Below are 72,089 nucleotides of genomic sequence, written 5' to 3'. Positions count from 1 at the left end.
AACCTCTGTTATGAGAGGCAATTCAGTATCACAATGGACATGGAGGTCAGAGCACATACAGTGATCTGACAATAACCCAAAATAATAGAACGAGCTCTGAGACGTGGGAACTCTGCAGACCGCAATCCCTGATCCTCTCCAAACACAACTAGAGGCAGCCGTGGATTGCGCCTAACGCTACCTATGCAACTCGGCACAGCCTGAGAAACTAACTAGCCTGAAGATAGAAAAAATAAGCCTACCTTGCCTCAGAGAAATACCCCAAAGGAAAAGGCAGCCCCCCACATATAATGACTGTGAGTAAGATGAAAAGACAAACGTAGGGATGAAATAGATTCAGCAAAGTGAGGCCCGATATTCTAGACAGAACGAGGATAGGAAAGATAACTTTGCGGTCTACACAAAACCCTAAAGAAAACCACGCAAAGGGGCAAAAAGACCCTCCGTACCGAACTAACGGCACGGAGGTACACCCTTTGCGTCCCAGAGCTTCCAGCAAAACAAATAGACAAGCTGGACAGAAAAAATAGCAACAAATAGCAAAGAAGCACTTAGCTATGCAGAGCAGCAGGCCACAGGAATGATCCAGAGAAACACAAGTCCAACACTGGAACATTGACAGGAAGCATGAATCAAAGCATTAGGTGGGGTTAAGTAGAGAAGCACCTAACGACCTCACCAGATCACCTGAGGGAGGAAACTCAGAAGCAGCAGTACCAGTTTCCTCCACAAACGGAAGCTCCCAGAGAGAATCAGCCGAAGTACCACTTGTGACCACAGGAGGGAGCTCTGCCACAGAATTCACAACAGTACCCCCCCTTGAGGAGGGGTCACCAAACCCTCACCAGAGCCCCCAGGCCGACCAGGATGAGCCACATGAAAGGCACGAACAAGATCGGGAGCATGGACATCAGAGGCAAAAACCCAGGAATTATCCTCCTGAGCATAACCCTTCCATTTAACCAGATACTGGAGTTTCCGTCTTGAAACACGAGAATCCAAAATCTTCTCCACAACATACTCCAATTCCCCCTCCACCAAAACCGGGGCAGGAGGGTCAACAGATGGAACCATAGGTGTCACGTATCTCCGCAACAATGACCTATGGAAGACGTTATGTATGAAAAAAGAATCTGGGAGGGTCAGACGAAAAGACACAGGATTAATAACCTCAGAAATCCTATAAGGACCAATGAAACGAGGCTTAAACTTCGGAGAGGAAACCTTCATAGGAATATGACGAGAAGATAACCAAACCAGATCCCCAACACGAAGTCGGGGACCCACACGGCGTCTGCGATTAGCGAAACGTTGAGCCTTCTCCTGGGACAAGGTCAAATTGTCCACTACATGAGTCCAAATCTGCTGCAACCTGTCCACCACAGTATCCACACCAGGACAGTCCGAAGACTCAACCTGTCCTGAAGAGAAACGAGGATGGAACTCAGAATTGCAGAAAAATGGCGAAACCAAGGTAGCCGAGCTGGCCCGATTATTAAGGGCGAACTCAGCCAAAGGCAAAAAGGACACCCAGTCATCCTGATCGGCAGAAACAAAGCATCTCACATAGGTTTCCAAGGTCTGATTGGTTCGTTCGGTCTGGCCATTAGTCTGAGGATGAAAAGCCGAGGAAAAAGACAAGTCAATGCCCATCCTACCACAAAAGGCTCGCCAAAACCTCGAAACAAACTGGGAACCTCTGTCAGAAACGATATTCTCTGGAATGCCATGCAAACGAACCACATGCTGGAAGAACAATGGCACCAAATCAGAGGAGGAAGGCAACTTGGACAAGGGTACCAGATGGACCATCTTAGAAAAGCGATCACAGACCACCCAAATGACTGACATCTTTTGAGAGACGGGAAGATCTGAAATAAAATCCATAGAGATATGTGTCCAAGGTCTCTTCGGGACCGGCAAGGGCAAAAGCAACCCACTGGCACGAGAACAGCAGGGCTTAGCCCGAGCACAAATCCCACAGGACTGCACAAAAGAACGCACATCCCGCGACAGAGACGGCCACCAAAAGGATCTAGCCACTAACTCTCTGGTACCAAAGATTCCAGGATGACCAGCCAACACCGAACAATGAACCTCAGAGATCACTTTATTTGTCCACCTATCCGGGACAAACAGTTTCTCCGCTGGACAACGATCAGGTTTATTAGCCTGAAATTTTTGCAGCACCCACCGCAAATCAGGGGAGATGGCAGACACAATTACTCCTTCCTTGAGGATACCCGCCGGCTCAGATAAACCCGGAGAGTCGGGCACAAAACTCCTAGACAGAGCATCCGCCTTCACATTTTTAGAGCCCGGAAGGTACGAAATCACAAAGTCAAAACGGGCGAAAAACAGCGACCAACGAGCCTGTCTAGGATTCAAACGCTTAGCAGACTCGAGATAAGTCAGGTTCTTATGATCAGTCAATACCACCACGCGATGCTTAGCTCCTTCAAGCCAATGACGCCACTCCTCGAATGCCCACTTCATGGCCAGCAACTCTCGGTTGCCCACATCATAATTCCGCTCAGCAGGCGAAAACTTCCTGGAAAAAAAAGCGCATGGTTTCATCACTGAACAATCAGAACCTCTCTGCGACAAAACAGCCCCTGCTCCAATCTCAGAAGCATCAACCTCGACCTGGAACGGAAGAGAAACATCAGGTTGACACAACACAGGGGCAGAAGAAAAACGACGCTTCAACTCTTGAAAAGCTTCCACAGCAGCAGAAGACCAATTGACCAAATCAGCACCCTTCTTGGTCAAATCGGTCAATGGTTTGGCAATACTAGATAAATTGCAGATGAAGCGACGATAAAAATTAGCAAAGCCCAGGAACTTTTGCAGACTTTTCAGAGATGTCGGCTGAGTCCAATCATGGATGGCTTGGACCTTAACAGGATCCATCTCGATAGTAGAAGGGGAAAAGATGAACCCCAAAAATGAAACCTTCTGCACACCAAAGAGACACTTTGATCCCTTCACAAACAAAGAGTTAGCACGCAGGACCTGAAAAACCGTTCTGACCTGTTTCACATGAGACTCCCAATCATCCGAGAAGATCAAAATGTCATCCAAGTACACAATCAGGAATTTATCCAGGTACTCTCGGAAGATGTCATGCATAGAGGACTGAAACACTGATGGAGCATTGGCAAGTCCGAATGGCATCACTAGATACTCAAAATGACCCTCGGGCGTATTAAATGCAGTTTTCCATTCATCGCCTCGCCTGATTCGCACCAGATTATACGCACCACGAAGATCAATCTTGGTGAACCAACTAGCCCCCTTAATCCGAGCAAACAAATCAGATAACAAAGGCAAGGGGTACTGAAATTTAAGAGTGATCTTATTAAGAAGGCGATAATCTATACAAGGTCTCAGCGAACCATCCTTTTTGGCTACAAAAAAGAACCCTGCTCCTAATGGCGACGATGACGGGCGAATATGCCCCTTCTCCAGGGATTCCTTCACATAACTGCGCATAGCGGTGTGCTCAGGCACGGATAAATTAAACAGTCGACCTTTTGGGAATTTACCACCAGGAATCAAATTGATAGCACAATCACAATCCCTATGCGGAGGTAGGGCATCGGACTTGGGCTCATCAAATACATCCCGGTAATCAGACAAGAACTCTGGAACCTCAGAAGGGGTGGATGACGAAATTGACAAAAATGGAACATCACCATGTACCCCCTGACAACCCCAGCTGGACACCGACATGGATTTCCAATCCAATACTGGATTATGGGCTTGTAGCCATGGCAACCCCAACACGACCACATCATGCAGATTATGCAACACCAGAAAGCGAATATCCTCCTGATGTGCAGGAGCCATGCACATGGTCAGCTGGGTCCAGTATTGAGGCTTATTCTTGGCCAAAGGCGTAGCATCAATACCTCTCAATGGAATAGGACACTGCAAGGGCTCCAAGAAAAACCCACAACGCTTAGCATATTCCAAGTCCATCAAATTCAGAGCAGCGCCTGAATCCACAAACGCCATGACAGAATATGATGACAAAGAGCAGATCAAGGTAACGGACAGAAGAAATTTTGACTGTACCGTACCAATGGTGGCAGACCTAGCGAACCGCTTAGTGCGCTTAGGACAATCAGAGATGGCATGAGTGGAATCACCACAGTAGAAACACAGCCCATTCAGACGTCTGTGTGCCTGCCGTTCAACTCTGGTCAAAGTCCTATCGCACTGCATAGGCTCAGGTTTAAGCTCAGGTAATACCGCCAAATGGTGCACAGATTTACGCTCACGCAAGCGTCGACCGATCTGAATAGCCAAAGACATAGACTCACTCAAACCAGCAGGCATAGGAAATCCCACCATGACATCCTTAAGGGCTTCAGAGAGACCCTTTCTGAACATAGCTGCCAGCGCAGATTCATTCCATTGAGTGAGCACTGACCATTTTCTAAATTTCTGGCAATATACCTCTATCTCATCCTGACCCTGACAAAGAGCCAGCAAATTCTTTTCTGCCTGATCCACTGAATTAGGCTCATCGTACAGCAATCCGAGCGCCAGGAAAAACGCATTGATATTACTCAATGCAGGATCTCCTGGCGCAAGAGAAAATGCCCAGTCCTGAGGGTCGCTGCGCAAAAAAGAAATAATAATCAAAACCTGTTGAACTGGATCACCAGAGGAACGAGGTTTCAAGGCCAGAAATAACTTACAATTATTTTTGAAACTCAGAAACTTAGTTCTATCTCCAAAAAACAAATCAGGAATAGGAATTCTTGGTTCTAACATAGATTTCTGATCAATAGTGTCTTGAATCTTTTGTACTCTTGCCGAGAGCTGATCCACAAATGAAGACAGACTTCTAATGTCCATCGCTACACCTGTGTACTGAACCACCCAAATGTCTAGGGGAAAAAAAAGACAAAACACAAAGCCAAGAAAAAAAAATGGTCTCAGAACTTCTTTTTTCCCTCTATTGAGAATCATTAGTACTTTTGGCTTCCTGTACTGTTATGAGAGGCAATTCAGTATCACAATGGACATGGAGGTCAGAGCACATACAGTGATCTGACAATAACCCAAAATAATAGAACGAGCTCTGAGACGTGGGAACTCTGCAGACCGCAATCCCTGATCCTCTCCAAACACAACTAGAGGCAGCCGTGGATTGCGCCTAACGCTACCTATGCAACTCGGCACAGCCTGAGAAACTAACTAGCCTGAAGATAGAAAAAATAAGCCTACCTTGCCTCAGAGAAATACCCCAAAGGAAAAGGCAGCCCCCCACATATAATGACTGTGAGTAAGATGAAAAGACAAACGTAGGGATGAAATAGATTCAGCAAAGTGAGGCCCGATATTCTAGACAGAACGAGGATAGGAAAGATAACTTTGCGGTCTACACAAAACCCTAAAGAAAACCACGCAAAGGGGCAAAAAGACCCTCCGTACCGAACTAACGGCACGGAGGTACACCCTTTGCGTCCCAGAGCTTCCAGCAAAACAAATAGACAAGCTGGACAGAAAAAATAGCAACAAATAGCAAAGAAGCACTTAGCTATGCAGAGCAGCAGGCCACAGGAATGATCCAGAGAAACACAAGTCCAACACTGGAACATTGACAGGAAGCATGAATCAAAGCATTAGGTGGGGTTAAGTAGAGAAGCACCTAACGACCTCACCAGATCACCTGAGGGAGGAAACTCAGAAGCAGCAGTACCAGTTTCCTCCACAAACGGAAGCTCCCAGAGAGAATCAGCCGAAGTACCACTTGTGACCACAGGAGGGAGCTCTGCCACAGAATTCACAACAAACCTCCTGATGTGCAGGAGCCATGCACATGGTCAGCAGGGTCCAGTACTGAGGCTTATTCTTGGCCAAAAGCGTAGCATCAATTCCTCTCAATGGAATAGGACACTGCAAGGGCTCCAAGAAAAACCCACAATGCTTAGCATACTCCAAGTCCATCAAATTCAGGGCAGCGCCTGAATCCACAAATGCCATGACAGAATACGATGACAAAGAGCAGATCAAGGTAACGGACAGAAGAAATTTTGACTGTACTGTACCAATGGTGGCAAACCTAGCGAACCGCTTAGTGCGCTTAGGACAATCAGAGATAGCATGAGTGGAATCACCACAGTAGAAACACAGCCCATTCAGACGTCTGTGTTCTTGCCGTTCAACTCTGGTCAAAGTCCTATCGCACTGCATAGGCTCAGGTTTAAGCTCAGGTAATACCGCCAAATGGTGCACAGATTTACGCTCATGCAAGCGTCGACCAATCTGAATGGCCAAAGACATAGACTCATTCAAACCAGCAGGCATAGGAAATCCCACCATGACATCCTTAAGGGCTTCAGAGAGACCCTTTCTGAACATAGCTGCCAGCGCAGATTCATTCCATTGAGTGAGCACGGACCACTTTCTAAATTTCTGACAATATAACTCTATCTCATCCTGACCCTGACAAAGAGCCAGCAAATTTTTTTCTGCCTGATCCACAGAATTAGGCTCATCGTACAGCAATCCGAGCGCCAGGAAAAACGCATCGATATTACTTAATGCAGGATCTCCTGGCGCAAGAGAAAATGCCCAGTCCTGAGGGTCGCCACGCAAAAAAGAAATAATGATCAAAACCTGTTGAACTGGATCACCAGAGGAGCGAGGTTTCAAGGCCAGAAATAGTTTACAATTATTTTTGAAACTCAGAAACTTAGTTCTATCACCAAAAAACAAATCAGGAATAGGAATTCTTGGTTCTAACATAGATTTCTGATCAATAGTGTCTTGAATCTTTTGTACTCTTGCCGAGAGCTGATCCACACATGAAGACAGACTTCTAATGTCCATTGCTACACCTGTGTCCTGAACCACCCAAATGTCTAGGGGGAAAAAAAGGCAAAACACAGTGCAGAGAAAAAAAAATGGTCTCAGAACTTCTTTTTTCCCTCTATTGAGAATCATTAGTACTTAGGCTTCCTGTACTGTTATGATTAGGCAATTCAGTACCACAGTGAACATAGAGGTCAGAGCACATACAGTGATCTGACAATAATCCAAAAACATAGAACAAGCTCTGAGACGTGGGAACTCTGTTGACCGCAATCCCTAATCCTATCCAACAACACTAGAGGCAGCCGTGGATTGCGCCTAACGCTACCTATGCAACTCGGCACAGCCTGAGAAACTAGCTAGCCTAAAGATAGAAAATAAGCCTACCTTGCCTCAGAGAAATACCCCAAAGGAAAAGGCAGCCCCCCACATATAATGACTGTAAGATGAAAAGACAAAACGTAGAGATGAAATAGATTTAGCAAAGTGAGGCCCGACTTTCTGAACAGAGCGAGGATAGGAAAGGTAACTTTGCGGTCAACACAAAACCCTAAAAACCACGCAAAGGGGCAAAAAGACCCTCCGTACCGAACTAACGGCACGGAGGTACACCCTCTGCGTCCCAGAGCTTCCAGCAAAAAAAATAGATAAGCTGGACAGAAGAAAAGCAAACAAAATAGCAAAGGAAAACTTAGCTATGCAGAGCAGCAGGCCACAGGAACGATCCAGGAGGAAAACAAGTCCAATACTGGAACATTGACAGGAAGCCAGGATCAAAGCACTAGGTGGAGTTAAGTAGAGCAGCACCTAACGACCTCACCAGATCACCTGAGGGAGGAAACTCAGAAGCCGCAGTACCACTTCCCTCCACCAACGGAAGCTTACAGAGAGAATCAGCCGAAGTACCACTTGTGACCACAGGAGGGAGCTCTGCCACAGAATTCACAACACCCAGATCCAAGATGGCCGCGGCATCCGGGTCCTGCAGGGAGGTGGCTTCACTGCGCCTGCTCAGAGCAGGCGCCGGGAAGCAAGGAAAAGTGCACGTCAGATCGCTGATCTGACACAGTGCACAGCAAAGTGTCAGATCAGCGATCTTACACTATAACATGATGCCCCCCCTGGGGCAATGTTATAGTGTAAAAAAAAAATATTTCAATGTGTAAAAAAATTTGAAAAAATTCCCCCCCCCCAAAAAAAAATATTGTTCCTATAAATACATTTCTTTATCTAAATAAAAAAAACAATAAAAGTACACATATTTATTATCCGCGCGTCCGTAACGACCCCACCTATAAAACTACATCACTAGTTAACCCCTTCAGTAGTTAACCCCGTAAAAAAAAAAAACGAGGCAAAAAACAACGCTTTATTCTCATACCGCCAAACAAAAAGTGGAATAATACGTGATCAAAAAGACGGATATAAATAACCATGGTACCGCTGAAAACATCATCTTGTCCCGCAAAAAACGAGCTGCCTTACAGCATCATCAGCGAAAAAATAAAAAAGTTATAGTCCTCAGAATAAAGCGATGCAAAAATAATTATTTTTTCTATAAAATAGTTTTTGTCGTATACAAGCGCCAAAACATAAAAAAATGATATAAATGAGGTATCGCTGTAATCGTACTGACCCGAAGAATAAAACTGCTTTATCAATTTTACCAAACGCAGATCGGTATAAACGCCTCCCCCAAAAGAAATTCATGAATAGCTGGTTTTTGGTCGTTCTGCCCCACAAAAATCGGAATAAAAAGCGATCAAAAAATGTAACGTGCCCGAAAATGTTACCAATAAAAACGTCAACTCGTCCCGCAAAAAACAAGACCTCACATGACTCTGTGGACTCAAATATGGAAAAATTATAGCTCTCAAAACGTGGTAACGCAAAAAATATTTTTTGCAATAAAAAGCGTCTTTCAGTGTGTGACGGCTAATCATAAAAATCCGCTAAATAACCCGCTATAAAAATAAATCATCACCCCCTTAGTTAGGGAAAAATTAAAAAAATGTATTTATTTCCATTTTCCCATTAGGGTTAGGGCTAGGGTTAGGGCTAGGCTTAGTGCTAGGGTTAGGGCTAGGGTTAGGGCTAGGGTTAGGATTGGGGCTAGGGTTAAGGCTACAGCTAGGGTTGGGGCTAAAGTTAGGGTTAGGTTTGGGGCTAAAGTTAGGGTGTGTTTGGATTAGGGTTTCAGTTATAATTGGGGGGTTTCCACTGTTTAGGCACATCAGGGGCTCTCCAAACGTGACATGGTGTCCGATCTCAATTCCAGCCAATTCTGCGTTGAAAAAGTAAAACAGTGCTCCTTCCCTTCCGAGCTCTCCCGTGTGCCCAAACAGGGGTTTACCCCAACATATGGGGTATCAGCGTACTTAGGACAAACTGGACAACAACTTTTGGGGCCCAATTTCTCCTGGTACCCTTGGGAAAATACAAAACTGGGGGCTAAAAATAATTTTTGTGGGAAAAAAAGGATTTTTTATTTTCACGGTTCTGCGTTATAAACTGTAGTGAAACACTTGGGGGTTCAAAGTTCTCACAACACATCTAGATAAGTTCCTTGGGGGGTCTAGTTTCCAATATGGGGTCACTTGTGGGGGTTTCTACTGTTTAGGTACATTAGGGGCTCTGCAAACGCAATGTGACGCCTGCAGACCATTCCATCTAAGTCTGCATTCCAAATGGCGCTCCTTCCCTTTCGAGCCCTCCCATGCGCCCAAACGGTGGTTCCTCCCCCCCCACATATGGAGTATCAGCGTACTCAGGACAAATTGTACAACAACTTTTGGGGTCCAATTTCTCCTGTTACCCTTGAAAAAATACAAAACTGGGGGCAAAAAAATAATTTTTGTGGAAAAAAATTGTTTTTTATTTGCACGGCTCTGCGTTATAAACTGTAGTGAAACACTTGGGGGATCAAAGCTCTCACAACACATTTAGATGAGTTCCTTAGGGGGTCTACTTTCCAAAATGGTGTCACTTATGGGGGGTTTCTACTGTTTAGGTACATTAGGGGCTCTGCAAACCCAATGTGACGCCTGCAGACCATTCCATCTAAGTCTGCATTCCAAATGGCGCTCCTTCCCTTCCGAGCCCTCCCATGCGCCCAAACGGTGGTTCCCCCCCACATATGGGGTATCAGCGTACTCAGGACAAATTGGACAACTTTTGGGGTCCAATATCTCCTGTTGCCCTCGGGAAAATACAAAACTGGGGGCTAAAAAATAATTTTTGTGGGAAAAAAGTTTTGTTTTATTTTTACGGCTCTGCATTATAAACTTCTGTGAAGCCCTTGGTGGGTCAAAGTGCTCACCACACATCTAGATAAGTTCCTTAGGGGGTCTACTTTCCAAAATGGTGTCACTTGTGGGGGGTTTCAATGTTTAGGCACATCAGTGGCTCTCCAAATGCAACATGGCATCCCATCTCAATTCCTGTCAATTTTGCATTGAAAAGTCAAATGGAGCATACTGAGGACTAAGAACACAGCTGTGTTCAAATCGCGTTCAGTGCAGTGAGAGCTGCTGTGTGATTCCTTTGTTATACCACTTGTCATTGGAGTCCACATTTTAAATGTTTTCATGACAATAAAGCTATTTTGGATTTTATCAGAGACTATTTCTCTTTCCTGTAGCTGGATCTCCCTCGTTTCTTTTGTATCCATGACGTTGTTGGCTGCACACTTGATCCTTGCTCGGATTTCTTCTTGGAATTTGGACTCCATTTGGGTGAGCTGTGTTGTGAATTCTTTTATCGAACTAAAAAAAAAAAAAAAAAAAAAAGTAAAGCTGCACAGCCGCTTATACTACCAGTTGCAGTAACCTCGTGGTGGTATAATGGAAAAAACCTGATCCTCCCAACAGCGGTGCTCGCATGAAGATAAATGATAAGTCCAGGACAAATAGAAGAAAAAATGCGGCAGCACTCACCGAAGGTTGCGTGGTCCGAATCCTTTATTGCAGACACTTACAGTGCAAGTAGCATGCTGACGGCACGGGGGAGCAGGAAAGATGAGGAGGTGAGCAGGGAAAGACAACGGCCGTTTCGCGCCGACGGTAGCGCTTCAACGGGTCTCATGTGTCAGGAAATGACGTGGGCAAGATAAAGGTGAGTAAACACACCCTCACCTCACGCCTCCAATCCCCGACACCTGACAAAATACAATAGCTTCAATGGTGACTAGTGCAACACATAAACAGACAAAATACACAAGGCTGGAAGCCAAATGTCTGTGAATTAAAACAAGATTTTTGCTGATGAATCAATACAAATATAACAATGGAGATGTAAATATCATTATTTAAATAAAGAACGGAGATAATCCATGGAATAAAAATAGTAATACTCCTGCGACAATAATTACTAGCGATGTATCACATACTAACCATAGCGCGATTTTTAACACTATTTTGTATATATATGCGATTTTTTTATAGAAAAAAACACACAATTTTTTCCTCAAAAAGCGGCTTGAAATTTAGTCACACCATACGGGGAACAACAGGAAACAGAAAAATACTAGCCGGCAGATGACAGTAAATTTCTGCGGGGATCACAGAAACACGGCCATATCAACTCTATCGTTTAACCCCGCAGATCCTGTGGCCTGAGTGCGTATAATCCACCTAGCTTCCTGTCTGAGCAGTAGCTTATGTAGATCTCCCCCTCTGGCGGGTAAAGTAACCCTTTCTAAGCCGGCAAAAGAAAGGACTGATGGATTCCCCGCATGTGCCTCCCTAACATGGGTGATGAGTCTAGGCACCCCTTTGCCTGTCCGAACTGACCTGACATGTTCCCTAAAGCGTATAAATAACTGGCGAATGGTCTTTCCCACGTAAAAACGTTTACAGGGGCAGAAAACTACGTAGACCACGTACTCAGTTTTACAAGTAATAAAATGCTGGACAGTGTGTTTAATGGGACCCACTTGTATACTCCGCCCTGTAACATGGTGTGCACAAAAATTACATTGGCCACAACGAAAATTTCCTCTCGGGGCAGAATGTTCCAACCATCTGATTTGAGGACTTGGCATATAATTTCGCACCAAAACATCTCTAATGCGTGTACTACGCCTATTGGAAATTAGGGGCCCTTCAGCTGCCTTCCCTGCCAAGTCCCTATCTCGTTCAAGGATATGCCAGTGCCTCCTAATTGCAGCCCTTATCTCTTGGTCCATTGGACTGTAACGAAAACAAAAGGTGAACCGCGGTGTCGTTGATACGACCCTGGGACTGTCCCGTTCACCAGAATAACCCCTGACCCGATCCATTGCTGTCTGTAGAAGAGCACTGGGATATCCTCTATCCTGAAGCCTGCCACACAACTCGCTGGACTGACGTTCAAAACCATCTTGAGTACTATTCACTCTTTTTGTCCGCAAAAGCTGGCTATATGGAAGGGAACGTCTGATATGGGCTGGATGAAAGCTATTGTAATGTAGGACAGAGTTTGACGCGGTAGGCTTGCGATGAATAGTAGTGCAAATATTATCATCCTGGATAGTCACCAACACATCCAAAAATTCTAATCTGTGACCTCCAAAGATGGAAGTAAAGGACATACCATATTGTTAGACCTATTTAAATAATCCACAAACGAACCAAACTCTTCCTCCGTTCCGTCCCACACCAGAAACACATCATCAACATATCTCAAAAAAAGCTTTATATGCTGAAGAAAACGATTTTTCGTAGAATAAACAAAATCCTCCTCTAGTACTGCCAAAAATAAATTGGAAAAAGTACATGCAACCGGGGTTCCTGGTGTTCCCCGTATGGTGTGACTAAATTTCAAGCCGCTTTTTGAGGAAAAAATTGTGTTTTTTCTATAAAAAAATCGCATATATATACAAAATAGTGTTAAAAATCGCGCTATGGTTAGTATGTGATACATCGCTAGTAATTATTGTCGCAGGAGTATTACTATTTTTATTCCATGGATTATCTCCGTTCTTTATTTAAATAATGATATTTACATCTCCATTGTTATATTTGTATTGATTCATCAGCAAAAATCTTGTTTTAATTCACAGACATTTGGCTTCCAGCCTTGTGTATTTTGTCTGTTTATGTGTTGCACTAGTCACCATTGAAGCTATTGTATTTTGTCAGGTGTCGGGGATTGGAGGCGTGAGGTGAGGGTGTGTTTACTCACCTTTATCTTGCCCACGTCATTTCCTGACACCTGAGACCCGTTGAAGCGCTACCGTCGGCGCGAAACCGCCGTTGTCTTTCCCTGCTCACCTCCTCATCTTTCCTGCTCCCCCGTGCCGTCAGTATGCTACTTGCACTGTAAGTGTCTGCAATAAAGGATTCGGACCACGCAACCTTCGGTGAGTGCTGCCGCATTTTTTCTTCTATTTGTCCTCTTTTATCAAACTCCCTCCTGTGGTCATGAATGGTACTTCGGCGAGTTCTGTCCATGGACTCCCTCTGGTGGCTGTGAGTGGAGCTGCTGGTTCTGAGGTTTCTTCCACAGGTGACCTAGTTTATTCTTTGGCTGGCTGCTCTATTTAACTCCACTCAGATCGTTACTCCAGGCCAGCTGTCAATGTTCTAGTACTGGTTCAGTTCGCTCTTGGATCTTTCTGGTGACCAGTCTACTCCAGCAGAAGCTAAGTCCCTGCTAGTTTATTTGTTGTTCATTGTTTTCTTGTCCAGCTTGCTATCATGATTTTGCCTTGCTAGCTGGATGCTTTGGGATTCAGAGTGGCACCTCCGCACCGTGAGTTGGTGCGGGGGTCTTTTTGCACACTCTGCGTGGTCTTTTTGTATTTTTTTGTGCTGACCGCAAAGATACCTTTTCTATCCTCAGTCTGTTTAGTAAGTCTGGCCTCCCTTTGCTGAAACTTGTTTCATTCCTGTGTTTGTGACTTTCATCTTAACTCACAGTCAATATTTGTGGGGAGCTGCCTTTTCCTTTGGGGAATTTCTCTGAGGCAAGGTAGGCTTTATTTCCTTTCTCTAGGGGTAGTTAGCTCTTAGGCTGTGAAGAGGCGTCTAGGCAGAGTTAGGTACGCTCCACGGCTATTTCTAGTGTGTGTGATAGGATTAGGGGTTGCGGTCAGCAGAGCTCCCACTTCCCAGAGCTTGTCCTGTGTTAGTTTAACCATCAGGTCATTCCGTGTGCTCCTAACCACCAGGTCCATAACAGTACAGCTGGCCCTCAGCCCTCAATAGAGGGATAAGAGAAGTTCTGAGACCATTTTTTTTTCTCTGCAGTGTGTTTTGTCTTTCTTTTCCCCTTAACCTCTGGGTGGTTCAGGACACAGGTGTAGATATGGACCTTTAAGGTCTGTCCTCTTCTGTGGATCATCTCACTGCAAGGGTACAAAGCATTCAAGATTTTGTAGTTCAGAATCCGATGTTAGAGCCTAGAATTCCAATTCCTGATTTGTTTTCTGGGGATAGATCTAAGTTCCTGAATTTCAAAAATAATTGTAAACTGTTTCTTGCTTTGAAACCTCGCTCCTCTGGTGACCCTGTTCGGCAAGTAAAAATCATTATTTCTTTGTTGCGTGGCGACCCTCAAGACTGGGCATTTTCCCTTGCGCCAGGAGATCCGGCATTGCGTGATGTTGATGCGTTTTTTCTGGTGCTTGGATTGCTTTATGATGAACCTAATTCAGTGGATCAGGCAGAGAAAATCTTGCTGGCTTTGTGTCAGGGTCAGGATGAAGCTGAGGTATATTGTCAGAAGTTTAGAAAGTGGTCTGTGCTTACTCAGTGGAATGAGTGTGCCCTGGCGGCAATTTTCAGAAAGGGTCTTACTGAAGCCCTTAAGGATGTTATGGTGGGATTTCCCACGCCTGCTGGTCTGAATGAGTCTATGTCCTTGGCCATTCAGATCGATCGGCAATTGCCTGAGCGCAAAGCTGTGCACCATTTGGCGGTATTCTCTGAGCAGAGGCCTGAGCCTATGCAATGTGATAGGACTTTGACCAGAGCTAAACGGCAAGAACACAGACGTCAGAATGGGCTGTGTTTTTACTGTGGTGACTCCACTCATGCTATCTCCGATTGTCCTAAGCGCACTAAGCGGTTCGCTAGGTCTGCCACCATTGGTACGGTACAGTCTAAATTTCTTTTGTCCGTTACTCTGATTTGCTCTTTGTCGTCTTATTCTGTTATGGCATTTGTGGATTCAGGCGCTGCCCTGAATTTGATGGACTTAGAGTTTGCCAGGCGCTGTGGTTTTTTCTTGGAACCCTTGCAGTATCCTATTCCATTGAGAGGAATTGATGCTACGCCTTTGGCCAAGAATAAGCCTCAGTACTGCACTCAATTAACCATGTGCATGGCTCCTGCACATCAGGAGGATATTCGCTTTTTGGTGTTGCATAATCTGCATGATGTGGTCGTTTTGGGGTTGTCTTGGCTACAGGTCCATAATCCAGTGTTGGATTGGAAATCAATGTCTGTGTCCAGCTGGGGTTGTCAAGGGGTACATGGTGATGTTCCATTGCTGTCAATTTTGTCTTCCACTCCTTCTGAAGTCCCTGAGTTTTTGTCGGATTACCGGGATGTATTTGATGAGCCCAAATCCAGTGCCCTACCTCCTCATAGGGATTGCGATTGTGCTATTAATTTGATTCCTGGTAGTAAGTTTCCTAAGGGCCGACTGTTCAATTTATCTGTGCCAGAACACGCCGCTATGCGGAGTTATATAAAGGAGTCCTTGGAGAAAGGGCATATTCGCCCGTCGTCATCGCCGTTGGGAGCAGGCTTCTTTTTTGTGGCCAAGAAGGATGGTTCTTTGAGACCGTGTATTGATTACCGCCTTCTTAATAAGATCACGGTCAAATTTCAGTACCCTTTGCCGCTACTGTCTGATTTGTTTGCTCGGATTAAGGGGGCTAGTTGGTTCACCAAGATAGATCTTCGAGGGGCGTATAATCTTGTGCGTATTAAACAGGGCGATGAATGGAAAACAGCATTTAATACGCCCGAGGGCCATTTTGAGTACCTGGTGATGCCATTCGGGCTTTCTAATGCTCCATCTGTGTTTCAGTCCTTTATGCATGACATCTTCCGAAAGTACCTGGATAGATTCATGATTGTATATTTGGATGATATTTTGGTCTTTTCGGATGATTGGGAGTCTCATGTGAGGCAGGTCAGAATGGTGTTCCAGGTCCTTCGTACGAATTCCTTGTTTGTGAAGGGGTCTAAATGTCTCTTCGGAGTTCAGAAGGTTTCATTTTTGGGTTTCATTTTTTCCCCTTCTACTATCGAGATGGACCCTGTTAAAGTTCAGGCCATTTATGATTGGACTCAGCCTACATCTGTGAAGAGCCTGCAGAAGTTCCTGGGCTTTGCTAATTTTTACCGTCGCTTCATCGCTAATTTTTCTAGTGTTGTTAAACCGTTGACTGATTTGACCAAGAAAGGTGCTGATGTGGTCAATTGGTCCTCTGCGGCCGTTGAGGCTTTTCAGGAGTTGTAGCATCATTTTTCTTCTGCCCATGTGTTGTGCCAGCCAGATGTTTCGCTCCCGTTTCAGGTCGAGGTTGATGCTTCTGAGATTGGAGCAGGGGCTGTTTTATCTCAAAGAAGTTCTGATGGCTCGGTGATGAAACCATGTGCTTTCTTTTCTAGAAAGTTCTCGCCTGCTGAGCGCAATTATGATGTTGGCAATCGAGAGTTGTTGGCTATGAAGTGGGCATTCGAGGAGTGGCGACATTGGCTTGAAGGAGCCAAGCATCGCGTGGTGGTCTTGACGGATCACAAGAATTTGACTTATCTCGAGTCTGCCAATCGGTTGAATCCTAGACAGGCTCGATGGTCGCTGTTTTTCTCCCGTTTCGATTTTGTGGTTTCATACCTTCCGGGCTCTAAGAATGTGAAGGCTGATGCCCTTTCAAGGAGTTTTGTGCCTGACTCTCCGGGTGTTCCTGAGCCAGCTGGTATTCTCAAAGAGGGGGTAATTTTGTCTGCCATCTCCCCTGATTTGCGGCGGGTGCTGCAGAAATTTCAGGCTGATAGACCTGACCGTTGTCCAGCGGAGAAACTGTTTGTCCCTGATAGATGGACTAGTAGAGTTATCTCTGAGGTTCATTGTTCAGTGTTAGCTGGTCATCCTGGAATCTTTGGTACCAGAGATTTGGTGGCTAGATCCTTTTGGTGGCCTTCCTTGTCACGGGATGTGCGTTCTTTTGTGCAGTCCTGTGGGACTTGTGCTCGGGCTAATCCCTGCTGTTCTCGTGCCAGTGGGTTGCTTTTGCCCTTGCCGGTCCCGAAGAGGCCTTGGATGCATATTTCCATGGATTTTATTTCAGATCTCCCTGTCTCTCAAAGGATGTCGGTCATCTGGGTGGTTTGTGATCGCTTCTCTAAGATGGTTCATTTGGTACCCTTGTCTAAATTGCCTTCCTCCTCTGATTTGGTGCCATTATTTTTCCAGCATGTGGTTCGTTTGCATGGCATTCCGGAGAACATCGTCTCGGACATAGGTTCCCAGTTTGTTTAGAGGTTTTGGCGGTCCTTTTGTGCTAAGATGGGCATTGATTTGTCTTTTTCTTCGGCTTTCCATCCTCAGACAAATGGCCAAACCGAACGAACCAATCAGACTTTGGAAACATATCTGAGATGCTTTGTTTCTGCTGATCAGGATGATTGGGTGTCCTTCTTGCCTTTGGCTGAGTTCGCCCTTAATAATCGGGCCAGCTCGGCTACTTTGGTTTCGCCTTTTTTCTGTAATTCTGGTTTCCATCCTCGTTTTTCTTCAGGGCAGGTTGAGCCTTCGGACTGTCCTGGTGTGGATTCTGTGGTGGACAGATTGCAGCAAATTTGGACTCACGTAGTGGCAATTTGACATTGTCCCAGGAGAAGGCTCAACGTTTTGCTAACCGCCGTCGCTGTGTTGGTCCCCGACTTCGTGTTGGGGATTTGGTTTGGTTGTCGTCTCGTTATGTTCCTATGAAGGTTTCCTCTCCTAAGTTTAAGCCTCGTTTCATTGGTCCTTATAAGATTTCTGAAGTTCTCAATCCTGTGTCATTTCGTTTGGCCCTTCCAGCTTCTTTTGCCATCCATAATGTGTTCCATAGGTCGTTATTGCGGAGATACGTGGCGCCTATGGTTCCCTCCGTTGACCCTCCTGCCCCGGTGTTGGTCGAGGGGGAGTTGGAGTATGTGGTGGAGAAGATTTTGGATTCTCGTATTTCGAGACGGAAACTCCAGTACCTGGTCAAGTGGAAGGGTTATGGTCAGGAAGATAATTCCTGGGTTGTTGCCTCTGATGTTCATGCTGCCGATCTGGTTCTTGCCTTTCATTTGGCTCGTCCTGATCGGCCTGGGGGCTCTGGTGAGGGTTCGGTGACCCCTCCTCAAGGGGGGGGGGGGGTACTGTTGTGAATTCTGTTATCGAACTCCCTCCTGTGGTCATGAATGGTACTTCGGCGAGTTCTGTCCATGGACTCCCTCTGGTGGCTGTGAGTGGAGCTGCTGGTTCTGAGGTTCCTTCCACAGGTGACCTAGTTTATTCTTTGGCTGGCTGCTCTATTTAACTCCACTCAGATCGTTACTCCAGGCCAGCTGTCAATGTTCTAGTACTGGTTCAGTTCGCTCTTGGATCTTTCTGGTGACCTGCTAGTTTATTTGTTGTTCATTGTTTTCTTGTCCAGCTTGCTATCATGATTTTGCCTTGCTAGCTGGAAGCTTTGGGATGCAGAGTGGCACCTCCGCACCGTGAGTCGGTGCGGGGGTCTTTTTGCACACTCTGCGTGGTCTTTTTGTAGTTTTTTGTGCTGACCGCAAAGATACCTTTTCTATCCTCAGTCTGTTTAGTAAGTCTGGCCTCCCTTTGCTGAAACTTGTTTCATTCCTGTGTTTGTGACTTTCATCTTAACTCACAGTCAATATTTGTGGGGGGCTGCCTTTTCCTTTGGGGAATTTCTCTGAGGCAAGGTAGGCTTTATTTCCTTTCTCTAGGGGTAGTTAGCTCTTAGGCTGTGAAGAGGCGTCTACGCTCCACAGCTATTTCTAGTGTGTGTGATAGGATTAGGGGTTGCAGTCAGCAGAGCTCCCACTTCCCAGAGCTTGTCCTGTGTTAGTTTAACCATCAGGTCATTCCGTGTGCTCCTAACCACCAGGTCCATAACAGAGCTGAAGATTTTTTCCCTTTTTTACATATTCTGATGTAAAGTAGACATGTGGGAAATGTTACTTATTAAGTATTTTTTGTGACATATCTCTGTGATTTAATTGCATAAAAATTCAAAGTTAGAAAATTGCGAAATTTTCTAAATTTTCGCCAAATTTCCGTTTTTTTCACAAATAAACGCAGGTAATATCAAAGAAATGTTACCACTATCATGAAGTACAATATGTCACGAGAAAACATTGTCAGAATCACTGGGATCCGTTGAAGCGTTCTAGAGTTATAATCTCATAAAGGGACAGTGGTCAGAATTGTAAAAATTGGCCCGGTCATTAACGTGCAAACCACCCTTGGGGGTAAAGGGGTTAATATATATATATATGTGTCTCACTGACCTATATATATATATATATATATATATATATATATATATATATATATATATATATATACCCCTATACTATGTGTAGACATTTATTTTAGCTATTCTATTCTAACCTGTCAGTGTGATTTTACTGTACACCGCACTGAATTGCCGGCTTTTCTATAGAACACCGCTGCGTATTTCTCGCAAGTCACACTGCTGGTCCGTGTGTAATCCGTATTTTTATCGCCTCCATAGACTTTCATTGGCGATTGTTTTGCGCAATACGGTGACAAACGCAGCATGCTGCGATTTTCTACGGCCGTAGAAAGCCGTATAATACTGATCAGTAAAATACGGCAGATAGGAGCTGGGGCATAGAGAATCATTGTACCGTGTGCAAACCATATTTTCTGCACCTCTCATACATCCGTAAAACTTGCTAGTTAGTGACGGAGCCCAATTTTTTAAATCTGACCAGTGTCACTTTATGTGGTAATTTATGTGATAATTCTTCAACAAATCCCAGTGATTTTGAGACTGTTTTTTTGTGACACATTATACTTTATGACAATGATAAATTTAGGTTGATATGTTTTGTGTTTATTTATAAAATAAATATCAGAAATTTGAGAAAAATATAAAATAATTGCAATTTTCAAACTTTGAATAATTATCCCTTTAATCCAGATAGTCATGAAGTGACCGAGGGCAAGGTCGCCCAAGTATATCTATGATCTGGCCCAGCAAAACTTCCACACTCAGATTCCATTTTAACAATCGTATCTTTACTGTTATACATTTTTCCTTAACACGGCGGAACACAATAATAGACAATACAAAATATGCCTATTCACAGAGATAACGTGTAATAACAAACTGTCCCTCACTTTCCCTATCCACACGTTACCAGTTCCTTTGCTCCAAGAGGCTATCTTCCCACGTCACAGGCCTGTCTGTCACTGCAGGGGGAAGCTCCGGCCGAAGAGAAAACAACAAGGATTAAACAAAACGCCGTCTCTCAGGTCCAGACTGTAGTCCTTGGGGTTTAACAGGTAAGGGTGGAAGGTTCGGCCTCTCAACAGAGGACCCGCTTACAGTTCATGGGCTCCAGGATCTGTGAGGATGTCACCGTTGAGTGCTCCGCAGTGTGGGAGCTCGGAACAATCTGGATGTCAGCTTTCAAGAGAGAGAGGTCATCCAGGCAATCTTCTATATCGCCTCTACAGGAGGACGCCAGCACACACCGACCTCTCTCTGCACACACCAGTTTCCCGGGCTTCCTCTTTCCCTCCCCTTCCTGTTCACATGACACCCCAGGGGAAAGTTTTGCCAATACAGTTTGTCCCTCTGTAATCACATTTGGCATAGGTATAACTTCTGGCCACACGGGGGCAGTGTCTGTCACAGATTCTATGTCAATGATAACAGAACAGTCACAGCCGGCCAGCTCACTACAGTCATACCACAGCAAAACATTAGTAAATAACATTTTCCACATGTCAGCTTTACATCAGCACCATTTGTAAAATGTTATTTTATTTTGTTAGCATTTTAGGAGGTTTGAAAATGTAGCAGTAATTTTTCATTTTTTAAAGGAAATTTACAAATTTTTTTTTTAGAGGCCTATTCAGGTTTGAAGTGACTTTGGGGGTCCTGTATATTGGGAAACCCCCCAAAGTGATACAATTTTAAAAACAACACCCCCTGACATATTGAAAACTGCAGTCAGGTAGTTTATTAACCCTTCAGGTGATTTTCAGGAATTAATAGAAAGTGTAATGACAGAAATGAAAATGTGCATTTTTACCACCTAAATGCCGCTAACTTCTGAACAGGTTACAACAGCCGGCAGACTCTAAGGCCGGCGTCACACTGGTTCTTTAAACGGCCGAGTGCAATGCAATAAAAAAATCGCATTGCACTCGGACCAATGATAAGTTATGGGGCAGCTCCCAGCAGCCGACTTTTTGACGGCCGTTTTCCTCGGTCCGAGACAATCGCAGCATGCTGCGATTGTCTCGGACCGAGGAAAACTCTCGGCTCACTCGCACCCATATAAGCCTATGGGTGCGAGTGAGACAGCGCACACCACTCGGATATCATCCGAGTGATGTGCGCTATAAGCGGACCCCGTCAATGGAGGAGATGGAGAAATTCATTTCTCCGCCTCTTCTGCAGCTGTGCTCCGATCCTCCCTGTGCGAGAGAACCGGAGCACAGACGCATGACACTCGGCTCCTGCCCTGCTGCGAGCAGGAGCTGAGTGTCATTAGCATATCGCATCCGATATTCTCGCATCGGATGCAATATGCCAGTGTGACGCTGGCCTAAGGCCGCTAATTGGTCATGAATTGCCATGGCAAACATCAGGACTACACAATCATGATCTGAGGGCACAATTGGGATAAAGAGGAAGCCCCCACACTCTGTTAACCATTTATATGATGTAGTCACTATTGACAGCAGCATCTAAGGGGTTAAACAGATATGGACGGTGACAACACTGATCGTGGCTGATGCAGCAAGTTGTCAGCTATAGTGTACAGCTGACAGCTACTGGATTGTCACCTGTATGGGGATTCTAGTCTCATATATCTCAGGTCAGTTAAAAGACGTATTGGCAGTCATTAAAGGGAACCTGTCACCCCGAAAATCGAGGGTGAGGTAAGCCCACCGGCATCAGGGGCTTATCTGCAGCATTCTGTAATGCTGTAGATAATCCCCCGATGTTACCTGAAAGAGGAGAAAAAGACGTTATATTAGACTCACCCAGGGGCGGTCCTGCTGCTGGTCCGGTCAAACGGGCGTCTCTGGTCCGCTACGGCGCCTCCCATCTTCATTACAGGACGTCCTCTTCTGATCTTCAGCCACGGCTCCGGCGCAGGCGTACTTTGCTCTGCCCTGTTGAGGGCAGAGTAAAGTACTGTAGTGCGCAGGCGCCGGGCCTCTCTGACCTTTCGGGCACCTGCGCACTGCAGTACTATCCTCTGCCCTCAACAGGGCAGACAAAGTACGCCTGCGCCGGAGCCGTGGCTGAAGATCAGAAGAGGACGTCTTGTAATGAAGATGGGAGGCGCCGGAGCGGACCAGAGACACCCGTTTGACCGGACCAGCAGCGGGACCACCCCTGGGTGAGTATAATCTAAAGTCTTTTTCTCCTCTTTCAGGTAACATCGGGGGCTTATCTACAGCATTACAGAATGCATTACAGAATGCTGTAGATAAGCCCCTGATGCCGGTGGGCTTACCTCACCATCGATTTTCGGGGTGACAGGTTCCCTTTAAGGGGTTAATGGTAAGGAAGCACCGACCACCTCTCCACTGAAAATGGCGGCTGTCAGGACTCTGTTCTCAAGATAGATGCAGGTCATATCTACTACATGTGAGAATACTCATTTCACAATAACTTTGGACCAAAATTGCACCAAGGCAACTTTTATTACAGTTCCCAATGTTCCAGGTGAACAAGAGACCAATGTTTCAAATATCACAACATTTTGCCCAAATTACTGCTTCTTAAGCTCGTTAATTGCTGCGCATCCCACTGTTAGAAAAGAGCATGTCACTGGTTAACCAGTTCAACACCGAGCCATTTACCCCTCTGTTCCTGATGACGCACAATGTTTTTTTTTTCATACATGCAATTTATATAGCTTTTTTTTCTTGTTCGGATAGTTGAGTAATTTTTGCAGCTTTTGTTTGTGATACATGGGGCTTTAGTTGTATATGTCTCTTTCATAATCTCTCCTTTTTTGCTGCTATCAGTGGAAAAATAATGGACATAAGTATCAGTTTTTTCCCATTTTTTATTTTTTTATCCACAGAGTACAACTAAGATAAAGATTTGTTCCCCATTCTGCAACAACTATTTTTATATATCAGGGACATTTTTTTTACAGGGTCAGCGCTAGTAACAGATATTTTGCATTTTTTTAAATTAATTTATATTTTTCCTTTCCATTTTGTATTGATATTATACATGGTGCCCTCCATAAGGTCATAAAAGACATTCCGATATTGAAATATTTCTATTTTCATCTTATTTCCCCTGTAACTGCGGCTGGCACGTTACACCCAGTTACAGGGGAAATTCAGCTTCCTGCAGAGCTGTCTGGTCTCCGATCATCCAAAGCTGCTGTCTCCTCCCTGTATACAGCAATCACATGGCCGCTGTATATTGAGGAGACGCCTTCAGTGCTTCCTATTACTGAGTATACAGCGATGAAGAAGGCACAGACTGTATTCACAGCAATTCATGCTTACAATTTGCGCCAAACATGTGACTTTGCTGCGTGAATGGAGGCGAGGTACGTTTTACACGAAAGGATCATTGTTTTCCCGTCAAAAGAAAACACTGAGAGACGGCAATGCTGCCGCCATTTTACCACATCTCACACATTTATACTGTTAGACTAGACCCATAGCTCTTGTGCCCAGGGAGCTGTAATGGCCGCCCTCTAGAAACAGAAATGACTAATAATATGACCTTTGCTTTGAGAGGACCATGGTCGGTGTGTAAAAAAAAAAAATCATCAATTCCTCCAAAGAAATTACATAAAATGGTCGTCGGGTTCCTACAACCGAAGGGTCTCACATAGCAACCAATCACAATCAGGCTTTAATTTTTTTATGACTAAAATCTGCACTTTGATTGGTTGCTTTTTTTCCACAGAAGGTTCATAAATAAAAACTTTGCTCCGATTGGCTGCAAAAGCTAAATGAGATGCAGTATTTCGTGATTTAAATTTTTTTTTTGCTACAAGAAAATAATTAGTCACTGGACAAAATATAAGCTTTATTATTAAAAATTAAAAAGAAAGACTTTGAAGTTACCTCAGGTAAGCTTCCCGCCATTTTTCTAAGCTACTGTCGCTAAACCAGTGATCACGTGTCACTTTCTTCCAATCCTAAGACGTCTTTGAAGTCACATGACCTACACTCGCGCTCCCCCGCGCTTCCTTTACCCCTTATCACCTTCCCGCCTTTTTTTCATTACAGCTTTACTTCACACGCACAAGTGACGTCTTCTCTGAGTGGGCGGAGACGTTAGCGATCACATGACACTCCTCTGACCTATACCAAGGACGCTGAGAGTCATGTGACGCGCAGCCGCTTCCCCGCGCAGTCAGCGCCTCCTTCCTCCTGTCAGAGCTGTGAGGAGGGCTCAGCATGGCGGAGGCGGCCGCTCCCGGTGCCGTCCTCCTCTTCCTCATCTCCCTGTCTCCACGGCCCGCGTCTTCCTGGCTGCTCGGTCTCCGGCCGGAGGACACGGTGGGCGGCCGTGTGTCCCTGGAGGGAGGCACTCTGCGGGCGGCTGAGGGGACCCGCTTTACCCTGCGCCTGTACTTCCAGCCTCCGCTCTCGGCTCAGCAGCAGCTGCATCACCAGCAGCCGAGCTCCGCGGGTAACGGCTCCGGCCCTCCCCCCAGACTGGTGTTCATCGAGGAGCCGCGGGCGGGAGGTGACCCGTGCCTGGATGAAGGGGCCTGGGCTTCGGATGTGGAGGTGCTCGGCCCTCTGCAGCCCTCCCCTCACGGAGGCTCGGCCCTGGTGGAAGTCAGGGTCCGGGAGCTGCGGAAAGGGGAGCGGGGGAAGCTCTTCTCGCTCTGCGCCTTTGACGGGCGGCGCTGGGAGCACCATGGCGGGGAGCACTTCGTGCTGGAGGTCCGGGAAGCTGCCGAGGCGATGCCGGCCTGGCTGCGGGCTCTGGTGGCGCTGCTGCTGCTCGCCATGTCCGCGCTCTTCAGCGGCCTCCGCCTCAGCCTGCTCTCCCTGGACCCGGTGGAGCTGCGGGTGCTGCAGAACAGCGGCTCCCCGGCGGAGAAGGAGCACGCCCGGAGGGTGCAGTCGGTGCGCGCCCGGGGCTCCTACCTGCTCTGCACCCTGCTGCTGGGCAACGCGCTGGCGAACGCCTCCCTGGCCGGCTGGCTGTGCTCGTCCCTCCCCGCGGAGCCCTGGGTCTCCGTGCTGCTCTGCACCGCCTGCGTCTTTCTGTGCGGGGAAGTGGCTCCCTACTCGGTGTGTTCCCGGCACGGCCTGGCCATCGCCTCCCGCACGCTGTGCCTCACCCGCCTGCTGATGGCGGTCACCTTCCCGCTGTCCTACCCGCTGAGCCGCCTGCTGGACTGGGCGCTGCGCCAGGAGATCAGCACCTTCTACACCCGGGAGAAGCTGCTGGAGATGCTGCGGGCGGCCGATCCCTACAACGACCTGGTGAAGGAGGAGCTGAACATCATCCAGGGCGCCCTGGAGCTCCGCACCAAGGTGGTGGAGGACGTGCTCACCCCGCTGGGAGACTGCTTCATGCTGCGCTCGGACGCCGTGCTGGACTTCAGCACCGTCTCCGAGATCCTGCGCAGTGGATACACCCGCATCCCGGTGTACGAGGGCGACGACCGCGCCAACATCGTGGATATCCTGTTCGTCAAGGATCTGGCCTTCGTGGACCCGGATGACTGCACCTCCCTGCAGACGGTCACCCGCTTCTACCACCGACCCCTGCACTGCGTCTTCAATGACACCCGACTGGACGCGGTGCTGGAGGAGTTCAAGAAGGGTGAGGGCTGCTACACCCCCAGCCTGTGCCTGTCTCATCCCAACGTCCTGTGCCTGTCTCGTCCCAACGTCCTGTGCCTGCCTCATCCCAACCTACTGTGCCTGTCCCAGCCCTGGCCTCCTCCTGTGCATGTCTCATCCCAAACTACTGTGCCTGCCTCATCCCAACCTACTGTGCCTGTCCCAGCCCTGGCCTCCTCCTGTGCCTGTCTCGTCCCAACGTCCTGTGCCTGTCTCGTCCCAACGTCCTGTGCCTGTCTCGTCCCAACGTCCTGTGCCTGTCTCGTCCCAACGTCCTGTGCCTGTCTCGTCCCAACGTCCTGTGCCTGTCTCGTCCCAACGTCCTGTGCCTGTCTCGTCCCAACGTCCTGTGCCTGTCTCGTCCCAACGTCCTGTGCCTGTCTCGTCCCAACGTCCTGTGCCTGTCTCGTCCCAACGTCCTGTGCCTGTCTCGTCCCAACGTCCTGTGCCTGTCTCGTCCCAACGTCCTGTGCCTGTCTCGTCCCAACGTCCTGTGCCTGTCTCGTCCCAACGTCCTGTGCCTGTCTCGTCCCAACGTCCTGTGCCTGTCTCGTCCCAACGTCCTGTGCCTGTCTCGTCCCAACGTCCTGTGCCGGTCTCGTCCCAACGTCCTGTGCCGGTCTCGTCCCAACCTCCTGTGCCTGTCTCGTCCCAACCTCCTGTGCCTGTCTCGTCCCAACCTCCTGTGCCTGTCTCGTCCCAACCTCCTGTGCCTGTCTCGTCCCAACCTCCTGTGCCTGTCTCGTCCCAACCTCCTGTGCCTGTCTCGTCCCAACCTCCTGTGCCTGTCTCGTCCCAACCTCCTGTGCCTGTCTCGTCCCAACCTCCTGTGCCTGTCTCGTCCCAACCTCCTGTGCCTGTCTCGTCCCAACCTCCTGTGCCTGTCTCGTCCCAACCTCCTGTGCCTGTCTCGTCCCAACCTCCTGTGCCTGTCTCGTCCCAACCTCCTGTGCCTGTCTCGTCCCAACCTCCTGTGCCTGTCTCGTCCCAACCTCCTGTGCCTGTCTCGTCCCAACCTCCTGTGCCTGTCTCGTCCCAACCTCCTGTGCCTGCCTCGTCCCAACCTCCTGTGCCTGTCTCGTCCCAACCTCCTGTGCCTGCCTCGTCCCAACCTCCTGTGCCTGCCTCGTCCCAACCTACTGTGCCTGTCCCAGCCCTGGCCTCCTCCTGTGCCTGTCTCGTCCCAACCTCCTGTGCCTGTCTCGTCCCAACCTACTGTGCCTGTCTCGTCCCCGGCCTCCTGTACATCTCCTCCTGTGATTCAGTCTGAAGCATCCTCTGCCCACAACTTCATCATCCAGCAGCTGTAATCCCTGTCACCATCATGTTACAGAGCATAAGTAACATCACCAGTCTGTGTCCCCACTAATCAGCTCCTGTATACTGCAGTATTTTGGACTTAGTTTCCCCACGAACAGCCCTTATTGTCAGTAGTCATCAGCATCATTCAGCCACTGTCCCACCATAGACGTGTAATAACCTTCTAATTGGTTATAACTATCCTACTGTAAAATATATAGCTTACTCCAGCCTTTGTCCTCACTACCATCACATCCTGCATGTTACTCTATTATGTATAGAGTATCCCCCACCACCAGTACAGTCATCGGCGTCATTCAGCATCTGTCCTACTGCACATATAGTATTCACAATTACAAGCTTGTGTGGTATCGTCATCATCTCCTGCATCATAAAATATATCTAGTATCCTCCATCACCTGCCTGTATATTCCAACTACAGTTATCAGCTCTATCGTCCTGTATTATTTATCTAGATGGGTGGACGCACAGAAGAGGGCCCTTGTGCAGGGACTCCCTTTGGAGTCCAATAAATCACCATAATGAATGCCTGTATGTGCTGTTTTGGAGGTGGTATTGGGCACCAGGTTTCACCAATGGATATTGTTTGCCCCTGTATCCAGAATCCCCTTATCAGCCCTTACAGTCACCAGTTATTTAGCAACTGTATCATACGGTGTTACACGTCTAGTATCCTACACAACTAGTTATCAGCCTCCTACTGTATTATGTATCTAGTGTCCCCTACCAGCTGCCCTTATCTTCACTATTCATTCAGCGACTGTATCATAATATTACACATCTAGTATCCAGTCTGTTTTCTAACTGCAGGCATCCATCAGCCTCTGTACTCTCCTGACTCCAGTGATTAGCATTGTTCACGCTGCACCTTCAGCTAAGATCTGTATCCTTCAGCTAGTGGTGTCTGTATATCGCATAACTAGTGTCCTCTATCACCAGTCTGTAACCTCCAATCTCTATATATCTGCGTCCTACTACAGTATATTCCTCATCGGTTCCTGTATTTTATTTTTACTTGCTTATATAACACCCTTAATTCCACACTTGCAAGTGCAATGCGAGAAACTCGCTCCTCAATACCCGGCACTTGGGACCGGAATGCACGGCTGCATGTATTTCTATGCAGCTGAATGCTCCGAACTGCCGGCGGCAGTGCCGGGTATTGAGGCGAGAGACTCACATTGCAGTTGCAAGTGTGACGGCGGCCTAATATTCCCATCTTCAAAGATGGGTATTGTCGGATAGTGCTTGTAAAAACAGGTACTTTTGCGATTTATTGCTTATTAACCCCTTCGTGACATGCGCCGTACTAGTACGGCGCATGTCACATCTCCCCCTTTGAAGTGGGCTCTGGCGGTGTGCCTACCTCAAAGCCGGGACATGTCAGCTGTTTTGAACAGATGACATGTGCCCGCAATAGCAGCGGGTGGAATCGCAATTCACCTGCTGCCATTAACTAGTTAACCCCTTTACCCCCAAGGGTGGTTTGCACGTTAATGACCGGGCCAATTTTTACAATTCTGACCACTGTCCCTTTATGAGGTTATAACTCTGGAAAGCTTCAACGGATCTTGGTGATTCTGACATTGTTTTCTCGTGACATATTGTACTTCATGACAATGGTAAAAATTCTTTGATAGTACCTGCGTTTATTTGTGAAAAAAACGGAAATTTGGCGAAAATTATGAAAATTTCGCAATTTTCCAACTTTGAATTTTTATGCAATTAAATCACAGAGATATGTCACACAAAATACTTAATAAGTAACATTTCCCACATGTCTACTTTACATCAGCACAATTTTGGAACCAAAATTTTTTTTTTGTTAGGGAGTTACAAGGGTTAAAAGTTGACCAGCAATTTCTCATTTATACAACACCATTTTTTTTTTTTTTAGGGACCACATCTCATTTGAAGTCATTTTGAGGGGTCTATATGATAGAAAATACCCAATTGTGACACCATTCTAAAAACTACCCCCTCAAGGTGCTCAAAACCATATTCAAGAAGTTTATTAACCCTTCTGGTGCTTCACAGGAATTTTTTGAATGTTTAAATAAAAATGAACATTTAACTTTTTTTCACAAAAAAAATTAATTCAGCTCCAATTTGTTTTATTTTACCAAGGGTAACAGGAGAAAATGGACCCCAAACATTGTTGTACAATTTTTCCTGAGTACGCCCATACCCCACATGTGGGGGTAAACCACTGTTTGGGCGCATGGCAGAGCTCGGAAGCGAAGGAGCGCCATTTGACTTTTCAATGCAAAATTGACAGGAATTGAGATGGGACGCCATGTTGCGTTTGGAGAGCCACTGATGTGCCTAAACATTGAAACCCCCCCACAAGTGACACCATTTTGGAAAGTAGACCCCCTAAGGAACTTATCTAGATGTGTGGTGAGCGCTTTGACCCACCAAGGGCTTCACAGAAGCTTATAATGGAGAGCCCTTAAAATAAAACAAACATTTTTTTCCACAAAAATTATTTTTTAGCCCCCAGTTTTGTATTTTCCCGAGGGTAAGAGGAGAAATTCGACCCCAAAAGTTGTTGTCCAATTTGTCCTGAGTACGCTGATACCCCATATGTGGGGGGGAACCACCGTTTGGGCGCATGGGAAGGCTCGGAAGGGAAGGAGTGCCATTTGGAATGCAGACTTAGATGGAATGGTCTGCAGGCGTTACATTGCATTTGCAGAACCCCTAATGTACCTAAACAGTAGAAACCCCCCACAAGTGACCCCATATTGGAAACTATACCCCCCAGGGAACTTATCTAGATGTGTTGTGAGAACTTTGAACCCCCAAGTGTTTCACTACAGTTTATAACGCAGAGCCGTGAAAATAAAAAATCTTTTTTTTCCCCACAAAAATAATTTTTTAGCCCCCAGTTTTTTATTTTCCCAAGGGTAACAGGAGAAATTGGACCCCAAAAGTTGTTGTCCTATTTGTCCCGAGTACGCTGATACCCCAAATGTTTGGGTAAACCCCTGTTTGGGTACACGGGAGAGCTCGGAAGGGAAGAAGCCCTGTTTTACTTTTTCAACGCAGAATTGGCTGGAATTGAGATCGGACGCCATGTCGCGTTTGGAGAGCCCCTGATGTGCCTAAACAGTGGAAACCCCCCAATTATAACTGAAACCCTAATCCAAACACACCCCTAACCCTAATCCCAACAGTAACCCTAACCACACCTCTAACCCTGACACACCCCTAACCCTAATCCCAACCCTATTCCCAACTGTAAATGTAATTTAAACCCTAACTGTAACTTTAGCCCCAACCCAAACTGTAGCCCTAACCCTAGCCCTAATGGGAAAATGGAAATAAATACATTTTTTTATTTTTTCCCTAACTAAGGGGGTGATGAAGGGGGGTTTGATTTACTTTTATAGTGTTTTTTTTAGCGGATTTTTATGATTGGCAGCCGTCACACACTGAAAGAAGCTTTTTATTGCAAAAAATATTTTTGGCGTTACCACATTTTGAGAGCTATAATTTTTCCATATTTGAGTCCACAGAGTCATGTGAGGTCTTGTTTTTTGCGGGACGAGTTGACGTTTTTATTGGTAACATTTTCGGGCACGTGACATTTTTTGATCTCTTTTTATTCCGATTTTTGTGAGGCAGAATGACCAAAAACCAGCTATTCATGAATTTTTTTGGGGGGAGGCGTTTATACCGTTCTGCGTTTGGTAAAATTCTTCGGGTCAGTACGATTACAGCGACACCTTATTTATATCATTTTTTTATGTTTTGGCGCTTTTATACAATAAAAACTATTTTATAGAAAAAAATAATTATTTTTGCATCACTTTATTCTCAGGACTATAACTTTTTTATTTTTTTGCTGATGATGCTGTGTGGCGGCTCGTTTTTTGCGGGACAAGATGACGTTTTCAGCGGTACCATGGTCATTTATATCTGTCTTTTTGATCGCGTGTTATTCCACTTTTTGTTCTGCGGTATGATAAAGCGTTTTTTGCCTCGTTTTTTTTTTTTTTTTTCTTTTTTCTTACGGTGTTTACTGAAGGGGTTAACTAGTGGGCCAGTTCTATAGGTCGGGTCGTTACGGACGCAGCGATACTAAATATGTGTACTTTTATTGTTTGTTTTTTTTTATTTAGATAAAGAAATGTATTTATGGGAATATTTTTTTTGTTTTCATTATTTAGGAATATTATTTATTTTATTTTTTTTACACATTTGGAATTTTTTTTTTTTTTTTTACTTTGTCCCAGGGGGGAACATCACAGATCGGTGATCTGACAGTTTGCACAGCACTTTGTCAGATCACCGATCTGACTTAGTGCTGCAGGCTTCACAGTGCCTGCTCTGAGCAGGCTCTGTGAAGCCACCTCCCTCCCTGCAGGACCCGGATGCCGCGGCCATCTTGGATCCGGGCCTGGAGCAGGGAGGGAGGTATTCAGACCCTCGCAGCAACGCGATCACATCGCGTTGCTGCGGGGGGCTCAGGGAAGCTCGCAGGGAGCCCCCTCCCTGCGCGATGCTTCCTTGCACCGCCGGCACATCGCGATCATATTTGATCGCGGTGTGCCGGGGGTTAATGTGCCGGGAGCGGTCCGTGACCGCTCCTGGCACATAGTGCCGGATGTCAGCTGCGATAGGCAGCTGACACCCGGCCGCGATGAGCCGCGCTCCCCCCGTGAGCGCCGCCGATCGCGCTGGACGTACTATCCTGTCGGTGGTCATAGGGGCCCACCCCACCTCGACGGGATAGTACGTCCGATGTCAGAAAGGGGTTAAATGCCGCTGTCAAACGCTGACAGCGGCATTTAACTAGTGCACCGCTGACCTCCGTCACGTGATCGGGGGTCAGCAATGCGTCAGCATGACAACCAGAGGTATATTGGTTGTCGATGCCAGATTGCTGTGAGCGCCACCCTGTGGTCGGCGCTCATAGCAATACAGCAATTCTACTACATAGCGATCTGAGCTTCGCTCCTATGTAGCAGACCCGATCGGGTTATGCCAGCTTCTAGCCTCCCATGGAGGCTATTGAAGCATGGCAAAAAAAAAAAAAAATGTTTTAAAAATTATAAAAGTTAAAATCTCGCCCCATTCAAAATAAAACCATAAAAAAAGCCCACACATAATTGGTATTGCCGCGTTCAGAATCACCTGATCTATCAATAAAAAAAGCATTAACCTGATCGCTAAACGGCGTTGCGAAAAAAAAATTCAAAACGCCAGAATTACGTTTTTTGGTCGCCGTGACATTGCATTAAAATGCAATAACTGGCGATCAAAAGAACGTATCTGCACCAACATGGTATCATTAAAAATGTCAGCTCTGCACACAAAAAGTAAGCCCTCACCCAACCCCGGATCACGAAAAATGGAGACGCTATGGGTATCGGAAAATGTTGCAATTTTTTTTTCTTTAGCAAAGTTTAGAATTTTTTTTCACCACTTAGATAAAAAAGAAACTAGACTTGTTTGGTGTCTATGAACTTGTAATGACCTGGAGAATCATAATGGCTTGTCGGTTTTAGCATTTAGTGAACCTAGCAAAAACGGCAAACAAAAAACAAGTGTGGGATAGCACTTTGTTTGCAATTTCACCACACTTGGAAAGTAAAGTACAACTTGTCCCGCAAAAAAACAAGCCCTTACATGGCCATATTGACGGAAAAATAAAAAAGTTATGGCTCTGGGAAGGAGGGGAGCGAAAAACAAAAATGAAAAAGGGCTGCGACTTGAAGGGGTTAAAACTTGCAGCCATTTTTTTTAAAGATATTATACTTTTTGTTTTAGGCCGGAGTCACACTAGCGAGTTTTACGGACGTATGAGGGCATAAAATATGTCCGTAAAACATGCATTACACACGGCCAATTATTCTCTATGCCCCTGCTCCTATCTGACGTATTTTACTGATCTGTATTATACGGCTTTCTACGGCCGTAGAAAATCGCAGCATGCCAATGAAAGTCTATGGAAGCCAGAAAAATACGGATTACACACGGACCAGCAGTGTGACTTGCGAGAAATACGCAGCGGTGTTAGAGAGAAAAGCCGGCAATTCATTGCGGTGTACAGTAAAATCACACTGACAGCTTACAGTAGAATAGGTGGAATAAATGTGGACACATAGAATAGGTATATATATATATATATATAATGTCATTGAGACACATATATGTATATATATATTACTATTTCATCCAGCGCTAGATGGCTTTAAAGCCGATAATTCAATTGCCAGCTTTTGCTATCTCCTTCCTAAACCCGACATGAGACATTGTTTACATACAGTAAACCATGTCATATCCCCATTTTTTTTGCATATTCTACACTGCTAATGTTAGTAGTGTGTATATGCAAAATTTGGCCGTTCTAGCTATTAAATTGAAGGGTTAAATGGTGGAAAAAATTGGTGTGGGCTCATAATGTCATAATTGACGCCTCTCCATTATTAATTTGGCTTAATGTCACCTTACAATAGCAAGGTGGCATTAACCCTTCATTACCCCATATCCCACCGCTACACGGGAATGGGAAGATAGTGGCCAAGTGCCAGAATAGGCGCATCTTCCAGATGTGCCTTTTCTGGGGTGGCTGGGGGCAGATGTTTTTAGCCAGGGGTGGGGGGGGGGGGGGCAATAACCATGGACCCTCTCCAGGCTATTAATATCTGCCCTCAGTCACTGGCTTTACTACTCTGGCTGTATGTAAACCATGTCTCATATCATGTCGGGTTTTGGAAGGAGATGGCAAAAGCCGGCAATTGAATTACCGGCTTTAAAGCTATCTCGCGCTGTATGAAATATTAATATATATACATATGTGTCTACTGAAATAAATATATATATATATATATATATATCAGTATATATGTTTTTATGGGTTTTTTTTACACATGGATCCCTTGTATTGCCGTATGTCGGTTTTGCAAGCCTGCGAGAAAAACACGCAGTACGGATGCCATACGGATTACATACGGAGGATGCCATGCGCAAAATACGCTAACACACCCTGCCTACGGAGGAGCTACGGACCACTATTTTGGGGACTTTTCTGCATATTACGGCCGTAATATACGGACCGTATTGTCTTACGCCGAGTGTGACGCCGGCCTTATTTGTAGCTCGTTGCAGAGAATATCGATTATCGCTGCTGTCTAGCTTGTGCACTAGGCTGAAGTAGGCAGGGATTAGGAGGTTATGGCACGCCCCAGTGGTCCTGGCAGCTTCAAAACAGCACTTACAAGCTCAATAGAAAAGAGGTTGTAAGTGCTGTACATGTTCTGCCGTCTTGAAGCTGTGGTCAGTCTTCAGGGCAACAAGCTGTAAACTTAAAAAAAAAGTGTTAGTTCCGCAAGAACGGATGAAAATTTTAACAATCCGTAAATTGCAATGTTACTTGTATTTCTAAGCACTATTGGACAATACCTAAATATGAAGGAAAAATGTTATGAACCCCAACCCTTAAAATGCCAATAAAAGCTTAAATGCATATTAGGATAAACTATATGGATTTTTATTATACATGTGGCATCAAATATTGTATCCCCATTGACTCAGTTTGCTGAATGATGCAGTTTTCTTGCAGATATGCTGTAAAAATAGCAAAAGTCAGCACCTAAGAAAGTGAAATTAATGGGCAAGTGCAAATGTGCTACTGCTGCAATACAATAACAAGTACAAAGATGCAGTTGCCCTGCAAGTAATGGAACTTTTTCCATTGTTTTAACCATTCAAAGACTGAGGGTTTTTTTTTATCGATTATGATTTTTTTTTTTCATTTTTCCAAAACTTTTTTCCCCTTCATCATAGTCTTGTGAGGGCTTTTTTTTTCTGTAATAGTACTTATGAAAAATGCTATTCACTTTACCTTACAATGAACGGAAAAATGGGAAATATTCCAAGTAGGTTGACATGTTGCAAAAAACTTTCTTCAATGTTTTTTTATTCGGCTTTTACAGTGTTCATTGTGTTGTGAAATACGATTCTCTGGACGAGTACAATTATGGTGATACCAAAAACAGTTTGTGTTTTTTTTTTGGTTTTTTTTTACTATTTTAGTGACTAAAAAAATTTAACTTTCCGAACGTATTTGGTTAGTGTCTACATTTTCTGACACCCATAACTTTTTTTTTTGTTCTGTTGATGGAGCTGAATTAGAGCTTATTGTTGAAAGATTTTGTAAAACAATCAAATCACTCTCCTTTTAAAACTTTAGAAACAACTTTTATTTTTTTAATAAATTTCATAATTATTTTCAATAATTAGAAATTCTATATGTTTGGTATTGCCATAATCGTACTGACCTGTTGAATAATGTTGACAGGTTATTTTATATTGCACAATGCACGGCATTAAAACAAAACCCAAACATTTGATTTTTTTATTTTTTCTTGCCATTCAACTGCACTTAAAATGTTTTTCCTGTTATTCAGTACATGATTTGGTAAAATGAATACTGTCATTTAAAATTACAACTCATCCCGCATAAAACAAACTCTCATGTGACTGTCAATGGAAAAAGAAAATAAAAAATGGGACTCTGGAGAAGTATAGGGAAAGGAAAGAGCAAACATTAAAATTGGTCATAGCACAGAGGGTCTACGTTTATAAAGAGACCCTCATTCACTCTGGACAAGAAAACTGCAAAAACATGCAGTGAAGAATGTAAGATTTCACATGTCCATGTATTAGCTAAATGGCTACAAAAAATGGAGATCGTGATAGCAAAGACAAAGGATTCAGATACTAAAGGTACCGTCACACTCAGCGACGCTGCAGCGATATAGACAACGAGCCGATCGCTGGAGCGTCGCTGTTTAGGTCGCTGTAGAGACATCAAACACAGCAGCTCCAGAACGATGCAGGAGTGATCCAGTGACGTAACGGCGACTCACTTATCGTTCTCGCTGGTTGTTCGCTCCATGTAAAACGTTGCTGGCATCGTTGCTTTTGATGTCAAACACGACAAAACACGCCGACCTGGCGACGAAATAAAGTTCTGGACTTCTAGCTCCGACCAGCGATGGCACAGCGGGATCCAGATCGCTGCTGCGTGTCAAACACAACGGGATCGCTATCCAGGAAGCTACAAGAACACGGATCGTTGTCGTTCTCGTTGCAAAGTTGCTGAGTGTGAAGGTACCTTAAGGCATTGTCACCAGAGTATTGCACATAGTAAATAGTTAATTGAATTCAAAGTATTGCAATAAATAAATGAAAAATACACTGATTAGAAAAACTATTTAATTACATGCTTCATAGACAGAGAGGCATAGAAAATTCATAAAATATATTGCTAGAGAAGGGAGCACTACAAAAAATTGCTAGCTAACATGAAGGAAAGTAACAACTCGTAACAGATCACACGCTCCCCAAATAAAGTCAAATGGAATAAGCATCCTTCAAAGTTTAAGGCTATGTTCACACCTTGCGTCGGGTCCCTGCGGGTTCTCCCGCAGCGGATTTGATAAATCTGCAGGGCAAAACAACTGCGGTTTTCCCTGCAGATTTATCGCGGTTTGTTCCGCGTTTTCCGCTGCGGGTTTCCGCCTATACTATTGATGCTGCATATGCAGCAATATGCAGCATCAATAGTAATGTTAAAAATAATAAAAATTGGTTATACTCACCCTCTGATGTCCGGATCTCCTGGGCGCTGCACCCGGCGGTCCGGTTCCTAAGATGCTGTGGGAGAAGGACCCTTCGTGACGTCACGGTCATGTGACCGCGACGTCACCGCAGGTCCTGGTCGCACAGCAACTCTGACCGGACAGCCGCGTGCAGCGCCCAGGAGCTCCGGACATCAGAGGGTGAGTATAACCAGATTTTTTATTTTTTAACCCCAAATATGGTTCCCAGGGCCTGGAGGAGAGTCTCCTCTCCTCCACCCCGGGTACCACCCGCACATTATCCGCTTACTTCCCGCAACGTGGGCACAGCCCCATGCGGGAAGTAAGCGGTTCAATGTATTCCTATGGGTGCAGAATCGCAGCGATTCTGCACAAAGAAGTGACATGCTGCGGGTTGTAAACCGCTGCGTTCCCGCGCGGTTTTTCCCGCAGCATGTGCACAGCGGTTTGCGGTTTCCATAGGGTTTACATGTTACTGTAAACGCTATGGAAACTGCTGCGGACCCGCAGCATCAAAATCGCGGCGGTTCCGCGGTAAAAACCGCTAAGTGTGAATATAGCCTAAGGGCTCATTCACGCGTCTCTTGTTCTTGTATGTTTGCTCTCCATGGTTTTCATGGCTAGCACTCGTACCTTTGGTATCCTATGGAGCCATTCATATTTCTGTCATTTTTTTCCATGGGCTGAGCGATCCGTGGAAAATTGCGGAGACCTGTCCAATTTTGATTAAAGTGTCATATAAAGATTACCAATTGAAGTCTATGGGTCCCTGAACAAAATCGAACCCCACTTGGGTGACATCCATTTCCTTAATCGACGTGTACCGCAACCCCAAAATTTAAATAGCCAGTGTGTAATACTTCATCCATGTGCTGTCTGAGTTTTACCGACTGGATGCTATGAAGAGTTAGGATACCTCAGTTATTTTTTTCGGAGACAAGAAAAACAGCTGGCATATGGATGGTAATAACAGACACTGAACAAATCTGATTATAAACTGCCTATCACACAGATAAAAAAAGTCTTTTTTGTAGATATTAGATTGTTGTCTACTTACGTAGAAATCAAAAAGATTGTCCAGCTTCAATGTGTATGAATGTCTTAGGCCGGCGTCACACTGGCGTTTTAAACGGCCGAGTGCAATGCAATAAAAAATCGCATTGCACTCGGACCAATGTTACCATATGGGGCAGCTCCCACCAGCCGACTTTTTGTCGGCCGTTTTCCTCGGTCCGAGACAATCGCAGCATGCTGCGATTGTCTCGGACCGAGGAAAACTCTCGGCTCACTCGCACCCATATAAGCCTATGGGTGCGAGTAAGACAGCGCACACCACTCGGATATCGGTTATAAGCGGACCCCAGCAATGGAGGAGATGGAGAAATTCCTTTCTCCGCCTCCTCCGCAGCTGTGCTCCGATCCTCCCTGTGCGAGAGAATCGGAGCACAGACACATGACAACCGGCTCCTGTCATTAGCATATCGCATCCGATGGTCTTGCATCGGATGCAATACGCCAGTGTGACGCCGGACTTAAAGGAGCTTTCTAAAGCCAAAAGAAACAATACAGCTACAATAAGTAACTGATGTATTCTGATCCTTATTTTCCACTGTCCCAACATTGTCCGCCCTGCTGCTCTTCAGTTTACGTTGGCTGCAGTGGTGATATCATTTATATTTCACGTATCCATTGGCTTGACCAGGAGTACATGGCACTTGACCACTGAAGCTTGTGATCGGCTGCAGCTGTCACATGGGGAGTACATGACGTCTTGCAGCTTTCACACTGACTGCTAGAGCTGATAATAGTCAAACACACCCTGTACAGAAGACTTAGTACAGCCCGAAAACAATAAAGGGTAGCACTTCTATATAAAGAATCCTCAATTCATCATAGGTGATGTCACAGCTCACCTCCTCCCTGCCTGTGCAATAAATTAACAATTCTATATACAGTAGATAAAGGATTGATAATAGTAACATAGTTAGTAAGGCCGAAAAAAGACATTTGTCCATGCAGTTCAGCCTATATTCCATGATAATAAATCCCCAGATCTACGTCCTTCTACAGAACCTAATAGGTGATGTCACAGTTCTCCTCCTGTACAATGACTGATAACACCTCTAAATACAGTAGATAAGACAGGATCCACCATTCACAATAGGTGATATCACAGCTCACTTCCTCCTGTACAATGACTGATAACACCTCTATATATAGTAGATCAGAGGTGTCAAACTGCATTCCTCGAGGGCTGCAAACAGGTCATGTTTTCAGGATTTACTTAGCATTGCACAAGGTGCTGGAATCATTCTGTGCAGGTGATTAAATTATCACCTGTGCAATACAAGGAAATCCTGAAAACATGACCTGTTTGCAGCCCTCGAGGAATGCAGTTTGACACCTCTGCAGTAGATAACACAGGATCCACCATTCACAATAGGTGATGTCACAGCTCACCTCCTCCTGTACAGTGACTGATAACACCCCTGTATACAGAGTAGATAACACAGGATCCACCATTCACAATAGGTGATGTCGCAGCTCACCTCCTCCTCCTGAACAATGACTGAATACACCTCTATATACAGTAGATAACAGAGGATCCACCATTCACAATAGGTGATGTCACAGTTCACCTCCTCCTGTACAATGACTGATAACACCTCTATATACAGTAGATAACACAGGATTCACAATAGGTAATATCACAGCTCACCTTCTCCTGCACAATAATAGTTAACACTTCTATATACATTAGATAAAGGATTCACAAAAGATGATGTCACAGCTTACCTTTACAAAGACTAATAACATGTCTATATAAAGTACACTGGCTTGTAAAAATATTCACTTCCTTGGCTTTTTACCTATTTTGTTGCATTACAACCTGTGTTTAAATAGTTTTGTAATCCTGATTTGTTTGTGATGCATCTGCACTAAATGGTATAAGTTGAAGTGATGTGAGAAAAATATAGGCATAAATTAAATTTATGGGTTCAAATAGCTAAACATTGGCATGTGCATATGTATTCACCCTTTTTGCGATGAAGCCCCTAAAAAATTGTGATCCAAGCAGTTACTCTCATGTCACATGCATAGTGGACGTCCCCCTGTGTGCAATTTAAGTGTCACATGTCTGTCAGTATATAGACTTTACCATTTCTTAAAGGCCACAGAGGCTGCAACACCATTAAGGAGACACCACTATCCAAACAACACCATGAAGGCCAGGAGATCTCTAAACAAGTTAGGGACAAAGTTGTTGAGAAGTACAAGTCGGGTGGGTTATTAAAAAAAAAAAATATCCCAATCTGTAATCATTTCCCGAAGCACCATCAAATTCATGATCATCAACTGGAAAGAACATGGTGCCACAACAAATCTGCCAAGAGAGGGCCGCCCACCAAAACTCTCAGTCTGGGCAAGGAGGACGTTAATCGGAGAAGCAGCACAGAGAGCAAAGGTTACCCCGAAGGCCCTGCAGAGACTGGAGTATCTGACCATACGATCACAATAATCCTTACACTCTATAGAGGTAGGCTTTATGGAAGAGTGGGTAGAAAAAAGCCTTTAGTTACACACACTGTCACGATTCCACCCCTCAGTGTGTCTGATGCAGTTACTGACGGGGCGTGCTGAAGCTGTCTACTTTGATTGACAGCTCAGCCATTCTGTCTGGTACAAGGACATGCTGAGCTGACAGTGTGTTGATTGACAAGTCGACTATCCAATCTGAGACTGTCTTTCTCCCAAGTGTTTGTTATCCTAGGTGATTGCCATGCTACTTTTATCAGAGCTGTTTCTTCAAGACCTCTGCTAGATGTTCATTCAGCTTGTGTGGTTTGTTTCCTCTGTGCCTCAAGTTGTGTATGTTGATCTTTTGTTGCCTGACCTTGGACCTCGTCTGTTTAACCCCTTCTGCTCTGATCCTCTATCCTGGTATTCTGACCTCGGATCGTTACCTGACTACGCTTATGTCTCTTCCTTTTTATGACGTACCCTCATAGCCTCTGACCTTGGACTTCTTGACTATCCTGGCTCACAGCTTGGCAGTGAACAGTGACTAGCTTCACACACAAATTGTTAGGTTTGCCAGGAGACATGTAGGAGACTCCCCAAATGTATGGAGGAAGGTGCTGTGGTTAGAGGAGACCAAAATTGAACATTTTGGCCACCAAGGTAAACACTATATCTGGCACCAAACCAACATGGCTCATCACCCACCCCAAGAACACTATCCCCACAGTGAAAGGTAGTGGCAGCATCATGCTGTGGAAATGTTTTTTGGCAGCAGGGACAGGGAAAATGGTCCAAGTCAAGGGTAATATGGATGGTTTGAAATACAGGGATATTTCTGAGCAAAACTTGTTTCAGTCTGTTAGGCTAGGGTCACATTGCGTTAGTGCAATCCGTTTAGCGCTAGCGGATTGCGCTAACGCAATGTTTTCTATGGGGCCGTGGTTCGGGGTCGCGGTAACGTCCCCGCTCTCGCAGATCCCCGATCTGCGAGAGCGGGGAACAGACCGCGGGCGCGCCTCGGACGCTGCAAGCAGCGTCCGCGGCGCGCCAGAAAACACCGGCGCGTTGTTGCGAATATGGCACGCGCTACTGATGCGCGTTCCCATTGCCGTGAATGGACGCGCTGTCCGTTAGCGCGTTCCCATTAACGCAATGGGAACCAAGCCTTAGTGATTTGAGACTGGGACAGAGGTTCAACTTACAACAAGACAATGACCCAAATCATACTGTTAAAGCAGCAGTCGAGTGGTTTAAGGGGAACATGTAAATGTTTTGGAGTGACCTAGTCAAAGCCCAGACCTTGATCCAATTGAGAATCTGTGGTCAGACTTGAAAATTATTGCTCACCAGAGGAAACGTCTAACTTGAAGGAGCTGGAGAAGTTTTGCCTTGAATGGGCAAAAATCCTAGTGGAAAGATTTGGAAAGCTCATAGAGACTCTACAAAGTACTGACTTTAGGGTGTTGAATAGTTATGCACACTGAAGTTTTCATATATTTTGTCCTATTTGTTGTTTGCTTCACAATAAAGAGAAAACCAAAATGTTCACAGTTGTAGACATGTTATTTACATGAACTGATGCAAACCCTAAAAAAACAGTGAAATTCTAGTTTGTGAGGTAGCAAAACACAAAAAATGCTAAGGAAGAATGCTTTTGCAAGGCACTGTAGATAATTGGATTCACAATAGGGGATGTCACAGCTCACTTCCTCCTCCTGTACAGTGACTGATAACACCTCTATATACAGTAGATAACACAGGATCCACCATTCACAATAGCTGATATCACAGCTCACCTCCTCCTCCTGTACAATGACTGATAACACCTCTATATACAGTAGATAACACAGGATCCACCATTCACAATAGATGATGTCACAGCTCACCTCCTGTACAATGACTGATAACACCTCTATATACAGTAGATAACACAGGATCCACCAATCACAATAGGTGATGTCACAGCTCACCTTCTGCTCCTGTACAATGACTGATAACACCTCTATATACAGTAGATAACACAGGATTCACCATTCACAATAGGTGATGTCACAGCTCACCTCCTCCTGTGCAATGATTGATAACACCTCTATATACAGTAGATTACACAGGATCCACCATTTACAATAGCTGATGTCACAGCTCACCACCTCCTGTACAATGACTGATAACACCTCTATATACAGTAGGTAACACAGGATCCACCAATCACAATAGGTGATATCACAGCTCACCTCCTCCTGTACAGTGACTGATAACACCTCTATATACAGTAGATAACACAGGATCCACTATTCACAATAGGTGATGTCACAGCTCACCTCCTGTATAATGACTGATAACACCTCTATACAGCAGATCACACAGGAACCACCATTCACAATAGGTGATGTCACAGCTCACCTCCTCCTATACAATGACTGATAACACCTCTATATACAGTAGATAACACAGGATTCACCATTCACAATAGGTGATGTCAGGGATTCAAGGGGATTCAACCAGGGATTCAAGCTTCAGGAGGCTAATTTGCATATTCCAGGTGCCTTCTGGGAGAAGCGAAGTCTCCCTAAGCTAGAAGATTGTTGGATACAGCCGGGACCAGCTGCTTCGAAAGCATCACCAAACCAGGGATTCAAGCTTCAGGAGGCTAATTTGCATATTCCAGGTGCCTTCTGGGAGAAGCGAAGTCTCCCTAAGCTAGAAGATCGTTGGATACAGCCGGGACCAGCTGCTTCGAAAGCATCACCAAACCAGGGATTCAAGCTTCAGGAGGCTAATTTGCATATTCCAGGTGCCTTCTGGGAGAAGCGAAGTCTCCCTAAGCTAGAAGATCGTTGGATACAGCCGGGACCAGCTGCTTCGAAAGCATCACCAAACCAGGGATTCAAGCTTCAGGAGGCTAATTTGCATATTCCAGGTGCCTTCTGGGAGAAGCGAAGTCTCCCTAAGCTAGAAGATCGTTGGATACAGCCGGGACCAGCTGCTTCGAAAGCATCACCAAACCAGGGATTCAAGCTTCAGGAGGCTAATTTGCATATTCCAGGTGCCTTCTGGGAGAAGCGAAGTCTCCCTAAGCTAGAAGATCGTTGGATACAGCCGGGACCAGCTGCTTCGAAAGCATCACCAAACCGCGCGCCTTACGGCGCGTGAATTTTTGCCTGTAGGACATTATTGCAAGAGAGCTTGGCTGAGTAGATTACACAAGAAGGAAAACACACAGCAAGTCAGCAGGATCTAGGAGCAACATGGCAGATGTGACAACCTACATGGTGAGCTGCAGCATGTGCTACATGTTCACAGATCGACCAGAAGAAGAATCCAATTTCACCTGTCAGAAGTGTAGACTAGTGGCCCTTTTAGAAGAAAAGGTGCGGGGTCTGGAAGAAAGAATAGCAACTTTGAAACTCATCAAAGAGAATGAAGACTTTCTAGACAGAACAGAAGCATCTCTACTGGTCACAGAAGGTGCAAAAAGTGTCAGAGAACCTCCAAAAGCAGATGAGTGGAAGCATGTGACCAAAAGAAGCAAGAAGACCATGGAGAAATCACCAACCACACAACTGAAGAACCGATATCAAATCTTTGTAGAGGATGAAGATGGCACACCTAAGAATGAAGCAATACCAGCAAGCAAAAAAGAAAAGGGCACACAGCAACAAGTGACAGCAAAAAGTACAGCCAAGAAGCAACGAAGAGTGGTGGTGGTGGGAGACTCACTACTGAGAGGCACCGAAGCAGCCATCTGCAGACCGGACATAACTGCAAGAGAAGTATGCTGCCTTCCAGGTGCGATGATCAAGGATGTGACCGATAGGATACCAAAGCTCTTCAGCTCCAAGGACGTCCACCCATTTCTTCTGATACATGTTGGCACCAATGACACGGCAAGGAAGGACCTACCGACAATCTGCAAGGACTTTGAAGAGTTGGGGAAGAAAGTAAAGGAACTGGATGCACAGGTAGTTTTTTCTTCTATCCTTCCAGTAGACGGGCATGGCACCAGGAGATGGAACAGGATCCTTGATGCAAACAACTGGCTAAGACGATGGTGCAGACAACAAGGATTTGGATTCCTGGACCACGGTGTGAATTACTGGTATGATGGACTCCTCGCCAGAGACGGACTACACCTCAACAAACCTGGGAAACACACATTCGCCAGAAGACTCGCTACACTCATCAGGAGGGCGTTAAACTAGAAGAAGAGGGGACGGGAAGAAAAACATTAGACTCGAACAAAGACGACCCAGGAAAACATACTCAGAAGGGAGGTAAGAACATTTCTAAAACAATCCACAGTGAGGAGATTGGAACAAAACAAAATCCTCTAAACTGCATGCTCGCAAACGCCAGAAGCCTGACAAACAAGATGGAAGAACTAGAAGCAGAAATATCTACAGGTAACTTTGACATAGTGGGAATAACCGAGACATGGTTAGATGAAAGCTATGACTGGGCAGTTAACTTACAGGGTTACAGTCTGTTTAGAAAGGATCGTAAAAATCGGAGAGGAGGAGGGGTTTGTCTCTATGTAAAGTCTTGTCTAAAGTCCACTTTAAGGGAGGATATTAGCGAAGGGAATGAGGATGTCGAGTCCATATGGGTTGAAATTCATGGAGGGAAAAATGGTAACAAAATTCTCATTGGGGTCTGTTACAAACCCCCAAATATAACCTAAAGCATGGAAAGTCTACTTCTAAAGCAGATAGATGAAGCTGCAACCCATAATGAGGTCCTGGTTATGGGGGACTTTAGCTACCCGGATATTAACTGGGAAACAGAAACCTGTGAAACCCATAAAGGCAACAGGTTTCTGCTAATAACCAAGAAAAATTATCTTTCACAATTGGTGCAGAATCCAACCAGAGGAGCAGCACTTTTAGACCTAATACTATCTAATAGACCTGACAGAATAACAAATCTGCAGGTGGTTGGGCATTTAGGAAATAGCGACCACAATATTGTGCAGTTTCACCTGTCTTTCACTAGGACTTGTCAGGGAGTCACAAAAACATTGAACTTTAGGAAGGCAAAGTTTGAACAGCTTAGAGATGCCCTTAATCTGGTAGACTGGGACAATATCCTCAGAAATGAGAATACAGATAATAAATGGGAAATGTTTAAGAACATCCTAAATAGGCAGTGTAAGCGGTTTATACCTTGTGGGAATAAAAGGACTAGAAATAGGAAAAACCCAATGTGGCTAAACAAAGAAGTAAGACAGGCAATTAACAGTAAAAAGAAAGCATTTGCACTACTAAAGCAGGATGGCACCATTGAAGCTCTAAAAAACTATAGGGAGAAAAATACTTTATCTAAAAAACTAATTAAAGCTGCCAAAAAGGAAACAGAGAAGCACATTGCTAAGGAGAGTAAAACTAATCCCAAACTGTTCTTCAACTATATCAATAGTAAAAGAATAAAAACTGAAAATGTAGGCCCCTTAAAAAATAGTGAGGAAAGAATGGTTGTAGATGACGAGGAAAAAGCTAACATATTAAACACCTTCTTCTCCACGGTATTCACGGTGGAAAATGAAATGCTAGGTGAAATCCCAAGAAACAATGAAAACCCTATATTAAGGGTCACCAATCTAACCCAAGAAGAGGTGCGAAACCGGCTAAATAAGATTAAAATAGATAAATCTCCGGGTCTGGATGGCATACACCCACGAGTACTAAGAGAACTAAGTAATGTAATAGATAAACCATTATTTCTTATTTTTAGTGACTCTATAGCGACAGGGTCTGTTCCGCAGGACTGGCGCATAGCAAATGTGGTGCCAATATTCAAAAAGGGCTCTAAAAGTGAACCTGGAAATTATAGGCCAGTAAGTCTAACCTCTATTGTTGGTAAAATATTTGAAGGGTTTCTGAGGGATGTTATTCTGGATTATCTCAATGAGAATAACTGTTTAACTCCATATCAGCATGGGTTTATGAGAAATCGCTCCTGTCAAACCAATCTAATCAGTTTTTATGAAGAGGTAAGCTATAGACTGGACCACGGTGAGTCATTGGACGTGGTATATCTCGATTTTTCCAAAGCGTTTGATACCGTGCCGCACAAGAGGTTGGTACACAAAATGAGAATGCTTGGTCTGGGGGAAAATGTGTGTAAATGGGTTAGTAACTGGCTTAGTGATAGAAAGCAGAGGGTGGTTATAAATGGTATAGTCTCTAACTGGGTCGCTGTGACCAGTGGGGTACCGCAGGGGTCAGTATTGGGACCTGTTCTCTTCAACATATTCATTAATGATCTGGTAGAAGGTTTACACAGTAAAATATCGATATTTGCAGATGATACAAAACTATGTAAAGCAGTTAATACAAGAGACGATAGTATTCTGCTACAGATGGATCTGGATAAGTTGGAAACTTGGGCTGAAAGGTGGCAGATGAGGTTTAACAATGATAAATGTAAGGTTATACACATGGGAAGAGGGAATCAATATCACCATTACACACTGAACGGGAAACCACTGGGTAAATCTGACAGGGAGAAGGACTTGGGGATCCTAGTTAATGATAAACTTACCTGGAGCAGCCAGTGCCAGGCAGCAGCTGCCAAGGCAAACAGGATCATGGGGTGCATTAAAAGAGGTCTGGATACACATGATGAGAGCATTATACTGCCTCTGTACAAATCCCTAGTTAGACCGCACATGGAGTACTGTGTCCAGTTTTGGGCACCGGTGCTCAGGAAGGATATAATGGAACTAGAGAGAGTACAAAGGAGGGCAACAAAATTAATAAAGGGGATGGGAGAACTACAATACCCAGATAGATTAGCGAAATTAGGATTATTTAGTCTAGAAAAAAGACGACTGAGGGGCGATCTAATAACCATGTATAAGTATATAAGGGGACAATACAAATATCTCGCTGAGGATCTGTTTATACCAAGGAAGGTGACGGGCACAAGGGGGCATTCTTTGCGTCTGGAGGAGAGAAGGTTTTTCCACCAACATAGAAGAGGACTCTTTACTGTTAGGGCAGTGAGAATCTGGAATTGCTTGCCTGAGGAGGTGGTGATGGCGAACTCAGTCGAGGGGTTCAAGAGAGGCCTGGATGTCTTCCTGGAGCAGAACAATATTGTATCATACAATTATTAGGTTCTGTAGAAGGACGTAGATCTGGGTACTTATTATGATGGAATATAGGCTGAACTGGATGGACAAATGTCTTTTTTCGGCCTTACTAACTATGTTACTATGTTACTATGTCACAGCTCACCTCCTCCTGTACAATGACTGATAAACCTCTATATACAGTAGATAACACAGGATCCACCAATCACAGGTCAGGTTTCTCCTGTATCTGTATGACTTTAAATACAGCTTGGATGTTATTGCTAGTACTAGATGGAAGCCAAGATGCAAGTGTGAACAGATCCTGACTTTGGCTCTCATTACTGATGAATGTTACATCCGATGTTATAACAGTTTGTGTATTCTCGCTGCAGACTAAGTTACTTCAATGCAGTTTTATTGTCGTAGGTAAATCTCACCTGGCCATAGTACAGCGGGTCAATAACGAAGGAGAAGGGGATCCGTTTTATGAAGTGATGGGAATTGTGACCTTAGAGGATATTATAGAAGAAATCATAAAGTCAGAGATCCTGGATGAGACTGATCTGTACAGTAAGTATCACGTTTACAATATGGTGCATGTTTTGCTCCAATGAAGTGGATCTGTCCCCATATTTCACAGCATAAGCTAAGGCTATGTGCACACACTGAGATATTTGAGGGATTTTTGTAGCGGGTCTGTTCCAAAAAGGCTTGAAAGACTCTTCCTATTTATTTGTTTTGTAAAACTACTTTGCTGTTCATATGTCCGGTATTTTGGGTGTTTTTTTTTCTACTTCATGTTTTAAAAAATGCTGCAGTGGGAAACCAAGAAAGTGCATGTCACTTTGATAATGCGGATCGTAGTGGTAAACGCTCCAAAATAGCCTTTGTCCAATCAAAAGGCTGCAAAAAAAGCTTCAGGAAAAAACTCTGTAAAATCCTTCAAGAAATGGAAAACCAAAATGTGCAACATTTCATTAAGTGGTTTCCACTAAAACAAATCGCAGTTTCTCACTGTCTCTCTGTGCACATAACATAAATGCATTATTAAACAGATCTAGACCTGATGAGGCTAGTGTACTTACTCCATGTCAGAATCCAAATTAGAGGCACATAAGCAGGAAACAATTCATGGGTCCTCCCTATTGTATTAAAGGATACTGACCGTTTTATTTTATATCTAGTCCTTTCCTAAATTATGCAGCAGGTCGGTGGGGAACTGGGTGATAAAATCCCCACCGTTCGTCATGCATTTCCACCGTATGGAGGAAATGTTTTGTCGCAAAGAATTGGACATGACCACGACCGATGACGACGTTTATTGTGCATGTGGACTAATTCTTTGGGTAGATGAGTGATAGTAGATTATGTGAGAAATCAGCCCTTCAAGGCCGCAGAATCTCGACAGATGAAGACATAAAGACAGCAATGCATTTGTGTATTCCTTTTTTCTGAAAGTTAATTAACAGTGCAGATATTTTTTGAATCCCCCTCATATGTTTCAGAACTTAGTGCTGTGCTGTTCCCCTGTTCTTAGAAATGTATGACTATATTGATCACTGGGTATCACCAATTAGGGGAAGGTGTTCCCTACACTTTCTGATACTGTCCAATCAATGCTGTCCATGTAGGGACACACTCCTTTGACAAACAGAACTGTCACATCCATTTACTAATTTATTCATTTCCAGGAGGAATAACAGGAACAGCACAATGGAAAGTTATATAAAAATGTGATGGATTATTGATATTTCTTTGGGAAAACAAACACTGGATCAGGCAGGAGGGGTCCTCTTAACACGAAAATCATAAATTAGTCTAATTTCTATTTTTTGTTCTTTTGTATAGCTGATAATAGAAAAAAGGAAAGAATTCCACATCGGGAGAGGAAACAACATGACTTCTCTCTCTTCAAGCTGCCAGACAGTGAGATGAAGGTGAAGATTTCTCCCCAGCTTCTGCTGGCTACACATCGATTCATGGCAACAGGTTTGTAGGCACAAGTGTATAGATCTAACCTGCAGGATGTGCTATTCACAGATCTCATAGTGATGTTACTTTATGACCAAGGAAGCCTGATATGTAAATACTGTATCTGATGGTCGTTTGCTGGTAAATAGAGGTGAGAAAATCGATTGTAGATTAATTGATTTTGCCATGAATTTCTTAAATAATTCCAGTTGTAACTAATCCAAATTTTGGGACATTTGATGTGCTTGAATCGAGATTCTGAGTACCACATTAACCCACCTCTCGTTGTCCCTCCCCATAGCTGACCCACTGACCATTGACACCTAGTCCATCAATTAGCTCCTCTCTGGTCAGATCAGCTGTCATGTGCCAGAAAAGGTGCAGGTTATCGCCGGAGCGCGCCCTAAACAGTGGAAGGCGTCCAATGACGGACTGTGTCCGTCATTGGAAGTTAAGGTGTTAAAGGGGAAGAGTTTCTGTACTGGCAATCCCTATGCTTTGGGATATATAATATAATAAGAACCCCTGACAGGATTAATGGGTATATAGTATAGTATTTCAATTGAAAGATTATAAATGTATTTTGCAGAAATTGAGCCTTTCAAAGCCCCGTACCTGTCAGAGAAGATTCTGCTGCGGCTGCTGAAACATCCACATGTGATCCAAGAACTGAAATTTGATGAGAAAAATAAAAGGTCTTGTGATCATTTTCTTTACCAGCGCAATAAACCAGTGGATTATTTTATTTTAATTCTGCAGGTAAATATCTGTAAAGTGTGAATTATAATTCACCATTGCTTTATGTAGCATCTTCATCTTTCTTTGCTTTCGTTTTTCTAAGGGTAAAGTGGAAGTCGAAGTTGGTAAAGAAGGATTGCGATTTGAGAACGGCGCTTTCACCTATTATGGCGTCCCTGCTATACTCACCGCCGTGTCCTCCGGTAATGACTTCTGATATATATACTATACGGATGTCATACATTGCAGAACTACTAAATAGAAGTCTCATATAATGTATCATTTATCTCTACCTTTCTTTGTCTTCACATCAACTTTTTCCTGACTGAATGATTTTTCATTCTTGTGTCTTTTTTTTGCTCCAAGGGCATCATTTTTTTATTTTTTCCATTGTCATCGTCATGTGATAGCTTTTTATCGTTTGTTTGACGAGCTGTAACTTTGAATGACAACATTCTTTTCAACATATAAAGCAGATAAAAATCGGGGGGGGGGGGATTTGGACTGGGATGTAATTGAAAAAAAAGACCAGCAACTCAAACATCACTCTCTGAGTGTAGTTTTAACAACATTCACTTTATGGTCAAAATGACCTGGTCATTCTCCCACTTAAAAAGATGAGAGAGGCCTGTAATTGACATCATAGGTAGACCACAACTACGAGAGTCACAATGAGAAAACAAATCCAGAAAATCACCTTGTCTGATTTGGCAAGATTTATTTTGCAAATTATGGTGGAAAATAAGTATTTGGTCGTTAACAAAAGTTCATCTCAATATTTTGTTATATATCCTTTGTTGGCAATGACAGAGGTCAAACGTTTTCTGTAAGTCTTCACAAGGTTGGCACACACTGTTGGTGGTATGTTGGTGGTATGTTGTACCACCATACAGATCTCCTCTACAGCAGTGATGTTTTGGGCCTGTCGCTGGGCAACACGGACTTTCAACTCCTTCCAAAGGTTTTCAATGGGTTTGAGATCTGGAGACTGGCTATGCCACTCCAGGACCTTCATAGGCTTTTTACGAAGCCACTCCTTCCTTGCTCTGGTGGTGTGCTTGGGATCATTATCATGCTGAAAGACCCATCCATGTTTCACCTTGATGATGGAAGGAGGTTTGCACTCAAAATCTCACGATACATGGCCCCATTAATTCTTTCATGTACATGGATCAGCCATCCTGGTCCCTTAGCAGAGAAACAGCCCGAAAGCATGATGTTGCCACCCCTGAGCTTCACAGTAGGTATGGTGTTCCTTGGGTGCAACTCAGCATTCTGTCTCCTCCAAACACGACGACGAGTTTTGTTTCTACTAAACAGTTCTACTTTGGTTTCATCAGACCATATGACATTCTCCCAATACTCTTCTGGATAATCCAAATGCTCTCTACCAAACTTCAGATGGGCCTGGACATGTACTGGCTTAAGCAGTCTGGCACTGCAGAATCCGAGTCCCTGGTGGCGTAGTGTGTTACTGATGGTAGCCTTTGTTGCGGTGGTCCTAGCCCTATGCAGGTCATTCAGTAGGTCCCCCATGTGGTTATGGGATTTTTGCTCACAGTTCTTGTGATCATTTTGACCCCACAGGGTGAGATCTTGCGTGGAGCCCCAGATCGAGGGAGATTATCAGTGGTCTTGTATGTCTTCCATTTTCTTATTATTGCTCCTACAGTTGATTTCATCACACCAAGCTGCTTGCCTATTGCAGATTCAGTCTTCCCAGCCTGGTGCAGGGCTACAATTTTGTTTCTGGTGTCGTTCAACAGCTCTTTAGTCTTCACCATAGTGGAGTTTAGAATGTGACTGTTTGAGATTGTGGACAGGTGTCTTTTATACTGACAGGTGCCATTACTACAGGTAATGAGTGGAGGACAGAGGAGCCTCTTACAGAAGAAGTTACAGGTCTGTGAGAGCCAGAAATGTTGCATGTTTTTAGGTGACCAAATACTTATTTTCCACCTAAAATAAATCTTGCTAAATCAGACAAGCCTTTAGAAATACCCTGGTTTACGGAAAGAGAGAGAAAAAAGAGACAAGTGCGGCGCTTCCTCTGAGCGTAATACGTTTATACCATCAGTAAAAAAAATCTTTTAGTTGTGGTTATGCTCACCTTCAACCGGTAAAAAATGCACTTTGAGATTCTCAAGGAATCAATTCTTTAGGCAACTCTTCTCCATATCTTGTATAATCCAATAAGGCGTGCAGCTCACTTTGGAGAACTATGTGTTAATCCTGCTTCGGATCCACATACGTGGTGAATTCAAAGGAAAAATATCTCCAAGTGAATATGGCCCTAATCAACTTAGGATTTTTTTTAATACATCCACTTCGAGTGAAAAAATGTTAATAAAAGTTCATTTACTTTCTCAAAACAAAAAAAGAATAAAAATATTTTTAAAATACAGTACAACGCGTTTCGGCTGCTATTTTTACAGTGCAGTTTTTTGTTACAGTACAGTTTTTTTGTTACCTGATGAAGGCTGCACTGTAAAAATAGCAGCCAAAATGCGTTGTACTGTATTTTAAAAATATTTTTATTCTTTTTTTGTTATGAGAAAGTAAATTAACTTTTATTAACATTTTTACAGTGGGAGAACTTGCACAATTGGTGGCTGACTAAATATTTTTTTCCTCACTGTATATGTTTTTGATTTTTTACTTACTACTTAAAAAAAATAAACCTTGCAAAAAGAAAAAAATTATTCATTCCCCATATTCTAAGAGCCATATTTTTTATTTTTCCATAGAAAAAGTTGTATATGGGCTTGTTTCTTGCAGTACAAGCTGAAGTTTTTATCATTATCAATTTGGGTTACATACGGTTTTATAAAACATTTTGGGGTGGTGACGTGACCAAAAACTAGTCTGGTATTTAGATTTTTTATTCTCTTCTGGTGATTACCATATGGAATAATTAGAAATATATTTTAATGTTTTTTTACATTTCTTTTATTAGTCCCCTTAGTTACTGAACCTGCAGTCACTTGATCACTTAAACTTTATGATGACATCCGTACACCCAAATAGAGTATATAGACAGGGGTTGTGTTCATGAGAGAACCTTTTTCCATTGATTGCAGCAGGAACGTTTTGACGCCTACAGCAGGGATCTTCCTGCCTTTTTCGGGTTATTAGATTTGACAACTCTACAGACAGTTAAAGAGATGTGAGGTTCTGCAGAAGTGGATGATGCTGTAGATTAATATTTCTTTTTCCTTTGCAGACAATGATGTAAGAAAAGTTGGAAGTTTAGCTGGATCTTCCTTTCTCTGTAAGTATATTACCCGCAGGTATTTCTAGGTTGCCAGGCTAATATCTCAGTGTGCTGTAATATATGAAGAGAACCCGGGTGCAAGTGTTCAATTTGCCCTTCAACCATAGATAAAAAATATGCATTACACAATTCTTTTTCTTGTTGAAATCAAAAGGCATTTCTGAAATCAATGTGAAACTTGGCAGATTGCTGGGCCCAGAAGTTGTGTGCACATAGTGTTCAAAAAGAAAAAGATGGATTGCGGTGCTCTTATAATGTTATCACACCGATGTGACATCACTACCAGTATGAAGTCTTAAATGGGATACATAAGGCTATGCCCCTGATACCCCCATATCCATCACCTATCACATCATTTCACTGGAGGTTATATAATGACATTTAAATTCTGTATGTGCCCCCCTCCACAATACACCTACAGGAACTTTTCTGAACTCCAATTCTACATCCATAGTCATTCATATGTAGTCGGCCCCTCTGCAAATATAATGGCTTCCTCTCCTCTGGGAAGGATTTCTACAAGATTTTGGGGGCTTCTGAGGGAATTTTTGTCCCCTCATCCAGGAGAGCATTTGTGAAGTTAGATCCTGATATTGAGGAGAGGCCGGTGTCACAATCTGCATTCTAGTTGTTGAGTGAGATTGAGGTCTGGGCCCTGTGCGGCCGGTCTAGTACTTTCATCAAACTCCTCTATGTCCTTATGCAGCTTTTGCACTGGGCAGAGTCATGGAAAACAGTATATAAAGGAGCTTTCCCAAAACTATTCTTTCCTACAAAGCTGGAAGTCTTTTGCTGAAGGATTAAGATTTTACTTCACTGGGACAAAGGGCCAAGGCCAACGCCTGATAACAAACCCATGGCATTATCCCTCCTCCATCTGTACTGCAGGCACAGGGCCATCAGACGGATAACGTCCAACTGGCATTCACGAAATCCAGACTCCTCCATCAGACGACAGATAGAGACGTGTGATCTATCACTGCATAGCACACGTTTCCTCCAGAGTCCAGTGGTGATGGGTTTACAACACTCCATCCAACACTCGGCATTGTGCTTGGTGATGTAAGGCTGCATGCAGCCTCACGGCCATGATGTTCCCCACAGGGACAAAGTATTTGTTCTTATGTTATACCAGAGGAGGTCAGGACTCTGCAATTGTGGAGTCAACAGAGTGTTGTTGACTTTTCTGCTCCTCAGAACTTGGCCTCCCGCTCTGTAACATTACAGGGTCTTCACTTCATGGCTGAGTTGCTGCGGTTCCTTCCACATCTCAATAATATCGCTCGCAGGTGATGGGGAAGAAATGTCATCAATGGACTTGTTACCCCCGTGGCTCCTATTACAGGACCGCGCTGGTAGCAGTGAGCTCTGCACCACCGGCCGCTAAGTCACATGGTAGTAAAGGCAGATGGCACGGTGGAGGGCCAGACGTTATAAACAGAGGGGCCGAATATTATACACCGGAGTCAATGGCTCCGAAAGAAAATACTGAATTCAATGATTAAGACATGTGTCCCAATATTTTTGTTCCATAGGTAGAATAGACGATTGGAGGAATTGCGATCAGGTTGCTGCATTATTTTCAAATGAGCAACTGAGAATGATATCTGCGATCTGATTGATTCCTTCTCCACTTTAGGCACTTTTTGATAATTTTCCATTAATTTTCCTTGTTGGTTTTCCTCTTACAGATGCCTCCTGGTGTTGGCTCTATAAATACACAACCCATTTTCAAGCTTCTGTAACTTTTTAGCTTTAATTTAAGCTTTTTTTTTTTTTTACTGTGCATTCTGTTAATATATTGTCCTTAGTGCAGACAGCACTGAAGATGCTCTCACAATATATTGGTGATTTCTCCAGGCATTTCACCCTCTTACATTATTTTGATCTTTCCGTTGTGTGTGTTGTATTTCTATGTATCTTCCCTGTCATCCCTCAAACTCTTCTTATCTTCTTATTCCCTACTTTTGCTTTGCCCTCTTAGTACCTGTGTCCGTATCACGTACCTTCGCTTTCAGCAGAGGGGAATCATTGGCTGGCTCCCCAGGTAAACATGCATGGCTGTGTACTAAGGTGAAAATGGGTTGAACTCACATACGTAAGTGGATCATTCTATACGGACCTATCACTGGTTACATAGGTTTATGCATGTATTACAAAAAGACAAATTCAGTCTGGATACGATGTGTTGTTTTATTCATTAATGTTGTAAAGATCTCTGCTGGCTATCAGTGAATGAGACCGTATCCAGAATCTGAATGGTGCAAAGCAATAAAAGAAGTAATACCTGCCGGATTGCTCAGCGCTTTCGATCCTACGGTCTCTATACTTCCTGTTCTGTCTGGAGAGACGTGACCACTGCAGCCAATCACTGGCTTCATCAGTGATCGATACTCTATTGTTAAAGCTATTGATTAACAGAAGTGTTCACATGTCTGTCCGGTAATGACAGAGACAGTTTTTGTGCCTCTGGACAGAAATATCGCAAAAGCCCACTGCAGTGACTGGAAGATGCAGGATGCTTCAAAACAGACATGACAAGATCACTTTACATCATTCTCAGCTGTAAAACTGTTTTCCGTCCTTGCATTAAAATGTTGTTTGGTTGTGAACGGCCAAACTCTTTCACAGCTCAATTTTAATAATTTTGATTGAACACTGGGGTGCATTAAAAGAGGTCTGGATACACATGATGAGAGCATTATACTGCCTCTGTACAAATCCCTAGTTAGACCGCACATGGAGTACTGTGTCCAGTTTTGGGCACCGGTGCTCAGGAAGGATATAATGGAACTAGAGAGAGTACAAAGGAGGGCAACAAAATTAATAAAGGGGATGGGAGAACTACAATACCCAGATAGATTAGCGAAATTAGGATTATTTAGTCTAGAAAAAAGACGACTGAGGGGCGATCTAATAACCATGTATAAGTATATAAGGGGACAATACAAATATCTCGCTGAGGATCTGTTTATACCAAGGAAGGTGACGGGCACAAGGGGGCATTCTTTGCGTCTGGAGGAGAGAAGGTTTTTCCACCAACATAGAAGAGGATTCTTTACTGTTAGGGCAGTGAGAATCTGGAATTGCTTGCCTGAGGAGGTGGTGATGGCGAACTCAGTCGAGGGGTTCAAGAGAGGCCTGGATGTCTTCCTGGAGCAGAACAATATTGTATCATACAATTATTAGGTTCTGTAAAAGGACGTAGATCTGGGGATTTATTATGATGGAATATAGGCTGAACTGGATGGACAAATGTCTTTTTTCGGCCTTACTAACTATGTTACTATGTTACTGTTGAGATCTTCATGTTGGCACGGTTTTGTGTGTTACGAAGCTGCATCGCACCTGCAGTGTGTGAACCCAGGCTTATGGTACAGACATTGCCATGGTTTTTTGATGTTGATGACACAAATATTTTTCTCACGGAGCTGCTGCCCCTTCTTCCCAAAGTGTGTTACAATACGGTTGTGTGAAAAAGTGTTTGCCCCTTCCTGATTTCCTATTCTTTTGCATGTTTGTTACACTTAAATGTTTCAGATCAGCAAACAAGTTTAAATACTAGACAAAGATAACACAAGTAATCACAAAATGTAGTTTTTCAATGAAGGTCTTAATTATTAAGGGAATAAGAAATCCAAACCTACAGGGCCCTGCGTGAAAAAGCGATTGCCTTCTAAACCTAATAACTGATTGGGCCGCCCTTAGCAGCAACAACTGCAATGAAGCATTTGCGATAACTGGCAATGAGCCTTTTAGAATGCTCTGGAGGGATTTTGTCCTACTCATCTTGGCAGAATTGTTGTAATTCATCCACATTGGAGGGTTTCCGAGCATGAACTGCGTTTTTAAGGCCATTCCACTACATCTCAATCAGATTACAGTCAGGACTTTGACTAGGCCACTCCAAAGTTTTAATTTTGTTTTTCTTTTTTTTTCAAAATTATTTTTATTAGGTGATTTTTACAATATAGGGGATAATGGGTTAGGAAAGTAATGAAGGGAAAGGAAGGAATCCAAACAAAGGAAAAGGGGTTAGGGAGGGAGAGGAGAGAAGGGAAATGAAGATCCTATTAACATAGTTGCACCACAACAATATATCAAGGGCAAAAACAACATAACATAAAGTACAGATTAAAAATATTCTGGCAAAGTAATAAGACATCAAATAAAGAGGCTTTTCTTGCTTGGAGAAAAATTTACGTTCCAAGAGGACCATTTGGAATTATATTTAGGTAGAGAGTTATTCCTTAAAGCTAAGGACATTTTAAAGGAGTTACGAGAGAACATACTATCAATTATATCAGAAATAGAAGGAGTATCCATCAATTTCCACTTTGATGCAATACAAGTTTTTATGACAGAAAAAATATGTAAAGAAACTTGTCTAATTTTTTGAGGGAGGTCATCAGCTTCCAGAAAAAGGAGGGCCAATGGGGGAGAAATTTTGACGGGAGACTCATTTATTTATTTATTTTTTTTCTTAAGCCTTTCAGAGGTAGACTTGCCGGTGTGTCTGTTACATAACTCGCATGTACTTCAGCTTGAGGTCATGAACAGATGGCCAGGCATCCTCTTTCAGGGTTATTTGGTAGACAGCAGAATTCATGGTTCCATTTACCACAGCAAGTCTTCCAGGTCCTGAAGCAGCAAAATAGACCCAGACCAGGATTTTGAAATGCTATGTTACTTCTACAACAGATGTAATGGGACATACAGTACAGGTCAAAAGTTTGGACACATCCTTCTCATTTAAAGATTTTTCTGTATTTTCATGACTATGAAAATTGTACATTCACACTGAAGTCATCAAAACTATGAATTAACACATGTGGAATTATATACTTAACAGAAAAGTGTGAAACAACTGAAATTATGTCTTATATTCTAGGTTCTTAAAAGTAGCCACCTTTTGATTTGATGACTGCTTTGCACACTCTTGGCATTCTCTTGATGAGCTTCAAGAGGTAGTCACCGGCAATGGTCTTCCAACAATCTTGAAGGAGTTCCCAGAGATGCTTAGCACTTGTTGGCCCTTTTGCCTTCACTCTGCGGTCCAGCTCACTCCAAACCATCTCGATTGGGTTCAGGTCTGGTGACTGTGGAGGCCAGGTCATCTAGTGTAGCACCCCATCACTCTCCTTCTTGGTCAAATAGCCTTTACACAGCCTGGAGGTGTGTTTGGGGTCATTGTCCTGTTGAAAAATAAATGATGGTCCAACTAAACGCAAACCGGATGGAATAGCATGCCGCTACAAGATGCTGTGGTAGCCATGCTGGTTCAGTATGCCTTCAATTTTGAATAAATCCCCAACAGTGTCGCCAGCAAAGCCCCCCCACACCATCACACCTCCTCCTCCATGCTTCACGGTGGGAACCAGGCATGTAGAGTCCATCCGTTCACCTTTTCTGCGTCGCACAAAGACACGGTGGTTGGAACCAAAGATCTCAAATTTGGACTCATCAGACCAAAGCACAGATTTCCACTGGTCTAATGTCCATTCCTTGTGTTCTTTAGCCCAAACAAGTCTCTTCTGCTTGTTGCCTGTCCTTAGCAGTGGTTTCCTAGCAGCTATTTTACCATGAAGGCCTGCTGCCAAAGTCTCCTCTTAACAGTTGTAGAGATGTGTCTGCTGCTAGAACTCTGTGTGGCATTGACCCGGTCTCTAATCTGAGCTGCTGTTTACCTGCGATTTCTGAGGCTGGTGACTCGGATAAACTTATCCTCAGAAGCAGTGGTGACTCTTGTTCTTCCTTTCCTGGAGCGGTCCTCATGTGAGCCAGTTTCTTTATAGTGCTTGATGGTTTTTGCCACTGCACTAATGATGGCCACTCGTTTTTCTTAGCTGCTTTTTTCTTGCCATAATACAAATTCTAACAGTCTATTCAGTAGGACTATCAGCTGTGTATCCACCAGACTTTTGCACAACACAACTGATGGTCCCAACACCATTTTATAAGGCAAGAAATCCCACTTATTAAACCTGACAAGGCACACCTGTGAAGTGAAAACCATTCCCGGTGACTACCTCTTGAAGCTCATCAAGAGTGTGCAAAGCAGTCATCAAAGCAAAAGGTGGCTACTTTGAAGAACCTAGAATATAAGACATAATTTCAGTTGTTTCACATTTTTTTGTTAAGTATATAATTCCACATGTGTTAATTCATAGATTTGGTGCCTTCAGTGTGAATGTTCAATTTTCATAGTTATGAAAATACAGAACAATCTTTAACTGAGAAGGTGTGTCCAAACTTTTGGTCTGTACGGTACACCTTCCAAAAAGTTCCACTTTTGTCTCGTCAGTCCACAGAATATTTTCTCAAAAGTCTTGGGCATCATCAAGGTGTTTCCAGCAGCTATAGAAGGCAAAAGGTGCAAAAGTGTTAATAAAACCCAATTGTGAAGAAATATTTTTGACAAAAATTACACACATTGAAGTAAAATTAAAAAATATCCCTAAAGATGGACAACTTTATTAATTCTTTCAACTTAGCCTTCCCCCATTATCTATCTCCTCGACTTCTACCTGCCAGAAACCCTCCTGCAGATCAGAATAGCCCTCACTTATTTCATTCTCATTGACGTATATTGCTTCCTTCTTTTTCAGTAAATCTCCTTTCTTGCTATCTTCCTTATCCTATTTTCTGTCCAATTTTTCTGCTTTCTTTTCCTTCCCCTTTCCTCCGCTCTCCGTAGTAAACAGATCCCCTTCTCGCTGCAGTGGTTTGAACCGTTCTGAATCCCCTAACAGAGAACGTAATGATTACGGGGGCAGCAACAACCAGCTAAGCAACAGCAACAACAACCTGTACATTCCAGATTACTCCGTCCACATCCTGTGCGATGTCCAGTTTATCAAGGTAACCCATCAGATGTATATCACAGTTTTTGTTTCTCTTAGGGTACCGTCACACAGTGGCATTTTGATCGCTACGACGGCACAATCCGTGACACTCCAGCATCGTAACAATATCGCTCCAGCGTTGTAGACTTCTGTCACACTTTGCAATGTACGACGCTGGAGCGATAATTTCATGACGTATGTGCGATGTAAAAGCCGTTAGTTACTATGCGCACATCGTATACAATATCGTGCACACCTTTGTTACACCATGCGATCATGCCGCCACAGCGGGACACTAGACGACGAAAGAAAGTTTCAAACGATCTGCTACGACGTACGATTCTCAGCGGGGTCCCTGATCGCAGGAGCGTGTCAGACACAGCGAGATCGCTGGAACGTCACGGATATATCGCTGGAACGTCACAAATCGTGCCGTCGTAGCGATCAAAATGCCACTGTGTGACTGTACCCTTAGTCCGTATAGAATTGCAGTTTAAAATTGTAATCAAGTATTTAGGTAATTTGGATTTTCCCCATCCTAAAGGCTCATGCAGACGTCGGTGCACATCGGTCTGATCTCGGACAGCAATGCACAGACTGGCCACGGGTCTCCTGACCAAACTCAGCCTCAATCCTGCGCCAGTCCGTGCATTGCTGTCCGAGATCAGACCGGTGTGTACGGACATCTGCATGAGCCCTAACAATTGCTTTTCAAAACAAGCGGTATTGCACTTACTGAATGGTGCACCTGTAGCGAAAACTCGGAGTAAAAGCATTGACTTGCTGCCGATGCATCTCACAAACTGCTTTTGGTGTATATACCAGACCAATATGTATCGGAACTGTTCCAGTTCTCCTGCTTTAAAACTCGCCATCTATTTTTTTTAGAATGGGCAGTAGCTAAAAGTGTTGGAACTTTCATGTCTTCGTTTTCTAGTTTTCATTGCACCTGTCGAAGGCCAAAGCTTCTATTGAAGTGAATAGGAGTTGAGCTGCAGTACCCAAGAACAGCCACTACAATTGTATGGCGCTGTGCTATTCCAGCTCAGTTCACCGCCGGAGTTAAGAACAGCTGATCGTTGGGTTGTCGGGTGTTGGACCGATCTGATATTGATGACCTAAGTGCTGGACAACCTATTCTAAAAAAGGGAAAATTTTCAACAGTTGTAAAATTGCCTTTTTTTACCAATAGATTACAAGGCAACAGTATCAGAACGCGCTGGCTGCCAGTCGCATGGACAGTTCTCCTCAGTCCCCAGAAATAGAAGTATTCTGTGACGGGGAGTCCACAAAAGTCACCAAGTATCACAGAGTGTCCGAATCTCCAAAAGACGATGCCGTGACCACATTACTGAGCGACAGAAACTGCAACTTAGGTAAATGTCATTTATTTACACCACCCAAAGGATTTTATGTGTTTCATATTGAACGGGGTGTTACCAAAATATTAAATCATGTATACAGGTGGAAGACCATTACAAGTGTAGTAATGAGGGCAGTAAGAGAGCAGAGACTTGTGCATCCGTCCATGTCTTGAAATCGATGGCTGCACATAATCTCTGCCGTCCCATGGAGCTATGCGGACGAACCACATGCCATTTACGTGGAGCTATGCGGACGAACCACATGCCATTTGCATGGAGCTATGCGGACGAACCACATCCCATTTACATGGAGCAATGCGAGCGATCCACATCCCATTTACATGGAGCTATGCGGACGAACCACATCCCATTTACATGGAGCAATGCGAGCGATCCACATCCCATTTACATTGAGCTATGCGGACGAACCACATGCCATTTATGTGGAGCTATGCGGATGAACCACATCCCATTTACATGGAGTAATGCGGACGAACCACATCCCATTTACATGGAGCTATGCGGACAAACCACATCCCATTTACATGGAGCAATGCGAGCGATCCACATCCCATTTACATGGAGCTATGCGGACGAACCACATGCCATTTATGTGGAGCTATGCGGACGACCCATATCCCATTTACATGGAGTAATGCGGACGAACCACATCCCATTTACATGGAGCTATGCGGACGAACCACATGCCATTTATGTGGAGCTATGCGGACGACCCATATCCCATTTACGTGGAACTATGTGGACGAACCACATGCCATTTACATGGAGCTATGCGGACGAACCACATCCCATTTACATGGAGCTGTGCGGACGAACCACATCCCATTTACATGGAGCTATGCGGACGAACCACATCCCATTTACATGGAGCTATGCAGACGAACCACATGCCATTTATGTGGAGCTATGCGGACGACCCATATCCCATTTACGTGGAACTATGTGGACGAACCACATCCCATTTACATAGAGCTATGCGGATGAACCACATCCCATTTACATGGAGCTATGCGGACAAACCACATGCCATTTATGTGGAGCTATGCGGATGAACCACATCCCATTTACATGGAGCTATGCGGACAAAGCACGTCCCATTTACATGGAGCAATGCGGATGAACCACATCCCATTTACATGGAGCTATGCGGACAAAGCACGTCCCATTTACATGGAGCAATGCGGACAAACCACGTCCCATTTACATGGAGCAATGCGGATGAACCACATCCCATTTACATGGAGCTATGCGGACGAACCACATCCCATTTACATGGAGCAATGCGGACAAACCACGTCCCATTTACATGGAGCTATGCGGACGAACCACATGCCATTTATGTGGAGCTATGCGGATGAACCACATCCCATTTACATGGAGTAATGCGGACGAACCACATCCCATTTACATGGAGCTATGCGGACGAACCGCATGCCATTTATGTGGAGCTATGCGGACGACCCATATCCCATTTACGTGGAACTATGTGGACGAACCACATGCCATTTACATGGAGCTATGCGGACGAACCACATCCCATTTACATGGAGCAATGCGGACAAACCACGTCCCATTTACATGGAGCTATGCGGACGAACCACATGCCATTTATGTGGAGCTATGCGGATGAACCACATCCCATTTACATGGAGTAATGCGGACAAACCACGTCCCATTTACATGGAGCAATGCGGATGAACCACATCCCATTTACATGGAGCTATGCGGACGAACCACATCCCATTTACATGGAGCAATGCGGACAAACCACGTCCCATTTACATGGAGCTATGCGGACGAACCACATGCCATTTATGTGGAGCTATGCGGATGAACCACATCCCATTTACATGGAGTAATGCGGACGAACCACATCCCATTTACATGGAGCTATGCGGACAAACCACATCCCATTTACATGGAGCAATGCGAGCGATCCACATCCCATTTACATGGAGCTATGCGGACGAACCACATGCCATTTATGTGGAGCTATGCGGATGAACCACATCCCATTTACATGGAGTAATGCGGACGAACCACATCCCATTTACATGGAGCTATGCGGACGAACCACATGCCATTTATGTGGAGCTATGCGGACGACCCATATCCCATTTACGTGGAACTATGTGGACGAACCACATGCCATTTACATGGAGCTATGCGGACGAACCACATCCCATTTACATGGAGCTGTGCGGACGAACCACATCCCATTTACATGGAGCTATGCGGACGAACCACATCCCATTTACATGGAGCTATGCGGACGAACCACATGCCATTTATGTGGAGCTATGCGGACGACCCATATCCCATTTACGTGGAACTATGTGGACGAACCACATCCCATTTACATGGAGCTATGCGGATGAACCACATCCCATTTACATGGAGCTATGCGGACAAAGCACGTCCCATTTACATGGAGCAATGCGGACAAACCACGTCCCATTTACATGGAGCAATGCGGATGAACCACATCCCATTTACATGGAGCTATGCGGACGAACCACATCCCATTTACATGGAGCTATGCGGACGAATCACATGCCATTTATGTGGAGCTATGCGGATGAACCACATCCCATTTACATGGAGCTATGCGGACGAATCACATGCCATTTATGTGGAGCTATGCGGATGACCCATATCCCATTTACGTGGAACTATATGGATGAACCACATGCCATTTACATGGAGCTATGCGGATGAACCACATCCCATTTACATGGAGCTATGCGGACGAACCACATCCCATTTACATGGAGCAATGCGGACGATCCACATCCCATTTACATGGAGCTATGCGGATGAACCACATCCCATTTACATGGAGCTATGCGGACGATCCACATCCCATTTACATGGAGCTATGCGGATGAACCACATCCCATTTACATGGAGCTATGCGGACGATCCACATCCCATTTACATGGAGCAATGCGGACGATCCACATCCCATTTACATGGAGCTATGCGGACGATCCACATCCCATTTACCGTACATGAGACGTGTTGATGAACCACATCCCATTTACATGAGACGTGTTGATGACAGCAGTTATTTTTATGTCTGCATGAAAGACGTGATCAAATAAGTCGACATATTTATTCGGTGGAAAGAAAAACAATTAAAATCTTTTAAATGCCTTTTTTTCCCTTAAAATCACGTCCTCATAATAAAAACGCAAGACAAAGCGAACAAAACGTCACAAAATTCTACCTTGTGAAAACCACAGCTCACCCCGCTTCATCGAAACTAAAAGAAAACAGTTACGGCTCTCAGAAATGGTAACACAAACCAAGTTTTTTTTTCTTTACAAAGTTCAATATTGTTGTAAGCCACTAAATAATAAACTGTGTACACCTGAAATGCGTCTGCAACGAGGCCTTGCCTTTTAATGTTTTTGAATAAAGAATCCATTTTATCCCTGGATGGTTGTGCTGGAATCTTTTCCCATTTTTCATCTAAAAAATAAACTATACAGGTTTGGTATTGTCGTGATTATACCAACCTGAAGAATTACGCTGCCAGGTCATTTTTACCGTATAATGAATGTCATAAAACAGAAACTTTAAAAGAAGTCCGAATTCAAAATCATCATTCAAAAGTACAACTCGTCCCGTATGCTGTGTCGACGGAGGGATAAAAAAGTTATGGCTCTAGAAGAAGAGCAATGAAAAAAAACTAAAATGCTAAATGAAAATTACCAGCGTCAATAAAGGGGTTGTCTCCATCATATTAAATGGGAAAATTGCCAAGTGCTCCTCCAGTGCTGTAAAAGCATAGCTGTCCCTGCAGGCAGCCTGGGTGCGACCATGCTTCTTACCGGAGCTGTCAATCTTCAGGAGTGCACCGCACCTTGGCCGCAACCACAAGGGGGCAGAGTAGCGGTACACATTATTGCTATGGTAGGATTTCTAGTATTCTTGTATAGTAAATTGTGTAAATATTTTTTTTCATCTAATTATCAGTGCTCAAGGAATATAATCCATCTTCTTTTACCAGCCGGCAGCAGATCGGATGTTTTGAAAAGTCCCAATGACTCTGTGTTCTTACATATGGATGACATCCCCCAAATACGAGAGGAGCTGGCAGACATTTACAGCTGCACAAGTGAGTTTAGAGATTGCATCAAGTGCTGCCTTTTTTTTCTATTTTAGCTGCAGTGAACTAATGAAAAGCCTTAATTATTCCACCTGTGTAACAATAGGTACATGATTACAGGAGCAGCCGTCCTGCCTGAACGTCTGCAAACAGCATTTAGAGTTATATGTTACAGCTGTCGCATGAAATTCTATGGAGAATTGTTATAGTCATACTCGTGGTTTCCTATGCAGAGAGGAAGAAGAGGGAATCATCAACTATTGTGAATGATCGACCCTGAACCGTGGCACACAAAAAAAGGTGTTTTCTACACCCGTGGGCTATAGCCCCTCCTCAGACATAGAATTGCCTCCTACAGACACTGTGCTATCTGTATCAGTTCTTTTTTTTGTTTTTCTCTGTGTGTTTGTCTCCTTTTTCTTATTAACTCTGGGATGGACACAGCGTGCAGTCCACACTAGCTTTACCACCCTATGTGTGCCACTATTTTGCAGGTCGTCCATGCTCCTTCACCCTTTGGGTCTCTGATGTGACCGAATACAATCGGTAGACTTATCTCCTCCCAGGCCCTCTCGGACTCTGCATCTTTTGACACCTTTGGGTTTCGGTAGTACTTCTGGGCTTTATCCACTCGTTTCCCTCAGGAAGCCTCTCGGGGCCCTTGTTTGAGCACACTGCAGACAATGCTTCCTTGTGACAGACAGGCTTCCTCGTGTCCAGTACCTTAGCTCTGCCCCAGCGTCGGCCCGCTTGGACTCTCCCTCAGGAATTGAGCTGCTCAGATCTGGTGAAACGGCATTGGTCAGAAATGTGACCCTGGCCTTTGGTAATCTGATGAGCTGCTCCCGGTCTGTGGGTCGAGTCCCTGTAATAGTTGCCAGCTCACATTGCCATCATTCCCTCCAAACCCCTTCTGACAGCAAAAATACTCCAGTTTCACACTGACGCAAGAGAGTCAGGATCTTCTCCCATAGATTATGCTCTTATGCTCGGCTTCCACAGAGTTTTCTCAGTATACAGGAACTGTGGACAGTACTGCAGTACTTTACCGTGCAATGAAAGACCCCTTCTATACTAGCCATATAGCCATTAAAAGGTATCAACCACTGAGGACTCTCAATTCTAAATATTTTTCCCTTCTATACTAAGGATTGGTCCGCAGCCCCCTCCAGGAAGGAGATTTTTTTCTGTCGGCCCCACCAGCAATAATTATTCTTTGGACTTTGATGATCTTGACAGAGAATGGAAGCATCCCGGCAGTTGCATGCTTTCAACTAATAGGGCTGAATTTCTTCCTCTTTTTGGTGGGGTATGTTGCTACATGTTGCACATGTCCATCCTTCTATACTGTCATCACAAGTATTTCCAGAGCTACCACCTTGCTTTTTTTTTTAATTTTTGCGTCTCCAGTGACCCATGAATAAAAATATCAACAACCTCTGTAAAGCAGCACTTTCAGAGGCAGACGGCGATGTGCTTCCTGCTTTTACCTTTACTTGGTCAGCAGACCTTGTTTGTCTTGGTCTAGTGCCCTCCCTAGAGCCTGTCTTCTGGAGCCCCGCAGGAAGATCTTGTAGGCCGAGGACAGCTAACACTTTCCCTCAGTTGCATTTAATGACGTGACCAAGGAACTTTTCAGACTTGGTTATCAATCCGTACATAAAGCCTGTAACTATCACCCTGCAATGTGTATCACCCTATTTAGAAGTCTTACTTTTGTTGGTGATGCTGTAGTCAGCTAGGTGGTCCACAAGGTCAGCTGTTGTTTTTTCCTCCTCTTGAGACCGTTCTTTTGGGACATACCACAGTCTCTTGTCTGCCAATGTTATTAACAAGAAAATTGCCTGGTTGTTTTTCTTCCCCAAATTCCAGTCATCTTGATTCCTTACTTGTTTTTTTATGTTTTTTTGTGGGGTGTGGGGGTCGTTGCCCTCCCACTTCTTAATGGCAAAATAAGGAGCTGCCTGGAGCCTGAATAAGGGTCGTATCCCACCAGGCGGAGCCAACACTTTTTTCTGCCTTGTGTCAGTCTCCTAATGGCAGTGCATATACCCCCAGATGTCTGTTTCACGGGTGGGGCTGGTCCCTGCTTGTTCTGCTCTCCGTGTTTTTCCTTACAATGTATACTGACTGACAATGCACTCTCTTGCCAGCCCATGACACTTGTAACTAGATTTGAGGAGGAATTGAGGACCGGCACATGCTCAGTAGAGCAGAGACTAGCCCAGCTCCTGAAATTAACATAATTGACGCTCCGTTTCAGGGTGGAGACAGAGGCTACGGCAGTGATGGCAGCCTCTGCCCCCTGATCATTACTATTTTGAGTATCTGAGCATGCACTGGGGATTGTCAAATGAAATGTCATCAAACAGGGAGAAGTAAATAAAAGCAGTTAGATAGAAGAGAGGGAACGGCAGGGACTTTTTAATGAAAGTGTATCAGACAAGAGAGTAGATTATTGCATTACATAGCTAGAGATTTAGGATTAAATCAATGTTAGTTTCAGACCTCCCATTTATAGGCGTTGACTACTACTAGGACAACCCCTTCTCATCTCATGGCCCCAATAAAATTAAAAAGCCTATACTCACGTCCTGTGCCGCCGCCATTCCAGCAGTGTCAGCACTCAGTCTCGTGTGGTTGTTTTGTAACTGTATATCGGTCTCATAGATGTGAATGGCGTTCTTTCTGTATCACGTATGTGGAGTTTTGCAAGGCTCAGTCAGATAAATGGACAGTCATAGAGACGTCTGCCAAGAATTTACGCCTAGACTCTACTGAATCAGACTAAAATGTAGCTCTGACCCTAATACATAGACTTCAAATTTGTTTGTCTTTTTTAAAGCAAATTGAAAGATTGAGAAGAGGTGATGTTTTTCATCGCACTTTCCTTGTCTTTTATGACAGAACCGGATTCCTGCAGTGTCACCGTGGACATGGAGCATTCCTGCGGAGACATGATATCGAGTCCAGCGCAAAACAGCGGAGAGGAGACACTTGGCAAGAAGTTTTTGAGGACTCTAAGTATGTGTGTTATTTACTATGTAACCAATCCGAGGGAGCATAGTTTGTAAGACCCCAACACCAACTGTATCTCTGCACGGAGAATCAGTGTACCCCCGAGAGCTGCTACAAAGGGTTCTCACCCAGCCAACCAGAAGCTACTCTGTACTAACAAGGATCGAAAACTCCACGGTTGGGTTCTGAGGTTTGGCTGATATTCTTAAGGTGCTTCACAGGGAATCTGTCACCAGGTTTTTGCCACCCCATCTGAGAGCAGCATTATTTAGGGGCAGAGACCCTCTGTCTCTACGTTATTCTGCTGTTAGCTTAGTTAGTAAAAACTTGGAGACTGATTTCTTTTAAGGGGATAGACAGTGGCTTAGAGGATAACTAAGCATAGGGGGTACTCCTGTAGAAGAGCTATAAAGGGTCATAACATTTAATTACTTAAAATGAAGCAACCTGTTGTTTACAGTGTAAATCAATGTGCACGTCCATCTAATGAGAGCTGGTGGACACATGCTCAGTCACTCTCAACACAGACAGGTCATAGTGCAAAGTGACCCTCTAGCTCTCTGCCCTGTTCATCAGGAAACTTTTGCATGCAGTGCTTCTGAAAACATTCATTTCACTGAGGAAGCAGGAAGCAACTGTATTGTCAGCTGCCAGAGGGAGAAGATTTATTCTGCCCAGAGGCCAACAAGCAACTGCATTGTCAGCTGCCGGAGGGAGAAGGATATATATTCTGCCCAAAGGCCACCAAGCAACTGTATTGCCAGCTGCCAGAGGTAGAAGGAGATTTATTCTGCCCAGAGCCCACCAAGCAACTGTATTGCCAGCTGCCAGACGTAGAAGGAGATTTATTCTGCCCAGAGTCCACCAAACAACTGTATTGTCAGCTGTCAGAGGTGGTGGAAGATTTATTCTTCCCAAAACCCATTACAGCAGCATAGATAAGTACCTGCACCAAGGAATATAGAAGCAACAAAAATTGGAAAAATGTATATTTACATGCTGTGGGTCCCATAGATCAATCATAAAGTGATGTTAGATGGCATTACCCATTTTATTAGCTCAGTGTCCCAATGGCAATTTTCAAAACATGTTGCGCCTGTTATTGCATTTTTTTTTATTATTCTTATTATTTCTCTTTAGCTCCATATGTTCACACACGTCAGAATTGTTGCTGAAATTTCTGAGGAAAAATCCATTCCATACATCTGAATGGGGTTGTTTCTGCAGCATGTGCATGGACTTCTGCAAGCCCTGATCAAATGAATGAGAAAGATTCAGAAATTTCTGCCGCTAATCTAAATTGTGTGGATCTACCTTCGGTCATTTTCAGGTACAGATTTTCTCCCCCCCTTCGTAGTCTGCAGGGACCTGGAGAGAGGTAGCTATGAGTGGGGCAATGCATATCATCATCATTAGGGTATTTGGCGGTAACACAGTGTGTAAAGCAGCAAACACAATTTGTTTTTCTTTCAGGTGGAAAAACAAGAAAAAAATCCAGAGACATGGATAAAAGTCCAGAAGAAATGTCAGTTTTGCACCTAATCACATGAAAGCGAATCCGTGGTAAAAAGACAGACATGATTGTGGGATTATCGACGGGAGTCTCTCTTTTCTCCTCCTCTGTTCGCCATGCCTATGCACTTTTATTTTTCTGAACGCGTTTTTGTACACATAATATGTAACTGCACACAAAAAAAAGGATGAAATGCAAACTTAGTAGAAATGTCACATAAAATAGCCCTGTAGGAAATTGGGAATTCACTACTAGAAGTGTCTCAATGGTTAGTACCTGCTCTGTTTACTTTTTTTTTTCCTACATTGGTCTAAAGGGAAAAAAAAATTCTCATCTTTTTGGGGAAAAAAAAAGTTTTGCAGAGTCCTGGCTCTATTTGACATTCGGCTTTTTAGCCAATCACATGGTAATAAAAGCAGATCTAGTTTGGCTGATTTCTGCTCATAAGGGTGCAAACAGACAGCTGTAAAAATTAGACCGTAATGCTCGGACTGGCTGCTGCTCTTCCAACCCAAGTGGGACAGCTGCATAGAAATATATAGGGAGAGCCGCCGGCCAGTCCGTGCATTGTGGTCTGATCAGTCATATTGTTGGGCTGCTTAATGATCTGATCAGTCGAAGAATTTATAAAGGCTGGTCCTCTCAATTACTTGCATGTGTAAAGGGGCCTGGAATGTTTTTTTTTTTACTAAAATGCATGTATTTTGGGCTAAAAAATAATTTTCAAAATTTGTTTTTCATGAAAAATTTGGTTCTTACGGGCTCTTTATTATCCCTGCACATTGGTGGATGCAAAATAAATTAAATGAAAATCCATCAGTGAGATTTGTAACATGGGAGTTTGTCACTCTTTTATCTGTCTTTTTCTGTGCCGATTATCTCAGCTGTACTTTGATGTGGTCATAAATCAGCTGAGAAGACCTCAGACAAAGAGTCACAAACTCCCTGATACAAGCTCACTGACGTTTTCTCATTTAACTCCTCCTGCAGTCACCAAGGGGCGATCTAATAACCATGTATAAGTATATAAGGGGACAATACAAATATCTCGCTGAGGATCTGTTTATACCAAGGAAGGTGACGGGCACAAGGGGGCATTCTTTGCGTCTGGAGGAGAGAAGGTTTTTCCACCAACATAGAAGAGGATTCTTTACTGTTAGGGCAGTGAGAATCTGGAATTGCTTGCCTGAGGAGGTGGTGATGGCGAACTCAGTCGAGGGGTTCAAGAGAGGCCTGGATGTCTTCCTGGAGCAGAACAATATTGTATCATACAATTATTAGGTTCTGTAGAAGGACGTAGATCTGGGTATTTATTATGATGGAATATAGGCTGAACTGGATGGACAAATGTCTTTTTTCGGCCTTACTAACTATGTTACTATGTAATGTGCAGTAAGCAAAAATGCAGGGGAACTGGGAAAAGAGAGTCACCTCACCAAGTCCAGACGCACCTAGTTTCAGTAGAAATCACCGCACGGAGCCGCCCTAGTCTGGAACGTATCAGCAATGCAGAAAAAAAGACGTTTTCTCCAAGGTAATGGAAGAAAATTTCAAGTTTATTAGTCAAAATTAAAAACCAACATTACTGTAAAACCACCAAGTGAAACCAACACGTTTCATGGTCATGACTAAGGCCGAAATGCATTGGTCTATTATTATTTATTTATATAGCACCATTGATTCCATGGTGCTGTACATGAAAAGGGGTTTCATACAAATTACAGATATCACTTACAGTAAGCAAACTAACAATGACAGACTGATACAGAGGGGTGAGGACCCTGCCCTTGCGGGCTTACATTCTACAGGATTATGGGGA

General features: G+C 44.2%; 1 protein-coding gene across 2 annotated transcripts; it reads left to right on the top strand.

Moving 5' to 3' along the window:
- The first annotated feature begins 24,449 nt into the window (after positions 1 to 24,449).
- CNNM1 (cyclin and CBS domain divalent metal cation transport mediator 1) lies at positions 24,450 to 71,339 on the top strand. 2 transcript variants are annotated; one of them, XM_069753997.1, is made up of 12 exons: positions 24,450 to 25,858; positions 47,839 to 47,982; positions 49,261 to 49,401; positions 49,973 to 50,142; positions 50,225 to 50,324; positions 53,345 to 53,392; positions 55,380 to 55,442; positions 60,093 to 60,256; positions 61,433 to 61,616; positions 65,641 to 65,748; positions 68,647 to 68,763; positions 70,231 to 71,339. In XM_069753997.1, exons 1-12 carry the CDS (start codon positions 24,472 to 24,474, stop codon positions 70,305 to 70,307), a joined length of 2,703 nt encoding a protein of 900 aa, XP_069610098.1. In that variant the 5' UTR covers positions 24,450 to 24,471; the 3' UTR covers positions 70,308 to 71,339. The 2 variants fall into 2 exon arrangements, with proteins under 2 accessions (XP_069610098.1, XP_069610099.1); XM_069753998.1 differs by lacking the exon at positions 55,380 to 55,442.
- The last annotated feature ends 750 nt before the right edge of the window (positions 71,340 to 72,089 follow it).

Source organism: Ranitomeya imitator, chromosome 2, assembly GCF_032444005.1.
Source record: "Ranitomeya imitator isolate aRanImi1 chromosome 2, aRanImi1.pri, whole genome shotgun sequence".
In the NCBI taxonomy this organism is placed as follows: Eukaryota; Metazoa; Chordata; class Amphibia; order Anura; family Dendrobatidae; genus Ranitomeya; species Ranitomeya imitator.
Note: the sequence above shows the minus strand (reverse complement) of the source record. Positions and strands in the feature narration are given on the sequence as shown.

Excerpts from the sequence above, each read along its gene's own strand:
- CNNM1 (XM_069753997.1), top strand. The coding sequence starts at position 24,472 with ATGGCGGAGGCGGCCGCTCCCGGTGCCGTCCTCCTCTTCCTCATCTCC. Across the intron at positions 53,393-55,379 it reads AGCTGGATCTTCCTTTCTCT|TACCTGTGTCCGTATCACGT; the intron begins GTAAGTATATTA and ends TTGCCCTCTTAG. Across the intron at positions 55,443-60,092 it reads ATCATTGGCTGGCTCCCCAG|TAAACAGATCCCCTTCTCGC; the intron begins GTAAACATGCAT and ends CGCTCTCCGTAG.